This window comes from Pelecanus crispus, chromosome 2 (assembly GCF_030463565.1).
Source record: "Pelecanus crispus isolate bPelCri1 chromosome 2, bPelCri1.pri, whole genome shotgun sequence".
In the NCBI taxonomy this organism is placed as follows: domain Eukaryota; kingdom Metazoa; phylum Chordata; class Aves; order Pelecaniformes; family Pelecanidae; genus Pelecanus; species Pelecanus crispus.
In genome coordinates, this window is record NC_134644.1 from 174009278 (window position 1) to 174079421 (window position 70144).

A 70144-nucleotide genomic window follows, 5' to 3' on the forward strand; every position below is an offset into this window, starting at 1 on the left:
GGTTACTTGTGGGTGCAGGCAGGCAGCAAAGCCTGCATTCAGAGAAGCAGAGATCATAGAATCGTTTAGGTTGGAAAAGACCTTTAAGATCATCCAGTCCAACCATTAACCTACACTACCAAGTCCACACTAAACCAATCAAGGGTAGACTAGACTAAACCATGTCCCAAAGTGCCACATCTACCCATTTTTTGAACACTTCCAGGGATGGTGACTCCACCACCTCTCTGGGCAGCCTCTTCCAATGCTTGATGCTATCAGTGCAGAAAGAGGATGGGAAAAAAAAAAATCACAGCATCCCAACAGGGTGTTCAAACAGTTACAGTGGTATCTCTGGAGGGGAGATAGTTAAAACCAGGGTAAGGGATGACACTGATACAGCACCACAGGCTGGGAGCCTGCAGGCTGGACAGGGGTGTCATAGGTTAGCTTCTACTCCCTCTGGGCCATCAGTGCTGTTTCAAAAGCTTGGAAGTCACAACTCACGTTGAGCCTGTCAAAGAGGTCATCTGCTGGGTCCTTGTTCTTCATGAACAGCTCCAGGTTCTTGAACACCTGAAGAGGAGGAAAGGATGGCCCTGGTCAGGGACAAGGAGCAAATTTTTCCCAGACATCTCGCTCATCTCCATCTGCCTCCTCATCCCAATGGACTTGGATTCAGACTCATGTAATACACATCCTAACCACACCATCAACCTTCTCAGCTTCAAGGACTGCCACTGGGACCTCAAAGCCATTGGTGCCACAGGCTGCTTTCCCCACCCATCTCTGCTATCCCCGACACTCCAGTTTCCCCACAAACACCATTAAGATCTTCTACTGTATGAGCAAAGCAAAAAATAAAATATCAATGAGGACAGTTCAAGTCCTAATGCCCACCAGTCAACCGAGGATGCTCTAGCAGGAGGCAGGATTTCTCTTTCATGGTTCATGGGCTAGAACAACCTTGAAAGCCCTATCCCAAAGTTTCTCACCCTTCTCCAGACCAGGGTCAGCATTTGTGTCCCCTCATCACCCAGCACTGTTGCATCTCACCCACATGCTGCCACCATGGTGTTAAAGCATAGGAGACATCTTTGCAATAGATTTCAGATGCAGATTTGGGACTGATGACCACTGAGTGAACCCAGCTAACCCTGCACCAAATTGCCATGCTAGCTGCTGCCTCCATTTCTGCCCCACTCACCAGCTTCTCCACTGACACTTTGTTGTAGTAACGGATCGAGTCTTTCCCAAGGAAGTCAAACTCCACCACGTGCTCCTGCCCATCCAGCTTGGGGTGCAGCTTGATGTGCTCCACACGCAGGGAGCAGCAGCCAACTGTGTCCGCAGTCTCCCCTTCCTCCTTCTCATTGCCAGCTCGCAGGGCCAGCTGGAAGGAGATGACAAGTCATCCATCCCAGCCCACCACAATTCCCCTTTCCAAGGTTAATGTGGACATGGACACCAGGGGCAGGAAAAGAAAGCTCCCTCAGGACAGTGCCTCACTAAATGGGTGCTGAGACTCCAGTAGAAACCAAGAACTGACTGGCTCCAGCAGAAGATTATTTCACTGCTCTAATAAACCCTAAAATATCCCCCCCAGAATAGTTATCCAGCTCTCCAGTGAGGTCTTTGCCATCACACAGAGACACACATGCTGGTAGAGTCCAGGAAGGACAGTCCAGCTCCTGCACTGCCACACAACTGCGTCTTCACACAAGCATCAGCAGACAGTAGGAGTCACCATCCTCCATGATCATTGCCAGATGCCTCACATGAGGAGCAGCCCTGGCTAGTACAACCAGGAGACACCCAAAAAACCCCTACAGGGTGGGGTGGATCAGGTAAGCTAAATCTCAGCCTCAACAGGGATGGGGGACCTGGGGGCCAGGGTGAGTTCGCAGGTACCTTATCAATGAAGTAGAGGGCCACTGCTCTTTGCCGCTTCTTCATCTCCTTGGACTTCCAGTCGGCTCGGTACTGAGCACGGATTTTGTGGACAACATCCTTTAAGCGCCGGGCTACTTCGTATTTCTGCCAGTCTTTCTCCCCCTGGAAAGAGAGGCCAAGACCCAGTGCCCCACCTTCTTTCCACCCCTACCAGTCAGACCCTATTCTGGGAACTCCTCCAGCAACTAAATACTGCTCCAACCCCATTGTTTTCTTAAGAAAAATCTATGGAGTGGAAAAAACGGAGCAAAAACATCTCATCTAGGGTTTCTGTGCCCTCTGCTGGCTGTGCTGGACCTGGGATCCCAGCCAAGTCTGAGCTGCTCGTAGTCTGGAGGCATCCTCCACCAGCTAGCAGCCCGCACACAGCAAGTGAGGAGTTAAGTGGCCAAGCACTGCATGGCCATGGCTGCTGCTGCTTGGATGCCACCAATATGGACTGAGACGATGCACTTGCTCAGTTGTGCCCAGCTTGCATGCAGTTTACTTATTTGCTTTGAGGGTTGGAAATAGCTTTAAATCGCCTTTCCCTCCCCACAGTGTTCACTCCCTCCCACGGCACTACAGGTGGTGATTCTACCTCCCCCTGCCCTCCATTTACTGGCATAAGTGAATTGAACCCCATAGACTCTGGTCCCTGTGGACCCTCTCTGCCCCTGCCTGGCTTTCAGTAGCCTTCCCTGGGCACACATGAGCAGCACAGCACAGGGATGGCTCTGCCAGTAGCAACCCATCCCCTGGAATAGGCTTGATGCTTATCATCTCTGTCCTTTTCCCCTCACCACCCAACAGCATACCAATTAATTTAGTTTACTCCCTTTTTTTGCAGGGGGGCAGAGGAAAGTACATTTTTGTTGACATGCCACATCTCTGCTTTCCCCGATCTTTTCACTTGGCAAAAAGCCACTGGCCCAACAAGCAACATCTCTGCCTGAACAGCAGCATCACTCCAACCTTCAGCTTGGAGCTGGGGTTCAGCATGATGTACTTCAAAGTGTTCTGGATGTTTTCCGTCCACGAAGCGAGCCAGGTAACCGTGTTGTCACAGCGCACCTCCTTCCACTTGTGCCCTTCTGGTGGCTCAGGGATCTTGGAGTCCCTGCGGGCAGAGCAGGGTTACAGCCCTCAGACCATGAAGGAGAAGAAACGGGAACAGGTTGTCAGCTCAACTGCTTCTTCACAGCGAGCCAAGGACAGTCAATGCATTGCAGCATTACTTACAGAAGACATACAGCCCGCCCAAAATTGCTCCACAACATGAGCAGGTCTTTATCCTTTGAATGCTGGGGACAATGGGAGAACTTGCTGGGCTGGTGGGGAGTGTTTTGAATCAAGGCCGCAAGGTCTTCATATGGGTGGTTTAAGACCAAGCCAACTCACATAACTTAGAAGGCAAACACTCTTAACCCATCACTGCTTTTCTTCCCTGCAGTGAGGATCCTGATGCTTCCAGCCAGCATAGGGGACCCATAAAATGAGGAGGAATGGCTTGTCTGGAAGAGGAGCGCAAGAGAAGGAGTTGTCCCTTCTTCAGAGAGGCCATAGGAGCACTGCAGCGTTTGCAGTTGATGGCAGGTGAACAGTGCAGGCACCAGCGAGAGATGGTAGCTGCTGAACAGCTTTCCTGGCCACTGTATATCCACAGAGAAACCAAAAGTCAGACCTAACTGCAAAGCAGTTATTTGGACGTGACCAGGAAGGCGACAGAAGGAATCCAGTGAGTTCAAGCCTGAGAGTGTACAAGGCAGTGATTGTAGGCGATAATAAAATCCCAAAGCAACTTGTGGCAGAGGAGACATGCTGTTTACCCCGGTCCGAAAAGCAGCTCAGCTTTTGGGAGCTCAGCTCTTCCCATGGCAACTCACTTGCTGCAGTTGATGACAACATCTTCTGGCATGATCCTCTTCTTCAGCATGCCCATTTTGGGGTGGTCACCACGTCCACGGAACAGCCCCGGCGGCTCAGTTTTGAAGTTGCCTATCTTCTCCCGGTGCCCATCCAGGATGCAGTACCCATACTCCTCCTGAATCTTATCTGCCTCCTCCTTCAGTTTCTGAAACGAGCACCATCCCATCATCACCCCACAGGATGAAACCAAAGCCCCATGACTCGTGCCTGCCTATCACTGGAGAAAGCAAGGCTGGAAAGGCAGAGCTCAAAGGGCTAGAGGAAGAGGTGAGCACAGGTCCAAGTCCACTCCCAAAAAATGGCTCATCTCCACCCACTCTGAAAACCCTCACAGTGGTGCTGTCCCAGCATGATATGCTGGTGGAACAAGCCGGTGTGCCACCAGACCCTTAGCAAGGTCCACCAGCCTCTGGACAGGACAGGACCCCAAACCATGGTCCGAGGATGACTGGTATCCTGCAAAGCCATGAAACATGCAGCATCTGCAGATAAACTTAATGAGGAGGGGTGTGATGGTCATGGAGACAGAGCTGGTCCAAAGGCCAAAGAGGTCCCAGGTCAGGGCATAACACCAGGAAAGGAGGCAAGCAGGAGCAGAAATACCCCAAGCCGGTCCCAAAACGTATCAGCCAGCCCCAGATGTCACAGAGAAGAGTCCTCACCTGCTTCTCCTCCTTGGAGAGTGCTTTCCGTGCCTCACTTTTATCCACAAAATACTTGTGGATCTCCCTGAAGTCACACTTGTCCAGGTCCTTGATTATCTTCTGCTCCTTTGAGGTCATCTCCTGAGCAAGTTATGAGAGGGGCTGGGTAAAGCCAGGAGGCAAAACCAACTCTGTACAGAGCTGCTGCCTGTGCCTCTCTTTCACAGAAAAGGAAACAGAGACCCACATGCCAGTCCTTCAGAAAAATCAAAAAGGAAGCAGCCACCTCAGCTATCATAGCCACATCCACCCAAGGGCAGAACTCAGAGACTTGAAACACAGCCAGCTCTGGGGTGCAGCAACCTCCAACCTCTGCTGCAGAAACAAGAGGTCCCCAAGCATGGCTGCAAGCAGCTTGCAGGGACTGCAGAAGCAGCACCGAAGGTATTTGGGAGCACATAAACTTGCCCTACTAGGGGGTCTTGCTTTTGTTTAGGGACTGAGCCGTGGTGCTGTGGGGCCACGAGGTTAATCCTTCAGAGGGACACATGCCCCAAACCATTTGTGAAGGTGCTTGCAAGACCCAGCACCTGCTTTCTTAGGTAGCACCACTAAAACTCAGAGGGAGCACAAGTGCCAACATGAAGCCCTCAGGGATGCTGCAGACAGCAAGCCCCACCCCAAACCCACAAGAAGCAAGGAAAGAAATCATATCATTTAGAATCTCATAAATATATGATTATAAATAAAGAGCTAAGCTACAAAAAAAAAAACCCTAATCCCCTCCATCCCACACCACAGCCTAGGGTCTGCCTGGGGATGACAGGTTAAATGCCGAGTGTTTAATGCGGAGGACAGGCAGCAAGGAAGCCCTCACAGGGAAGGTACCTTCCTCCAGTCGTTGAAGAAGTTGTTCTGGAAGATCTCCTTGGTTGTGTATTCATGATCAAGCATTCTGGCATAGAAGGTGGCAATTTCCTCCGTGGCCAGGCTCAGCTTCAGGGGTTTGCCTAGGAAGGGAGAGGACCTTTAGCGTCAGCTATGGGGACAGCCCAACCCCGTAGCCCTAGGCAGTTGTCTGGCAAGTCCCCATGATGAACATGGTGCCAAAACAGGGACAAAGGGTGAGAACAGACACTGGCAAGACTTCAGCACCCCCCTGCACCAGGCACAGCCTCATCCACAGATCAATACCCAGAGCACTTGGCACAGTAGGATGCTGCCGCAGCCCATCTGTAATCACACGCTTCATTTTCTTTTCCAGGAGAGTGGAAATCCTGATTTACGTTAAGGTCACTGACCCACAGGGCTTTCAGCAGACACCATGCCATGGTGAGTCCCAAACTTCTGGCTCCACAGGACAACACAGAAAGGTTTGTTTTCTAACCGTGATCACTTCCAGGACCCGTGCTGAATAGCCAGGATCCCACTTGGAGAGATTTCATCTCAAATACTTTCCCATGTGGATGGAGCAATCATGGCAAGCTCAAAGCCGAGATTAACAGATATAAGAGCCTCTCATGGTTGTCCAGTGGATCTTGGATTATTTCTTGGAGATGGCAAAGCCACTGTCCTTTCCTAGGCTCTTTGGCTAGAGCAATGAAGGCTAGAGAATCCAAGGAACATCTTGGCTCTTCCTAGGAAACCAATACTTTGACATAGCTTTTCTAGGCAAGCTGCTGGAAAAGCACCCTGCAGAGCACCAGGGGATGTTCAATCCTACCTGCACCAGACACTCTGGTTTTTGGGATTCCTGATCTCCACCTGAACTGCAGGGCATGGTGGGTCACAGCCTTATAGCAGCCCCATGACAACCTACATACACCAGCTCAGCCACAGTCTCTTCCTACTTGCAGTTGTTGCCCATCCATGAACACATTTTCATCCAGGAACGGTGACACCTTTTAGCAAATGAGCCAATGTCACCCAAGATCCCAGGCCAAAGCCACCAGCCTATATGCACACAACACACAGATGGGTCTCCAACAGCTCAGAGGCCACAGAGAAGGTCCAAACCCTATACAAGGCTACATACAGCTGCCAGGGCTCCTGCTCATAGAGCCAGAAAAAGTCTCCAACATCCCCATCGATGTCCCAGCAGTGCCCTCTGGTGACAGGTTGCCAGACACCTCATTTCCCCAAACTGGCTTTTTTTTTTCCCTACTGTAAAAAAACCTACAAGGCATAGGAAGCCCCAGTGACTGGGCTGAGGACAACTAAGACCCCGTGGGACTGCAGTCCCCTTCCATCTCCAGCATCCCTTGGTCAAGCCCCATGGTCCTTCTTGCCTCCCTTCCCTTGGATCTGTCAGAAAACAGTTTAGGGATGGAGCTGAGAGCAGGGAGGAAAAAAAGAGCCCAGCAGGCATGGTGGGAAACTAAGGAGGACAGCAGAGACCTGATCGATCCTGCCAATCTCTCAGCCCCTTCACCGATGCCCTGAGTTGCTGTAAGGTGATGCATGACAGCCCTGGGGACAACATGGGGAACTGTGACCAAGAGCTTGGAGCAATCCAGTCAAACCCTGCAACGTCTTAGAGGAAACACCACATCAGTCCCTGAGGCCGTGGGACAGGCAAACTCAAAAGTAAAACCACATTTTCCCCAGCTTGCAGGGAAACTGCGCATGAGCTGACTTAAAGCTCAAACCCCAAAGCATCTTAAAAAGGAAAAAAAAAGTTTCTTTCCCCTTCCCCCCAGTCCATCTTTGCAAGAGGTACACAAGGACTTCAGGCAACAGCATCAAGATGCCTTGCTTCCCCTCGAGAAACCTAGGGTCCAGCCCCACCACTGCATGCCCCACGGCCAGGAGAGGCTGTGAGCAGAGGTGCAAGTCCCAGATCCACACATGGTTGCTTTACAGCATCCTAAAACCAGCTGCAGGCAGCCACGTGGGAGCCCTCACCCTGCCCAGGGTGCTCTGCACGGAGGGGATGCATGAAGCACCCTGCAACTGTCAGGGGCTCATTAGTTCCCCCAATAACCCCATAATTCCTACCACATGCAAAACCCCCCAGCTTTAACCCACAGTTCAGGCTTTATCCAACGGGATATTTAGGCCCTTGAATAATTTGTGGTCTGCAATACTTCTCCCCCCATGCAAGAGAAGACACCAGCTCTTCAGCCGGGCAGAGGACAACCCCACGTGCCCCAGGTCCCATCACAAGGCAGACATACCATCGTAATAAAAATGCACATCATCAGGCAGCGGCTCGTAGGGGGGGGCGAAGTAGGGTCCTCGGTGCTCCAGTTGCATCCACTTTACCCCATCTTCTTTTTTCTCCTCTTCCCACCTGGGAGAGATGCACAGGGACTCGTGAGAGCATCCCCACCCTGGGGTCTGGGACCTTCTGCCAAGGTCACACCAGGAAGGTGCCCTGTGAGCAGCGAGGGTTGCCACAAAACCCAGCTGAAATCTTGTCTCTGCTACTGCCTCAGTTTCCCCATTCTTTCAAACAAGGAAGACTGCAATGCAACCCAGAGAAAGGGTTCTTGAGGAAGGGGACATGCTCAGTGCAGTGACATGGAGGAATACAGGGGGACAGCAAAAGGATGGATGGGTCAGCCAAATCCATGGGGACAAGCACAGACCCATCCACTGAGCCACGAAGTTTGCTCAATTCACACCAAAGAGGCTGCAAGGGCTAAAACATTCCCCGCTTTCCTCCTCAGACCTCACTGCATTTTTTTTTTCCCCCTCCTAAAAAGCACAAAAAGGCTCATGTGCATATTCCAGAGGAGTTCACACCACATTCGTGGCTAGGAGACCACCACCCCATACTACTTCTAAGCTATGATCTTGATGCAAATAAAATCTTAAAGCACCTGTCCTTCCTGCAGAGCAATTGGGATTTTAAGTCACCACAAGCCTGAGCTGAGAAATGATGATTTTTAAGAACTTTAAAAGCCAAAAAAAAAAAAGCAAAAAAAAAAAAAGAAAACACCTGCCCTGAAGAACAGAGGAATAACATTAAAAAAAATGATAACCCAGGTCAGGGGCACAAGAAGCCCGCCAGAGAAGCTTGCTGACGGCAGTGCATGGGACAGGCGAGAGATCTGCACCCTGCAGCTTAGAATCATAGAATCGTTTAGGTTGGAAAAGACCTTTAAGATCATCCAGTCCAACCATTAACCTAACACTAAGGAGTCAGGAGCCAGGCTGGCACTGGCACCTTAACCCCAGAGTCACCAGTAACATAGGGATTGCTGGGAAAGCACAGCAAGATTTCACCCTGGGGAAGAAAAACCCCTGTGTTTCTTGCTCAGCAGTGCCCCGGAAGTATTTCCAACCTTTCTCCTCCCCACGGGAAGCGAGGTGGAATAAATCAATCGCATCAAAAGGTGTATTGTGCCAGGAAAACAGAGAAAAAAGTAATTAAAGAAAAAAACCTACAAGCTACAGAAAACTTGGCTGAAAGCATCTCCGAGACAGGCAGGGTGACTCGCAGCGTGCTGCAAGGGCTCCGTCTCTCCTCCCAAACCCACGCGATTCCCCCATCCCGGCAGAGCGTCGCCCACACTCACCTGCTGCAGCCCCTCGAACCCGGCCAGAGGCAAATGGGTGTGAGCTGGAGGTGAGAGACCCTACGGCCAAGCAACGAGGAGGAGAGACGCCGGTACATGCCACCAACCACCCACAGAAACAGCGAGGCTGGCGGATGCCCAGGTCACCCAAAACATCTTGCCCCGGCGCCCTGCTACACCCCAGGGCATGGTGGTGGTACCCAAGGCATCGCCATGAGGAGCCACCGCTGTGTCCAAGCAGTCCGGATTGCGGCGCTCCCCACGTACCAAGGAAGTGCAGCCTTATGGGAAATGTAGTCCTGCACGTGTTTCGGGGCAAAATTGCTGCACATCGAGCTGATGCTACTTACCGGCCTCTCGCCTCCGTGCCAGGCTCCAGCACCCCAAACAAGGCATTACGTAGCAAAAAAAAGCTGCACAGTCCCACTTTTCATGCCACCCTTTGTCCCACAAGAGCCATCCCAAAGGTCCAGGCACCCATCGGCATCCCTGTCTGGGCTAACACCCTAGCAGCTCCCCACAGCCAAGGTTTGCACCAGACTCCGAAGCATCCAGCCCCCTAAATGCTCCTTCTCTGCCCCAGATATTGGGGTGCTCTGGGAGAGAGTGACACCAAGTGGCTAAAGCCACTGCTCCCTGCCACCTCAAAAAAATACAGCATCCCTCAGCCCCACTCACACATCCTTTCCCAACGCTCTCCTGCCAAAAAGCTTGCCTGGATCCTCCAAAAACTGCTACAAGGCAGGGGGAACACTACAAAAAACACCCCACAACCCCTTTATATCCTCTACAACTCAGACTGTCTTGGAAACTTTTGCTACAGGGGGTTGTGTGGATCATCTCCTTCTATCAGCCATGAGCATCTCCTTCCCTGGCTAGGCACCAGCAAAACCAGTTCAGGAAGAATATATATTGCATATACTGTTTACAAGATATACTTATTACAAGAATTAAAAAAAATATTATGCAAACACTATTGTGTATTCAGGACCTCCCGTTATCTCTCATCCCCTTCCTCCTGGCAAAAGTGCTAAGTTCAAGGCTTAAGAAAATACAGCACAGCAGTTAAACAGTAATAATTTTTTTTTTTCTCCAGAGTTTTACCCTAAGAAATAAAACTAAAACCCCAATTGCATTACTGTTAGACCTGCCCACAGGCCAAAGGCACACAGGACTTACCATTTCCACTTGTTTTCTGCCTCTTTCTCCTCCTTTTTAGCCTTTTTGTTGTTCTTTTCTTCTCCTCCTTCCTTAGATTTCCTTTTCCGGGTTTTCCCTGGGGTCTCCTCCTCTTCACTCTTCTCTGTGCTCTTCTTCCCCTTCTCTTTCATTTCCCCCTCTGGCTTTTTCTTCTTGAATTTCTGCTTTTTCTCCTTCCCTTGCACATCCCCCTTCCCTGCGTCCTCCTCCTGCCCAATCTCTGCGCTCTGGGTCTCTCCCCATCTTTCATCCCCTTTCTCATCCATCTCCTCCTCCTTTACTCCTTTCCCACCTTCACTTTCCTTTCCCACTTCATCTCTCTCCTCCAGTTCATCTCCCAGTCCTTTCTCCCCTTCCTCCTCATCTGTCTTCTCCAGCTCTTGCTCCTCTTCCAAGATTTTTTCCTTCTTTATTTTCTTCTTCCCCACCTTCTCCTCCCCCTCCATTTTCACCTTCTTGCGCTTCTCTGCTTTCCCCTTCTGCTTTTGCCTCTCATCACCCTGTCCCTGGGTGCTGCTGCTCCCTCGCTTGGCTCTGCCCCGTCCCACTGCCTGATTGCTGCCCCCATCAGCACCCTCCTCCTCCTCGATGCCCTCCATTCCATCTCCAGGACTTTCCTCAAATTGACCCTTCTTGCTCCCTCCTTTTCTCAGCAATCCCTTTTCCTGCTGCTTCCTTTGCTCTTGCTTCTTCTCCCTTCCTTTTTTCCTTTTCAGGTCTTGGGCGTCCCCTCGCTGCTGTGGGACAGGGGGATCCAGCTCCTTCTCCTCACTCTCCCTCATAGTGGTGATCACCACATCCATCTCCAAAGCCCTAGGCTCTCCAGAAAGGGATGCAGCCCCACCAGCAACACCATCGCTTGGCTTTGGGACCTGTGGGAAGCAGCCAGGAGGGAAGAAAGGTTGAAGCTGGGAAAGGAGAGTGATTATCCCAAAGCCCAGGCACATGGAGAAGGTGCTAGGGAATGTGCCCCATGCAGGATTGGGTCCAAGGGGTGACAGTCCCCCCTGGGTTTCCTACCCCAACTCCGGCCTTGGTCGCTGAGAGCCGCCGTCCAACTGCAGGTCTCGCTCTCTGGGGTTTGCACTGTAACCTACAACAAAAGCGCAGCCGCTTCTCACTGAGTGGCTGAGCTGCAGCTTCCACCTCTTGCATGCAAAATTAGGTGATCATTCCCAAATGATGCTAAGTCTCCCTTCAAGCATGGCAGCACTCTCGGTGCTGCAACGGATGGAGACATCCCAAAGCAGCAGTGACTGGCCCCAGGTTGCAGTTTATGGGGTGAGGAAGCTCAAATGAGCAGGACCACAAGGTCTCCAGACCAAATGGGAGGAGGCCTCAAGAAAATGTCCCCAGGGACACCTCTGCCCAGAGAAGGGGACAGGTTTGCAAGTTTTGGCAGCACCAGCAGAAAGCAGGACAGAGATTGCATCAGGCTGAGCATTGTGGACACACTGCGGGAGACCTTGTGATGGAACACATCTCCTTGGACTGTGGGGACAGGCTCCCCAACTCTCCTCTCCCTCATTGGCATGATGGGGAAGGACACAGCCTCATCATCACAACAAGCTGCAGGACCAGGAATGTCCAGATCTGTGACCTCCACCATCAGGAATATGGGTGGGGAACACAGGAATGTTTCCTTAGTCAGCAAAGAAGGTCAGGGAGCTCTGTGGCACACGCAAACACTATAAAGCACCAGCCTGCTCCTAGAAAATACTTTCTCCCAAGGCTTCTCCAAGCCAGGCAGGGAGTTGGGAACCTCATCTTTGAGTCGCTCATGTTCCAGAAAAGCAAAGCAAGAGATGAGCAAGGGTGTAGCATGCACAGACTAAACCAAGCCCACGTCTTGTAGGTTGAGCCTACATCTCCACAGGGTTGAAGCGATGGTGTCCCCTTGTCCACAGAGAAACTTGGGGCTGTCCCTGCTTGGTCCTTGCCACCTCCCAACCGAGTGAGATGCCTCCCAGACCACAGAGCATCATATCCCCAGCTTGTGATCAGCACCACCACACAAAAAAAACCCCAAATTTATCCAGGCCAGCAGGTCAGGGCAACCAGAGCCACATTCCTCTGGCCCATGCCAGGCAAGCTTGGAGCTGAGCTCAGGCCCTTGTGCCAGCCCAGGGGTCAAACTCATTGCCTGCCTCTCCCCCATCCTGGCACCCCTCAGCAGGGCCAGTTTGAAAGCATGGCCGGTTGCCCTGATGCCACCCAGGAAGAAGCTGGGAAGCCAGGTTTCTCCTCTCAAAGAGGGTGGTGATGGCTCTCCTGCATGTCCAGGTAAGCACAAAGAGAGCAGAGCCAGAATTTCTGCTTTTAGCCAAAACATCCCGCAGACAACATTTCTGCAACAGAAAGGGAGATTTTTGGCCCTTTTCTAAAAGATTGTTTAGGCTGATGCTAAATTACCAGGCTGTGGTACATCAGAGCAATGCAGGGCTCAGGAAAACCTTCGAGCCTGCTTGGGATGGAGGCAGCAAGTTCCCAAAAACACAAGGACTGGGTGCTTTTGCCCCGCACAGCCGGAGCACACAGTACACAATCTCGACTGAACTCATTAAGGCAAACTGCCCGGCAAAACACGCTCAGCCCCTCTAATCTCATTAGCAGCCGAGCACCAGCAGATTCATGACTCAGAAGGCAAAGTCCTGCCGCCTTTTGGGATCGACTCCTTCCCCAGAAGGTCTTATTAGAGGCCTCTCACCGGACATGAAAGCCCCTGCCTCTAAGACAGAGAGGGTTAGGCTGTTAAGGGACAGCTTTATGAATTCAGCTTCCTATCTCTGCCCAGATCTTGTCCTCACCCTGTGCTAGAACCACCCTTTTCCCAGGCTTTGGGAGGCTGTTTGTCCCCATTAGCATTTCCCCACCACCTACCTCTGTATTTATGTAGGTATGTGCATCTAAGCAATCGCGCCCTGCTGACTCGAGCATCCTTGGGGAGCTCAGATGGGACCAGGAGCCTCCCTCTCCACCCTCAAATCCCAGGATGGGGCCTCAGATTCCACTTACGATGTTTTTCGCAAGCTTTAAGGTCACTGAAGGTATCAGGGCATGCCCAGTGAAGGCAGCAGCAGCAGCAGCAGGGTGGTCTCAGTGATACAGGAGGGAAAACCAGGGCTGTACAACCCCATGGCAAGAAGAGAAGGACAAATTTCCAGTTCTCTAGGCAAAAAGCATTCAGAAAGTGGCCCAGCTTACCTTGAAGAGTCTTTCAGCACCACTGATGGCCCTTCGCAGAGGGCTGATTCAGTCTCCTCCTGAAAGATATTAACAGTGTTGATCTGGGAGAGGTTGGCTGGCATGGGTAGCCCAAAAGCAGCATCATCCCCGAGCAATCACGCAGCCTCTGCTACGGCAGCCAGCCAGGCCACAGTACCCATGTCCCATTGACATGGCCTTCCCCTTCCTCAGCCACCTTGGCTAGAAACCAGGAGCCCAAAACAGCAGGCTTTTCCAAGCATGAGGAGAGCTTTGAGGTTTTATGTGGTTAGAAAATCCCCACCTTACATCCAATGATACTGAAAAGGTATTTTATGGAGCAAACACATGAAAACTATCACCCCCTGCTCAACCACCTGCTCATTAGATGCATTGCTGCTAGCAGGGACAGCAGTCTAGAACAGAAGGGATGGGAAGGCTCCAAAACAAAGATGCATCAAATGACAGCTTATGTGCATCCATGCCAGCTTGGTCCTTAGAAGATTAAATGACCCTTTTAGCAGATGGCAAGAGGGAAAGAGATGGGGTGGGGGGGCAAAGCCACAGGATGGGAAATACAACAAGGGTGAACAGAGGGCAAGGAGAAAGAGCGAGCCAAGCATAGGGAAAATGGGGACAGGACCTAGGAGAAAATGAGCTCCGAGAGGACTCAGAGCCCTAAGAGGGGACCTATGGTGGCCGCCAGAAATATTATCACACTGTTTGCACGCTTGTCTTCAAAGCTGAAGTCAGGCTCTTCTGCTCCTGGCTGTGCAAGGCTACATCTAACCATGCAGCACCCTGAAACCCATCCCAGCTTCAGCCAATGCTTGCCAAGCAACGAGGCTCTCGTTATAAATTCTGACTTCCCCGAGTTTCTCTTTCGAAGGCTTTCAAGGGAGGCCAAAACCACACAGGGATTTTTCTTGAAAGCTGCTGCTAAAAAGCTGCTAGGTTAACTCATTAAGGGGGGGAAAACTGAGTTAATTATAGGTTGGTTATGACAATATATGCTTTCGTTCCCTGGGAATACGCCTGCTCTCAAATTCACAATCCTTCAGCTGCTGTCAGAAATCAGGTTGGTAAGTTCAGCCACAATCTTCCAAAAAAAAAAAAAAAAACCAAAAACCCCTGCATGCAAATGCCTGGCACTTGCACCAGGAACACCCAGCAATACCAGGACACCAACCACAGGCACCCTTGAGGGGTTTCAAGGCTGCCACTCCGATCACATCCACCCAGGAGAGTTTGCTGACGTTTCAGACGCTGTTTGCAAGAAGGATGGAGACTCACCGTGGGGAAGGGAAAAAGCACGTCTGATTGTTTTACACACCAAGAGGACGAGTGCAATATATTAACATAGGCAAAGCAAAATATACAGGGAATCGGCCAGGATCTGTGCTCTCCAGCACCATCCCAAGAACAGCAGTGAAGACCAAATGCCTCAGAAAGGGATGCTGTCGGGATGAAACCAATCCCAACCTTGTGCTTGGGAAGCAATGGAGTCACCTGTGTCCTGGTGCTCCCCATTAGCATCAGCTTGCGCTCTTGGTCCAACACCAAAATGGGACCGATTCAACCGCAATGCCACATGCATCTGCGTGGGGCACACGAGCTTCAGGCAATTTACTCTTTAATTGAATTCAAGATACTCAAAGAATCATTTTTAGGGGCTTGCACACAACCACAAGTTGTAGGACATCATCCTCGCAGCACCCTTGAGAGCAAACCATGAGTGCTCCTTAATCCTTCAGTGCAGAGACCACCACGTACCAACCCAAAGGCAGCTCCCGTCTCTGCTTGGATCCCATCCTGCAGGCTTGAGCCGAGACCTTTTCCTTCTGCAGCCTCTTGCTTTAGAGAGCTTCTTGGCCAAGAAGGAGACAGAGAAGGAACACAAGTTTTTCCCAAGTAAAAAACATTTTTGATAATCAGAGCAGCCCAAGGAGAGCAGAGTTGGACACGGGGCTCCCGTGCATGACTCTGGGGTGAACCCAGATGGGGAACCGCAGCATGGGGGGTGGGCAAAGCCCCACTGATGCCATCTCCTTCCCGGCTGCCACCATCAGCCCCCCTCATCCAGCCAAGGAGTTACCTGCTGATGATGTTTTCCTGCAGTGGTTTCTCCTTGACCTCAGGCAATTTCTTCTTCCTCCCTTTTACCGCAGGGGGCTGCACGTCAAGACAGAGTGGTGCAGGAGAGAAGGAAGTTCATGGAGTGGGTTCAATGCCCACAAAACTTTGGGGACAGTCACAAAGGTCACCCCAATGCCTGGGCATGGAGAGAGAGGGCTGTCTGGTACCTGCACCGTGCATGGTGTTTCCTCTGGCTCCTTCTTCACAGCCTTTCCCCTGGGCACCTTCGGCACCTCCTGCCCGTTCCCCGACTTGCTTTTTCGCTTCCTGAGGACAAGAGCAAATTAATCCCACCGAGGCCAAGCAGGCAACACCTGCAGCAAACCCCTTGGTGGTGAAAATAAGCCAAGGCATGATGCCACACTGCCTAACCCTTACGTCCAGCAGCACCAAAAAGCGGTTCCCAAAAGGAAATTTGGAGGACCATTTTAAGGCTGAGCTGCCCAACAGAGCTAGCTGCATCAAGCATGATAACGTAATGCTAGAGGCCCCCCCAAAATCCCCTGCCGTGCTCCATGGTACCCACCTGCTGCTGCTGTTCTTCACCCCACCGTTCCTTGAGACCCCCATGGCTCAGTCATCCACCAGCTCTTCAAGATGTGCACGGGGTTAAGGCAACATCCCCAAGGATGGCCGCTGCAACAAGACGGAGACAGCATATGGCCAGTAGCACCCCAATTTTGCTCACGGGGAAACCCCAATAGATGCTCATGCCACAGCTCGACCCTGAAGTTTGCAGCTACCCACACGGTCAAGCTCAGCTTTAATGAGGACCCAAGCAGAGCACCACATGGAAAGAGTCTTGAGCTCAGTTTGGGGTGGTAAAAATAAAATTGCTGCTAAAATAAAAGGAAAGCCCTCCCCAATAGCACAGGAATTCACAGGTCCATATAGGTAGATGGGGATTGTGTGCTGGGTTGGATTTGCACCCTCAGAACAGCCCAGGGTATGCAGCACACATTATCCAGGTCCTAATTACACCCAGAATGCCACCACAGTGGCAAATAATAAAACACAGTAAAGAGACAAAAGCACAATTGAGGTATTGACTCCCCCCAGCAAAGCAGGCAGCTGGGCCACCACCACTCAGCTATCACCATTCCTCTCCTCCTCACAGCTGGAGCAGCCAGACTCCCCCAAACCACTGCTCCCCTTGGAAACTCAAGGCCTCAGAGGATGCAAAAAATAAAGACCAAATTCAAACACCACCAAGGTAGTCCCAATCCATGAAGGACCTTCACCATTGAGGGAAAAAAAAAAAAAAGGGACTTCTCAAGGAGAGAAGACAAGCCACAAAGCACCAGGAAACATCCTGCAAGCTTTTTGAGAAGTAGAAAACACATTGAAAACCTCCATATTTTACCAGCCTTTGCCGAGCCGTGAGCACTTTCAGCTGCCAGCAGGACCACGTTCACTCAGTGCAGGGTGATATGCTCCCTCAAAGCTACCCAGACTGGAAAAGACCTCACTCCTTTCCCAGCTGCCTCCCTAAGGGCAATGCCCCCCTACAGGCAGCTTATTTAAAGACTCCCTCAACCCTGATTGGAGGCTCCTAGCCCAAGATGCACCCTGGGAAATGAAGTTTTAGCCCAAAAGCTGAATTTGAGGAGAACCCCTCCTTGGCAAGGAGACCTGCTGGGGGAAAATACTTTATAGAATCATAGAATCATTTAGGTTGGAGAAGACGCTTAAGATCATCCAGTCCAACCATTAACCTACACTACCAAGTCCACACTAAACCAATCAAGGGTAGACTGGACTAAACCATGTCCCAAAGTGCCACATCTACCCGTTTTTTGAACACTTCCAGGGATGGTGACTCCACCACCTCTCTGGGCAGCCTCTTCCAATTGCTTTGCCCCGCTCAGGTGGAGGGTTGGGCCAAACACAGTGCTTTAAAAACAGCTTAGGGAAATCTACCTTCCAGGAGATATTCCCTCTTCAATTATATGATTAAATTAGTCCCAAAATCCAACCTTTCTCAGCTGCCTTTTACCCACCAGATCCCCATGGTTGGATTTGGAGAGATCTTTGAGTCCCAGACTCTGGGTGCAGAGGCCAGATCCTGCAAGGTGCTGTGTACTGCTGCCTATACCCCTCATCCTGAAGCACACACCCAGCCCGCTCCTCTCCAGCCCTATTCATGCAGGTGAGTCTATTGCTTGCACCTGCCCACGTTGCCATCAAGCACCTCAACACAGCTGAGCTTCAAAATGGTCTCAGCCATCCTCAACCTGGTGCAAGAAGCGCTGCTGGGAACGGGCTGGTGCAAAGGGGCCACGGGGGCTTTGCGCAGCATGAAGAAACACAAGGTTTTTCCCAAAAATGCTGGGTTTGGGGGCAAAAAAAGGCATTGCCCCATGCCGAGATTCCCGGCTGGGGCGAGTAGCGGGGCCACGCGTTCCCCTGGGAAGGTGCCGCCCGGTTTGCGGCCAGGAGCGGAAACCCCTGGAGGCAGGGCTGGCTCTGGGGAAAGCCTCTTTGATCCCCTTGCACCACCCGGGGAAAGGCATCCAAGCCACCTTTCTTGCTGGATGAGTAAAAGCTGTCCAGGGATGGGAGCCAGCCCCGGGGCAGGGAGCAGGAGAGGACGACACCGTGTCGGGGCTTGTTCGCTCTCAGCTGCCTTCTGCCAAGCCAGGGACCAGCGTATATTTGATTTTCTTCCATTTTCATCCTAGGTCCCGTATAGATTTATTCAGCGCTGGTGCTCGGTGAAGGTTTCTCTCAAGCTTTCCGTACCAGTTGGGACATCCATGACGGGAAATGATGAGCTTTGCAGAGTGGGTGACCTGGGAGAAACCTGTCCGGATCTAAACTAGCTCCAGTTTGCCTATACATCCTGCCTAAGCACAATCTGGGTTAAAGCTCTTAATAATTAAGATGCATTTTATATATTTTTATATATTTTCCCTTTGTGGACGCTCTTCGCAATGGGTGAGATGGGAGCAGGATGGCTCCATCCAGGGCTCTGCAGTGGGGGAAATGTGGACCACAAAAGGGGTCTGGCTCATCCTTGGGGAAAACCAGCCTGCAAACGGGGTCCCTGCACAGTTTGGTGACACCGTGGATTAAACAGCGATTTTGCTTTTCTAGTCCAGCGGCTCATTTCGGATTGGGAAATCCAGAATGAGTCCTTCTTAACATACTCCCTTTCCTGGGACCACATGCAATCCTCGAAGCCCCGACAAGGAAAAATTGGCTGGAAAAGGTGGAAATGTTTTAATATATTCAGGTAGTTACAAAAGAAAGTCATGCAATAGAAAAGGTTTAATGTATGCCGGGCTAATTTTTTTTTTCCTCCTTGTTAAAAAGCTGAATCTGCACCGTGTTCCCTGTGCCCTACTGACGTGAAGAGGATTCATCATGCACAAGCGCGGTCTCATTAAACTTCGTTATAGAAACGAAGCCAGGCCCCAATAAAGACTAAGGGACATTTTTGTGGTGACGCAGGCCGGTGACAACCCAGCTCAGCATCCCCATGCCAGGCACCGCACATGTTAGGGTCTTGTGCGCATCTCGGGAATCGGATTTTTCCAACCCTTGGTTGCTTTTCCATAAAATTTTGCCAGCTTTGACGCTGTTGCCTTGTCCAGATCTTATTTTACGAGCGCCCTTGAAACTAAAACCCTGCTGTGGCTTAACAAGACAGCTCAGAGCGGGGAAAGTGGGGCAGGATTTGCCTGTATCTGGCTGGAAACAGGAAGAAAGCGGGGGTTATTTTATAGTTTTATTTACTTTTTTTTTTATATTATATTGCATTTTGTACAGGGGTCTACAGGAGCAGCATCCAGTGCCTATAGCAGGGCAAGGGCACAGCAGTCCCAGGTGTTGCCGGATAGCTCCGGCAGCTGTGCGAGCTGCAGTGTCGCCATCCAGATGTTTTTTTTGGGGGGGGGGTGGGGTTTTTTTTTGGGGTGCCGGGGGGGGATACGATGTGGCGAGGAGGGAACTGGAGCTGGCTGCGGTGTGGGGGTGAGCGATGGGTGCTGTCTTATTGCGCTCCCCCCTCCCTCCCGCCACAGCAGCCCAGATGTGCGGGGGGGGGGGGAGGGGGAGGGTCTGAAGGGGGGGGCGCCCAGATGTGGCCGGGGCGAGACGGGGGAGCGCGCAGATTGCGGGGGTGGGGGGGGCGTCCAGATGTGCGGATGCGCGGCCAGCTGTGGCCGTGGGAGGGGCGCGGCGCCCCGCGAGGCCCCGCCCCTCCAGTGACGTCACCGGCGTTCTAATTCCCACCGTTGCCACGGGCGACAGCTCCCCCCCCCGCCCCTCCCCTCCGCGAGCCGCTCCGTGCCTCCCCACCCCGCCTCTCCCCGTCCCGCGCTTCCATTGGGCAGCGCCGCCGCCGATCTCCGCCGTCCCCTTCTTCCATTGGTCGCCACCGCGCTCCGCCCCGCCCCGCCGCCCTCCTTATGCCCAGCGCGGCGGCGGGGCCGGCGCTGCCTTCGCTCCGGGCTGGCGGGGCCGTGAGGGGGCACCGAGGGGTGAGCGGGGGGATTGGGGCTCAGTTCACCCGCGGGCGTGGGCTTTGTCCTGCTGGGGGGCGGGGGGAGGGCTCTGGGGTTTGCCCCCCCGGCTGGGGCATCTGTGCCAGGGGGTTTGGGGGGTCCCCCCCATTTAGGGTAGCTCTCGCAGAGGGGGTCTGGGGGTCCCCCCCATTTAGGGTAGCCCTTGAAAAGGGGGTCTGGGGGCTCCCCCCCATTTAGGGTAGCTCTCGCAGAGGGGGTCTGGGGGTCCCCCCCATTTAGGGTAGCTCTCGCAGAGGGGGTCTGGGGGCTCCCCCCCCCATTTAGGGTAGCTCTCGCAGAGGGGGTCTGGGGGCTCCCCCCCCCATTTAGGGTAGCTCTCGGAGAGGGGGTCTGGGGGCTCCCCCCCCATTTAGGGTAGCTCTCGGAGAGGGGGTCTGGGGGCTCCCCCCCATTTAGGGTAGCTCTCGGAGAGGGGGTCTGGGGGCTTCCCCCCCCATTTAGGGTAGCTCTCGGAGAGGGGGTCTGGGGGCTCCCCCCCCATTTAGGGTAGCTCTCGGAGAGGGGGTCTGGGGGCTCCCCCCCCATTTAGGGTAGCTCTCGGAGAGGGGGTCTGGGGGCTCCCCCCCCATTTAGGGTAGCTCTCAGAGAGGGGGTCTGCGGGTTCCCCCCATTTAGGGTATCCCTTGAAAAGAGGGTCTGGGGGTTCCCCCCATTTAGGGTAGCTCTCGGAGAGGGGGTCTGGGGGTCCCCCCCATTTAGGGTATCCCTTGAAAAGGGGGTCTGGGGCTCCCCCCCCCATTTAGGGCAGCTCTCGGAGAGGGGGTCTGGGGGTTCCCCCCCTTTAGGGTAGCCCTTGCAGAGGGGGTCTGGGGGTTCCCCCCTCTTTAGGGTAGCCCTTGCAGAGGGGATCTGGGGGGTTCTCCCCCCCTTTAGGGTAGCTCTCGCAGAGGGGGTCTGGGGGGTCCCCCCCATTTAGGGTAGCTCTCGCAGAGGGGGTCTGGGGGTGTTTGTCATCCTCCCAAGGTGGGGTAACTCTTGCAAGGGGGGGGTCTGTGGGGGTTCCCCCCCCTCCCCAAGCTGGGGTAGCTCTTGCAAAGGGCATTTGGGGGGTTTACACCCCTCAGCTGGGGTAGCTCTTGCAAGGGGGGGGTGTCTGTGGGGGTTTTTCCCCCCCTTCTAAGGTAGTTTTTGCAAGGGGGGGGTCTGCAGGGTTTGCCCCCCCCAGCTGGGGTAGCTCTGCAAGGGGGGGAAGCAGGCTGGGGGCTTGCATCTGGCCAGATGTTCGATGCATGGGGGTTGGCAGCGTCAGAAGGTAGGGGCTAGCGGGGGTTTAAGCCCCCACCCAGGACAGGGCTGGGGTCTGAACCCCCCTCCCTGGGGGGCTAGCAGGGTGGGGGGCTAGGCCAGGAGAACCAGAGCAGCCCGAGGAGGGGACGCTGAGCCCCAGAGCCGCCCTGTGGGGTCAGGCAGGAGCCCCCACTTTCGGGCCCACCCCGCTCAGCCCGTGGATGCTTTGCTCCTGGAGATGATGCCCGCCGAGGAGGAGAGCCTGGCCGGGGAGGGGGACGGGGCCAGTGGCCTCGTCCTCCTGCAAGCCCTGAAGAGCGGCAGCACCCGGAAGGTGAGGCACGGCGGTGGGGTGCCAGGGGTGGGGGCAGGATGGCAAAGCACCCAACCGATGCTCCGGGGGATGGGGCATCCCCGTCCGCTCCGTGGGGATGGTGGTCGCTGTGGGTGCTGCAGGCCGTGGGTGGGTGTGCAGGTCCATCCTGGCCATCAAAACTGGGGTGTTGGGGGTGTCAGGGCGTGGCTGGGGGGCTGGCTGGGGAAGGGCTGGTGTGTGATGTGGGGGTGGAAATGTGTCCGGTCGCTCACCCATAAGCCAACTTGCACAACTACCTCGTAGCTCATCATCTCTTAAACTCCGCTCTATCGCACCTTCCTCCGCTGGCTCCATCTGCAAGCTTCCCAGTGAGTACTTTTAACCAAATTCTCCTATATTTTGGCTTTTTCTCCTTCCTGCCCGTAGGAAGACAGTCCAGCCAAGCGCTACCTGCCCCCCGCCTCAGCGCCGGAGGTACCGGGCAGGGTGTTGCTCGCTGGCACCCTTCTTCCCCCGGCAGCTGCCGGTGAGGAAAGTCGGCGCAACGGCAGCCAGCCTCTGCGTGCGAGATGGGGCCGATAGCTCCGCTGGCGTCACTCGTTTAATTAGTAACGGCGGGGTGAAACCAACGGGGACTGTCCTCAGGCTGCCACCGACCCCGCTGCTTGACTTTCCCTGCCGTCCCTTGGGTTGGCAACGCGCGCTCCCGGGCTGGAGGAGGCTTTAGAGCGCTGCTTGTTGCGAGAAGGGATGGGTCGGCGTTAGTTTTGGGGGCTGTTCGCGTGCGTCTCCCGTTAGGTCTGTCCCCTGGGAGCCAGCTTTATAAACCTGCAGCGCGTTCGCCCTGTAATCTGAGCTCTTCTTGCAAGTATATCATTTTCAAAACTTGTTCTTCAGCAGGGAGCTGCGTTTCTGCAGCCCCTTAGCAAAAAAAAAACCTCTTCCCACACCTAAAAAAAAAAAAAAACAAACAAAAAAGCCCAACAACCAAAAAAGCAAAACTCATTCAGGCTTTAGAGGTGTTTTTTTTTTTTTTTTTTCCTGAGTGAGGGTTGAGATTGCAACTTCTGCCGAACAAGGATCAATCTGATCCCAGGCTGTTGAGCCTGGCCTCCCTGACTGCAGCTAAAGAGGCTGCAACCTTAAACCAGGTCGGAGTTTACCCAGGGCCTTGTCTAAATAGCAGGTGCCACTTGGAAGATTAGCAGGAGGGTTTTTTCCAATTTATTCTGTGTTATGGACACGCTGTTCCCCTTATATGAGCAATTGGTTTACCCTGTTTGCATCTGTCGGACAGTAGCACGGAGGAGAATAACATAGGAAAATATTGCAGAGCTTTGGGGGGGGGAAACTGGCAGGGGATGTGCAGCACCTGTCATAACATGATTACTTTTTTTAATTAAAAAAAACAAAAAAGCTGATTAGATTTCCTATTAATGATATCAGGTTTTTATTTAAAAAAGACTATCAATATAGCCTCATCTTTTTTGGTTTTTTTTTTTTTTTTCCCCTGACAGCATCAGGGGCTGTGGATGAGGCCACTGCAAGTTTGCTCCCTTGCAGGGGATCCTGAATGCTGCTGTGATGGTGACTTTTTAATTTTTTTTTTTTGTTTTTTTTTTTGCCAGGGTTCATGTACCGGGGCTGAAGATTTAATACATCTGTTTCCTGCTGGCGCCCTGCCCCGGCTTTCATGATGCCCTGTGCCTCCCCCAGCTCCCCAGAGCAGTTTCACGCTCCTAAAATTCAAGCTCTGGGTGGAGGTTTTGCTGTTTAAAAACCCCTCATCCCCCATATTTTTATTCCCCCCCGCCACTTTATTTTTCCTTCCTCTTGCTGAGTGCATTAGCCAGCAGTGAGGGCACTTCTCTGGGAAATTTAAAACCTTAATCCTCCACTCATTTGTTAAAAGGCTGTGTGATGTAACCATATTCTCAATAAAAGGTTTTAGAGGTTTTAGCTGGTAATGTCTCCCACAGAAAACCAGCTTTCAGCCGGAGTGCTTCACGAGATTAGTTTCATGGTGGGGACTTTTTTATATAAACAGATGTTCGGGGAGCAAAAGCATTTCTTGTGACCTACTGGTTGTCCTGTAGTAACAGCCCGTATTACTCTCTGAAACGCCCTTGGCCAGGAGAAGGAAATGATCGATAATCTTTTAAAAAAGAGAATTTTAGAGCCTCCTTTTGTGTGTGGGGTGGTTTTCCGGCTTTTGGGTTGCTCTCTATCCCACGGGGTAACGTGGCTAAACCCGGGTCACTTGGCCTGTGCTGGCCTGACTCAAACTTGTGGGTTGCAAAGAGGAACAATAATCCCAGCTGACAGCTCTGACTCTATCAAAATAGCTTTTAGACCTCAGTGGTTCTGGAAATAAAATAGGTGCTGAGAGCTTGATGCTGCAGTTACCCTATTTCTACAGCAAGTTTTCCAGCTGCTGGATCATCTGTGTACTTGGAAACATCCCTTTTTCGGGACAAAACTCTGTGTTAGGAAATATTATTGCTCCTGAGAGTGGGTAAAAGTAAGTACCTGCCTAATTTTTTTTTTTATTTATTTTTTTTTTTACTGGGAGATGTTGTAAGCAATTGCTGGGTAAAGCCTGTGGGGTTGAGGCTGCAGCTGGAGACTATGTGCTCAATGCACAGGGTTGGAGTCATGGATCAAGGGTACCCCTGTTAATGACAGCGGTAGCTTGTGTGTCAGCGCTTCCTAGAGCTGCAGATATTGTCAGGTTTGGCTGTTCCTTGTCTCTGTGCGAGTATCTTGCTCTCGTTTTTAACTACAGAGCAACTGTTGATATTCTGTGATGTGCCTTGATTAGTGAATTGGTGGAGAGCAAGCGCAGCTTGGACTTGACCAACTCTCATGGCGTTGCCCACCTCTGCCTGAATTATGCTTGGTAGTTGGTGCTTGACCCTCCCAAGCACTTAGCCAGCAAGTCGAGGGAGGGGATTCTGCCCCTCGACTCTGCTCTGGTGAGACCTCACCTGCAGCACTGCGTCCAGCTCTGGGGCCCTCAGCACAAGAAGGACATGGACCTGTTGGAGCAGGTCCAGAGGAGGGCCACCAAAATGATCCAAGGGCTGGAGCACCTCTCCTATGAGGCCAGGCTGAGAGAGTTGGGGTTGTTCAGCCTGGAGAAGAGAAGGCTGCGAGGAGACCTTCTTGCGACCTTCCAGTACTTAAAGGGGGCCTGTAGGAAGGATGGGGACAATCTTTTTAGCAAGACCTGTTGTGACAGGAGAAGGAATAATGGATTTAAACTAAAGCAGAATAGATTTAGCCTAGACATAAGAAAGAAATTGTTTACCATGAGGGTGGTGAAGCACTGGAAGAGGTTGCCTAGAGAGGTAGTGGAGGCCCCATCCCTGGCAACATTCATGGTCAGGTTGGACGGGGCTCTGAGCACCCTGATCTGGTTAAAGCTGTCCCTGCTTACTGCAGGGGGGTTGAGCTGGATGATCTGAAAAGGTCTCTTCCAACCCAAAGCATTCTATGTTTCTATGATCTTTGGCTCTTTGTTCACCATCCTTGCTGGGGTTGAAGGCTTTCTGGGCACAAGCCATCTGGTTTCCTTGTGCTTTAGCACTTTATGCTTCTTCCTGTGCCGTTTTCTTTAATCGCATCATGAGCGCAGACTGGTAGTGCTGGAAAGGTTGGTTGGTTGCTTACTTAGTGATGGTGAATGCTGTAGGAGCCCAGCACCCAGGGCTCGCAAAGCAGACAGTTCTGAAGGCTGGGGATCTTTAGGGTTAGCAACAAACCCAATCTGGAATGGCTTTGGCATTGCCCATGGTCCAGCCACCAAGCCATGAGGCATGGGGTTACTACTCTGCCCTTAATTGGTTTAGTGGTGGACTTGGTAATGTTAGGTTAATGGTTGGACTGGATGATCTTAAAGGTCTTTTCCAACCTAAACAATTCTATGATTCTATGAATCCCAGTCCTACCTAAATGAATTTCCCCTCTGGATGAGAGGACAGTTTGCAGGTGCGATGACTGGTGATGTCCAAAGGTTGCTGTGGCTCTAGCTGGAGCATGGCCCTCGTGCTTATCAGGTGTCAAGCAGAAATATCTCAGGCTTCTTTTTAGCCTTACTTGGCTTTGCCTTGAGCTTCAAAGGGGTTTTTTTTATATTATTTATTTTATTCTGACTGCCAGTTCTCTCTGTGTGTGTGTAGAAGGAGCACCTGGGGTGGCTTTTGTGGGAACTGCTGGGGTAGGAGGAGATGAGGTGGAGGTGAGTCATGGGGAGCCAGGCTCCAGCAGAGCTCCTGACATTTTGTCTGAGTGGTGTATTTATGCCCTGAGTAACCAACCTCAGCAACTGGTTGGTGTGAGGAGGGAGCAAGGCAGTGCTGGAGAGGTCAAATGAGTGAAATCCCAATGGGTTGTCCAACAGAAGAGTTGAACCGTGTCCCCTTCCTTCCCTGGGGGAGGGTTGAATAGAAACACTCTTGATGCTTTTTGACTCCCTCCCTTAAAAAGAAAAAGCATTAAGCTGTCTATTCCCTAGGAGGGATAAATTATAAAATTAAAACAAAATAGTCCTTACGGCTTTAAGGAATGTATGCAGCAGTCTAGGGTAATAGAAATGTTGAAGGCAGTTGAGGTTTCAGGGGTTGTAGTAGATGAGCATCGTTGGTCTCTTTGCTAAATGTAGCTGGGCTACACTCAACATATTCATAGTATCCACCAGCTGCTGAGGTGGTCTGAGCAGCAGAAGCTGAGATGGGCCTAATCCTGCTGTTAGTCCTCAGCTGTGTCCCTGAGCTCTGGTCTTCTGATATCAACCACATCGCTCTGCGTTGTGAGACTGGGTCCAGGCCTGTGTGGTCTGACATGGGGTACCAGGACTGCGGTGCAGATGTGCTGCTGACCCTGCGTAGTGCATGACCTTAATGACAAATTCTAGGGCGGATAATTTGGTTTCCATGAAACCAGGTGATTCCCTCATTGAAAAAGGAGAGAGAATTGTGGGGGAAAACTGCCCAACTTCCCTGAAGCAGCAGCTCATCCCTTATATATTGCATTGTCTGGCACCAAGGGTCTCCCTATGTTTGTATACCCAAATGGCAGTGACACAAGGCTGGCTGGCGCCCTGCTCCCCTTGCAGCTTTCTCCTTGAACTTCCCTGTCCTTGGGGATGGGAAGCTTGTCTGCTCGGCAGTGGGGCTAGCTTTATAGCCTAGGTCAGCACCGGGTGATGACTTGTTTCATCACTGCCATATTATGGATGTCTCCAGTCTACGTACAAATTAAACTAATTTGGTTTCCCCTGCTATTCTGTGGGCACTCTCCAGCAATAATCCTGGTGGTGACTGTTTTGTGGCTAAAGCTGGTCTTGGAGATGGCAAGCCTTGGTCCAGGTTTCAGTAGGTAGGCTGTGGAGCACCTCCTGTCATCCAGCCAAGCTCTGCAGGTATCTGGGAGCTTTTGCTGTGTCCCTGTTGGGACTATAACTTAACTCCCAGCTGCAGACCCCTTCCTCATTTCTCTGAAGAGACCCATGCCTGGCTTTTACCAGCACACTTCTGATCTGTGCCTGTTCCTCTGGACAGGGATGCAGAAGCCCCTTAAGCAACTGTATCTGCATCTCCATTTCTCTCTCGCTTATAACTTTTTAACAGCATGTCCTAGGATCGTGTTTTCCCTTCTCACAGGTGTCATGGTAACAGCTTGCAGTTGTCCTTTGATCGCTTCATGTGCTTAAGTTTTGGTTTTGCTCAGTTGCAGCTGAGCTCCTGTTCTTCTAGCAGAAACGAAAGAGTAGAAATCAGTCCTTCGTGTGTGGCTTTACCCTTTGGACTTGCTGGCATCCACCTCTTCCTACAGGTGATTAGTTTTTTCTCTCATTAGTGCTGGGAAAGCTGGGAGGCAGTGGCCTTGTTTCAGCACTGGGGTGACAAATACAGCTCTAGGTGTGTCTTATCACCCAAGACGTATCCAGGCTTCATCTCCTTGTGTTTACTGGAGATGTGAAGTGCAAAGTGCGCTTGGTGATCATTTCTAAACAAATATTCATTAAGGACTTTGTTATAGAAGGAAACATAACCATGTAATTGCCCTATTTAACACCCCAGATGGATGCTCTTGAACTGGAAGAGCTGTTGGAGTTAACACTACCATTACATCATTGTATATGTTCCCTGCAAAGATAGGGTTGGAGTTGGCAGAAGCCTTGACATCCCTCAAAGAGCATCTGTTTGTCTTGGCCTCCTCTGGAAGGGGTCTTCCGGCCTCTTCCCTTTTTTTCCTCGCGTGGAGGCACTGGCTGAGCTCTTTCTGTAACGCTGTCATCCTTCCATGCTGAGGATTGAACGCAATGTTGTTTGGCAGATGTCTTCTGAGCATAAAATGGTCTTGCTACAATAATACTGGCATCTAATCCGGCTTTGTCAGAGGCAATAAACTTCAGAGCTGGACACAATTCATATAACTTAATGACCCACACCTCATTCATTTTCATGGCTTAACATACGCTGTCCTCTGTGTACATACAAGCTGTGCTGTTCCCTGGCTGCTACACAATTTATGGACTCTTACTGGAAGAGTTATGCACTTGCTTTTCCTTTGTAAAAGCTTTAAACTAGGAAGGCTAAGAAATCTTGTGTTCAACCTGGCCACTTCTTAAGCACCCAACTTTACTCTTCTATTGATGTCCCTAGTTGCACCCCAAAGCCCAAGAGGCTGGTTGAAATAACATATCTTTCTTCTGACCTTAAAGGGTTGACCTCAAGAGCTTGTACAAAGAAGAATTAAGCAAGGAAAATCCCTTTTATAACCTAACTGTGGGTTTTGGTGGGTTTTATTTTTCCCCTATGCTCCCCTTTTATATAAGGTATGCTTAAATTTGTCACTGCTTACCTGAGAAACTCTGTGCTGTAGTTTTTAGCTTTTGGTTGCAACTTGGAGAGTACAGGCACAGGCAAAGCGTTGGGTTCCTTTGAATGCAAGCTGTTGGACGATGGGCATGCTTTCCTCTTGACTTTCTAGCTCCCCTATCTACCTCTTGATTTAATATGGCCTTTTTTTGCTTGTGATGGTGTTACCTTTCATATGTAAGTTAACCTGGGCTAAGCAACTTATTCTGGAGCTGCATTTCCTTCTCGCTCCAATATTTGTGAAATAACATTTCTGCAATGCTCCAGGAGCAGCTACAGAGTAGGCTTGGTTATTCCCCATGGTGGCCTTGGCATAATGCTTATATTGGTCCATACCAGCCAGGGGTGACGCTTTGGGACCGATGACAGATCCTCTTGAGGCAAGATGTGCTGCAATTCCATGGGTTACTGCAGTTACCCAACTTCATGAAGGGTGAGGAGGAAAGCAGAGTGCAGAGAGATCACATGAAGTCCCTGAGGGCAGCAAGTCTCAAGATCCTGACTCGGCATCCTCGCAAGGCTTTGGTATTGCATCAGGTGCTTCAATACCTGACTTTCCGGTACCTTTTTGCTGTTGGCTTAGGAGCCTGGATGGGAATTGATAACCATCTCATTTAATGAGATTGAAAAGACACCTGGTGTTCAGATGGGGGGGTGAAAAAGCTCGCAGCTCTACAAATAGCTTATTGTCTCTTGGAGGGAGAATAGATTAGACTAGACTAGACTGTTTTGGTTGGAAGGGACCTACAATGATCACCTGGTCCAACTGCTTGACCAATTCAGGGCTGAGCAAAAGTTAAAGCATATTATTAAGGGCATTGTCCAAATGGCTCTTAAACACTGACAGGCTTGGGGCATTCACCTCCTCTCTAGGCAGCCTGTTCCAGTGTTTGAGGACCCTCTCGGTAAAAAAATTGCTTCCTGACCTCCCCTGGTGCAGCTTTGAGCCATTCCCATGAGTCTGATCACCGGATATCAGGGGGAAGAGCTCAGCACCTCCCTCTCCAAGTCTAAGCAAATCCAAATGCTGTGATGTCCTGGATGTTGTTGAACCATGTTTGGTCCCCAGCTGCATCAGGGCTTGAAAGCATTCATAGAATCATAGAATGTTTTGGGTTGGAAGGGACCTTTAGAGGCCATCCAGCCCAACCCCCCTGCAGTGAGCAGGGACAGCTTTAACCAGATCAGGGTGCTCAGAGCCCCATCCAACCTGACCTTGGATGTTTCTAGGGATGGGGCCTCCACTACCTCTCTGGGCAACCTCTTCCAGTGCTTCACCACCCTCACTGTAAAAAAATTTCTTCCTTATAGTCAGTCTAAATCTTCTTCTTTAGTTTAAATCCATTATTCCTTCTCCTGTCACAACAGGCCTTGCTAAAAAGATTGTCCCCATCCTTCCTACAGGCCCCCTTTAAGTACTGGAAGGTCGCAAGAAGGTCTCCTCGCAGCCTTCTCTTCTCCAGGCTGAACAACCCCAACTCTCTCAGCCTGGCCTCATAGGAGAGGTGCTCCAGCCCTTGGATCATTTTGGTGGCCCTCCTCTGGACCTGCTCCAACAGGTCCATGTCCTTCTTGTGCTGAGGGCCCCAGAGCTGGACGCAGTGCTGCAGGTGAGGTCTCACCAGAGCAGAGTCGAGGGGCAGAATCCCCTCCCTCGACCTGCTGGCCACGACCTGCTCCATTCCTGGAGGGCAGCTCCTTTGTGTCCTTGTGGAAAGCCAAAGTGATTAATGATTATCAGTGCTGCTCTGTTTGCGCGCTTGAGAGGGGTCTCGGTTGTAAGGTTTGACACTGTAGCCACTCCAGTTTTGCCCCTTTGGGTTGTCTCAAGCCAGGCATGGGAGAAGTGGAGAGCTGCCAACTCCATTAGCTAAACCCCTTAATTGCTTTTACAGTGAACAGGTTTTAATGCTGGTTTTTAATATCTGGTAGAGCCATCCTAGTGTCTTGTCATGCCACTCTGCCACTCTGCATCTTGCTTCTTTTCTTACTTAGTTTCTCCTTGTGTCACCTCCAGACAAGGAGGTGTTCATGGACCTCTGTGGCTTTTGGATAGTCCTTCCATTTATGCCTCTTCAATTATCTCTCATCTGCAGTTCCTCTGGCCTCCTGCCCATCTATTCAGGTAGTCTTTGTTCTTCCCCCTGGAAAAAAAAAAAAAAATCTTAAAATTCTCTGATGGCTTTCAAGTAAACCTTTGCAAGAAGTGGAGAGGTCTCAAAGGTGATGAAAGCTCCTGTAGGAAGAGCTGGAGGCGGAGTAGAGGTGCCTTCCACCTCTAACAGTTGCTACCGGGGCTGCTGGTTTTTTTTTTTTTTTTTATGGATTTTTATCACTCTGGAGGCAGAGAGAGGGGATCTGGATCCTGCTCACTTGCATGTATTTGGATATATATGCATATGTATTTGGCTTGTGTGTCTCTGGAGCTGACAAGTGCACACAACGCTCATCTGTAAACCTGAGGGGCTGTTGAAATTTTAATAAGCACCACTTTCTTTTTATGGCTTCTTTTTTCCCCCCTTAAGCTTTAACTTCCATATATAGGTTAATGTCTTGCACTGCATGAAGAAACATCATTGAAAGCACAATGTTTGTAATCAGCCTTTAATAAAAAAATACTTGTGCAATATCTTGGACTACATCTGCATGAGCAGCTACTTTCTAGACAAGAGTCTGGTGCTGTCTCCTTTGCTTTGGGAGCCTCTGGGTGCTCAGATTTGAGTATTGCCTGCATGGTTGGGTTGATGGGGTTTTTTTTCCCAAGGGCCATGTTCAGTGATGACCCAGCTCCTTCTTGCTGGAGAAAACCTGGCATGGTCCCTTCTTGGGCTTCATGGTGTAGGATTCCTCATCCTTTTCCTTTTTTGTTCCATTTCTGGATTTTTCCCTGGGGAGCCAACAATGTGTGCAGGATGGATGGGTTCCTTCAGGGCAAATCCAGAAGTGGCAGTTCTGGATCAGCCTTTCCTGTATTTGTTTCCGAGTGTCTCAGACACAAGATTTGTGCAGCTGTTGGGGTGTTTTCCTTAACATCCCACTTAATTGCTTTTCCAGAATAACTGGGGCCTCCTGCTTCCAGCTTATTTCTTCAGTAATTTCAACAAATTCATGGATTACTGTAAAGCACTAAGCCTACAGATTTATGGACCAGATGGAGTGACTCTGATTCCGCGGTCTCAAATGTACCAATTAGGAGCTCAAATCTTTCACTTTAAATGAAAATGCCAATGTTAATCCTGGACCGTTTTCAAAGGGGCCACCACTTAGTGGACTTCAAATATGAGAAGTTAATTGTCAGGAAGCTGAAGTCCATGAAAATGCAAAATTTTCCGTTCCCTACTTACTAATCAAAGCTGATCTCATACTTTTTTGAGCAAGGATTTCTTTTTTTCCTTTCCTACTTCCCCAGAAAAATCAAATAATTTGTTAGAAGTAAGGTTTCCCAGAGTAACACTGGGACTTACAATGTCTTCTGAAGAGGTAACCAAGCGTTGCCCCTGTCTTGTTGGCTTTAAGACTGTTGCGACCCATCCTGGAGCATGAGGTGAGACCTGGTGAAGTCCACCAAGGTCTCTACGTGGAAGAAATTAGCTGAGAAAGTGTTTTGGACAGGATGAGAGCGAGCATTGTCGGAGCTCTGTAGAGTCTCTTGGGTAGCAAAACTCCTTCTTGATGTGGAGGCAAGGGGTCCACTAGCAGTGGTGGCGGTAAAGCAGTGGGGAGCAGGGTAAGATTGATGTGCACAGCAAATGGAGGTTTTCTAAGGAAACGAAATAGTAGCTTTGAGGAATTTCTTTTAGTGCTACAGTGGATCTTAATGCGTTCTTGGAGGGATCTGCCTGTGCTTTGTGCTGATGTCGAGGCAGACTTGGAGGTCTCCATCCTCTTAAACTGTGCAGCCTTGTGCCCTCCCAAACAGTTTTTTCTTTTTTTTTTTTTTTTATCAGGGGTCTTTTAGAGGCTCATTTCACGTATCAGAACTTCTCTTCGCACAATGGAAATCATCTCTGCTTGGGCAGAGCTTTTGTGGCCCTGGATTTGGAGACCCTCCTCGTGGTAACCTCTCTGCCTGGGGCATCCCACAATAACCTCTTGCCCCTGTGAGACGGAGCGATATTGCCGTCTGTTATTTCCTGAAATCAGAGATTAAGCATGTTTCCCTGTCTGCAGAAAGTCCAAGCCAAAGGAGGAGGTGCAGGGGTGGATTTAATTTACTGCTTTGTGCAACTCATTTCTCCACCCCCATGAACTCTTGACTTGCTGCCTGCACTCAATCCCCTATAGCCAGCAGGAGATGGGAGCACTTATAGACATAGGGTCACATCTGTTCCCAAGCTCAAGGGTTATATTGAGCTCATCTGCAGCCCCCGGGGTCTTGTCTTGTGTCTGGATGGCAAGACCCCAGAACCTAGATGCTTAGTTCCTGTATGCCGTCATGGTTGTATTTGGGAAGCCTTTTCAGAATAGCTTGGAAAATAAATTGCTGTAAGCAACATGTGATATTAGGTAATAAAACTTCTATTTCAAGTGCAGTGCTGGGCTCTGAAAGTGCCATTTTTAATCCCCAAATGGTGGGTTTGTTTGGTGAGACCCTGCCCCTCTCTCTCAGCAGGGCTGCGACCCCTTTGCCCAGACCCAGCGCAGCAAACTGCAGCATCGCCGGGCGCGGATTAATCAGCAGATCAACAAGGAGATGAGGATGCGAGCGGGAGCAGAAAACCTCTTCAGGTGAGTCCGGATCCCCAGAGCTTCCCTCTGGCCCAGGGATTTGGCTGGGGGTGGAAATATGGCCTTGGTGTCTAGGAGGCATCATCCCATGTGGTTAGCGATAGGACAAGAGGAAATGGGCTCAAGCTGCACCAGGGGAGGTTTAGGTTGGAAATTAGGAAAAATTTCTTCACAGAAAGGGTTGTCAAGAATTGGAACAGGCTGCCCAGACAGGTGGTGGAGTCCACATCCCTGGAAGTGTTCAAAAAATGGGTAGATGTGGCACTTTGGGACATGGTTTAGTCTAGTCTACCCTTGACTGGTTTAGTGTGGACTTGGTAGTGTGGGTTAATGGTTGGACTGGATGATCTTAAAGGTCTTTTCCAACCTAAACGATTCTATGATTCTACGAGGCAACTGGTGTTGGCACTCCCATGGCTGTGGTTGGGGTTTGCTCAGCCTTCCCTTGACTTTGCAGCATTCGTCCTAGAAATGCCTGCCCTCCACTTGGCGCAATGCTGATGCTGTGCATTTTAATGCAACTTTATCATTTTAATGTCGTGGAAGGCCGGTACGAAGCAGGGTGTGAGCAGATAGAATAATGGGCATAAATGTTGAACTGCGATTGAGTTTGGAGTGCAGGCTCTCCTGCCTGATACCCCCAGCAAGTGGATCAAATTCAGCTTTAGTTCCAAAAATCCCCATCCCAGTGCTTCCGTCAGAGCAGAATCTGAAAATTCAGGTATGTCTTTGCAGGTGGGCACAGCCTGGTGGCTCTTCACCTGGTTGGAAGATGCATTTATGGATGGAGTGAAAGTTGGCACCTTTGCATGGCTTTCAGACTGCAGCTGATCCAGCACAAGGAAAGCCCAGCGCGTTACTGCCTTCCCCGTAGGGCGTTCATGATGCATTCATGCAATCGTGCCACTTTTTGCAGCTATTTTATCTTTTTTTTTAACCCAAGGATGACCTTTTTTGTAACTCCTTATCTATATCCCATGTTCCTCTAGGATATTGGAGCACACATGCAGGGTGGGCAGGTCTGTTAATGTAAGAAAATATCATAAGGCTGCCCTAAAATAGCTTTTTTTTTTGGCATATTTGGCCAGTTTGATATTTCCCCCTCTCCCAATAAAATAAGATTGACTTTTCACTTCTGAACTTGAACGATTTAGTATCAGTGGCACGTGCGTATTGCACCTGGAAGAAGGGAGTATAGTTGCTCCACCAAACTATGGGAAGAAATGGTATTTTACTGGGAAGAAATGGTATTTTACTGGTGGATGGGGACAGTGGAGCTTCCTGGGGGAGGTGAGGTTACAGCTCCCATACCCTGCTGCTTCAACCAGGCTGCCGTGCCTCATCTAATTAAAAAAAGGCCATGAAATCCCAACATGTGCTGCTCCACATGACTCCCCTTTATTTTTTTTTTCATAATAGGGGAAAATGTGCTGGCTCAGCAGAAATGTGCCTGGCCACGGTTTTGGCGCAAACAGCGGGAATTGGAGCCGTGTGCAGGGGAGTGAGCAAAAGTGTGACGCAAAACACATCTTAATTACTCGGCCAGGGAAATGCACTGATGGGGCGCTTTTTTTTTTTTTTTTTTTTTCCCTGGATCAGCAGTTTGAATGTCCTTTGGTTGCTGCCACTTTTCCTCCCTCCCACAAGTCCACTTTGCAGCTGAGTAATAATGTGGGTTTCTGGTGCTCAGAGCTTGTGAAATCTTCGGGGGGGGGGGGGGTGGTGGTGGTGGTGTAAAAAAAACCCAACAATCAAGCTTGTGCCTGAAATTAAAGGCTGGGGGGGCGGATGTTATGTTGTAAGTCTAAAGGTTATTGCTTAAAAATGATAGCTTTGAGTTGCACGGAGAAATTTCCTTTGCATCTCTCTAGGCCAGTGCTAAATGCAAACAGAAGCAGCTGTAGGTCACCCAGCTTGTAGCAGAGTTTGCAGCTTAACTTGCTGGTTCCTTTGCCTCTGGAGAAAATAAATAATAATAATAAAAAAAATCCCACCAAATCTCAGTGCTTTAAAAAAAAAATAATCTCCTGAACTGTTCTGTTCAGGATATCGGTCCCCTTTCCTGGAGAGGTTGCCATGAATGGTGTGTTGGAAAAAATGCACGTGGTGTTTGCTCAACATTGTTAAGAAGGTTTATTTGCTGGATAAATAAATGGGCAGAGGCAGTGCAAACCTTTTCCTTTCTTGCCCAAATGCTGGGGCTGAGCGAAGCAATTGGGGAGATAAAGGTGTTGCCAATAAACCAGTTTTGTAAAAAGAAATAATTAAAAAAAAAAAAAAAAAATCAGAAATCTTTTGTTTGCTGATAGGTTGATGGAGACACGTAGGCTCTGCGTTCTCATGTGGAGGTCGGTGCTCGCCCTGGCCAAGGAACACAAAGTGCCTTCAGTGCGAGTTTGCTCATGGAAATGATCGAGTGCTCCCCTAAATTACCTCTCTGAGAGTTACTGTGCTCTTAATTGCTGCATGTGGCACTTGCAGAGCACAAACTGAATTGACATTAGGCTTTAAAACCTTAACCTGGTGACAAATCCTGGGAAAACTTGCATGTGCATGCAGAAACCCTGCAGAGCAAAATCACGCTTTTCTGGGTGCTACGTCCTTTCTGCTGCTGAGCAGGGGTGAAAGCGCTGGTCAGAAATACATCGTGTGTATATGTAAATATTATCCTGGTCTTGCTGGGTTGCAAATCAGCACCAGTCAGCTATTGATGATATAAGAAATTATTGTTGCCAGCTGGGAGCAAGAAGGGGAAACTCTCTTTAGTTGGTATTGGAGGAAAATTGTACCGACAGCAGCGATTCACCTGTGTCCTGGAGGTGTTGTGAGGTGTGGAGGACTAAAATAGCAACTAAATACTGGTTTATATGGAAAGAGAAAGTCATTACTGTGCTGGTACTCTATAGGGAATTGCTGGAACGCTGAAGGATGTTTAAATGGAAGTGGCCGCGGAGATCTTTGGACCAGCTGTGGTTTCGCTTTGTTTGTTTAAAAGAAAAAAATGCATTGGTCTTGGGAAATCCCAGCAAAGGGGAGTCAGGGGAGGAGACACTAAAGCACCAGCATCTTAAAAGAAAAACAGTGTAGCTCCTTCTACTGCCCTGAGCCAGGTCAGGGCAAGGCCCCTGGAGGATGTTATCCACGAAAAACACAAGTCGAAGGCAACGTGCTCTGCAAAAGCTGGCGGAAAGCGGTGCCCTGGCTGAGCAGAGCTCATGCACATGTTGTTTTTCCTGGAGCCTGGCGTGATTTAGCACGAGCAGCCGGAGCCCCTTTCAGCTGACGACTGAACTGCATGCTGCCAGCTCTGGGTTATCTCTCCCCGCTTTCCTTTGGAGAAGATAAGAAGGTTATAATCAGCCTGGGAGCTTGTCTTGCTGGGAGTGGGCAGCTGAAATCAGTCCTTGGTGTTTATATCTCCTGACGTGCCTGAGCAGGGAAGGGAGGGCAGGGTCCAGCTCTACTAATGGGAGAGCACAGCAAGCCTCTTCTCTTGCAGAAGGGTTGTTTGCACCCAAAAATAAGTTTTTCCTCTTCAAACCCAACCATAAAGCACTTTTATTTGGTGTGGGTGAGCACCTTGGGTGCTTATAGCCAAATCTGAAGCTGCTCGGGAGGTGGGAGCATGGATGGGCAAGGGGAAGGTTGCTCTGGGGCAGAAATAGCAGGTTCATCTGAGCAGGGTGCAGCACTGTAATGAGTTTTGCCTGGTCTCAACCTCCACGGCACAGTGGTCTGGATGCTGTGTCTTCCCCAGTCCCGAAAGGCTGAGAGAGTTGGGGTTGTTCAGCCTGGAGAAGAGAAGGCTCCAAGGAGACCTTCTTGTGGCCTTTTAATACTTAAATGGGGCTTTGATGAGGACAGACTTTTTAGTAGGGCCCGTTGTGATAGGACAAGGGGTCATGGTTTTAAACTGAAAGAGGGGAGATTCAGACTAGATCTAAGGAAGAAATGTTCTATGATGAGTGGTGAGACGCTGGCACAGGTTGCCCAGGGAGGTGGTAGATGCCCCATCCCTGGAAACATCCCAGGTCAGGTTGGACAGGGCTCTGAGCACCCAGATCGAGTTGAAGATGTCCCTGCTCATGGCAGGGGGGTTGGACTGGATGACCTTGAAAGGTCCCTTCCAACCCAAACCATTCGATGATCATGTGCAGAGCAAGAGGCACGGTTCTGTGGGAAGGTTTGGGTGGATGCATGTGGTATTGTACTGATGGGTAACTTAATTTATCGATGCGGCCAAGCATTAATAAATAAAAGCATTGATAAAATGGGGGAGGTTTGATGCACACGCTGTTGTCTCGCAGGGCCACCAGTAACCACAAGGTCAAAGAGACGGTCGCCCTGGAGCTGAGCTACGTGAACTCCAACCTGCAGCTGCTGAAGGAGGAGCTGGAGGAGCTGAACAGCAGCATGGACGTGTACCAGAACGACAGGTACACCGGGCAGCCGAGCCAGGCAGGCAGCTGCCTGCAGTGCGGGAAGAGCAGTTTGCTCAGTTGGGATTTTGTTTGTATTATTATTTCAATTTTGCTTTTTCTGGGAGCGAGGAAGCCTCTCGCCTTGTACCCGTTGCTCTGCCTCTTTGCTCTGCGCAGGGTTTGGTCCTCTGGCAGGGACCACGAGGTGGTGGCTGGAGGATAGGGGAGGACTTGGGCATGGGCCAGATTTGCTGCAAACAGTTTTTCATCCGGGGAACACCCATGTTTTATCTGTAGAGCTGCAAGGAAACCAAACTTATAGAGCTGCAAGCAGAGCAACCTCAACAGCTTCTCCTAGCAGATACTTAGGAGGCATCTGGGGACGGACGGTGCATTCTCTGGACACCAGTGTCCAAAAGCAGGAGGAATAAGTCAGAAACAACCATCTCCACTTGCATCATCCCCTTTTCCTGAGCATGCCACTAGAGCATGGCTTTTTTCCAGCAGGTGCAATAGGGTATTTAGCAGAAGAAATTAAAACCACGGCTGCTCAGGTGTCCGACCTCCTGTTCTGGCTGATCCCAGAGCAGATTACTCACTGATTTCTTTTTCCATCGAGGGTATTAGGTTATTTTTCTCTCTTTCCGAGGTTAGACCTTTTGTTAATTGAAACACTCTGTTGCTTTGAAATGCTTACCCAGCCACCTCGGGCTTGACTCACCGGAGCGGTAATCCTAGCACGCTCACCAGCAGCAAACCAACATGCCAGGGCGGCTCGGCAGCGCCGTTTTGCTGGGTGAGAAAAGCAGAAATCCCTCAGGCAGAACAGATCGGGGATGCTGCAGCAACGTGGGAGCCACTGCCGCTCCTTCCCTTCCCGAGATGGATGGGTGGATGGTGTTTGATGACACCAAGCTGAGTGGTGCGGTTGGCACGCCTGAGGGATGGGATGCCTTCCGGAGGGACCTGGACAAGCTCGAGAAGTTGGGCCCATGTGAACCTCATGAGGTTCAACAAGCCCAAGTGCAAGGTCCTGCAGCTGGGTCAGGGCAACCCCTGGTATCAATACAGGCTGGGGGATGAAGGGATGGAAAGCAGCCCTGCGGAGAAGGACTTGGGGGTACTGGGGGATGAAAAGCTGGACAGGAGCTGGCAATGTGCACTTGCAGCCCAGAAAGCCAACCGTATCCTGGGCTGCATCAACAGCAGCGTGGCCAGCAGGTCGAGGGAGGGGATTCTGCCCCTCTACTCTGCTGTCCTGAGACCCCCCTGGAGCACTGCGTCCAGCTCTGGGGTCCCCAGCACAGGACAGACATGGACCTGTTGGAGCAGGTCCAGAGGAGGGCCACCAAAATGATCAGAGGGCTGGAGCACCTCTGGTATGGAGAAAGGCTGAGAGAGTTGGGGTTGTTCAGCCTGGAGAAGAGAAGGCTGTGGGGAGACCTTCTTGCAGCCTTTCAATATTTAAAGGGGGCTTGTAAGAAAGATGGGGAGAGACTTTTTAGCAGGGCCTGTTGCAATAGGACAAAGGATAATGGTTTTAAACTAAAAGAGGGGAGATTCAGACTAGATCTAAGGAAGAAATATTTTACGCTGAGGGTGGTGAGACACTGGCACAGGTTGCCCAGGGAGGTGGTAGATGCCCCATCCCTGGAAACATCCCAGGTCAGGTTGGATGGGGCTCTGAGCACCCAGATCGAGTTGAAGATGTCCCTGCTCATGGCAGGGGGGTTGGACTGGATGACCTTGAAAGGTCCCTTCCAACCCAAACCATTTGATGGTTCTGTGTCCATCCACGTGCTTTTCCTGGCACATGGTCCTCCTCAGGGGAGGATTGCTGTACTGCTGGGGACAGAGAGAGATGTAAAGACCAGGATAGCATCGGTGACTCCATCTTGCAGCTTGCTGCAAAGATACTAAATGTACAACCAGGATGATCTGGGTGCAGGACTGTGTTACAGTCACGGGGTCTCATATGGAGAGAAAGCCAAGGGAGCCCGGATCTCCACCACCCTTGGGTGTTTGCTGCACTCAGAGGGTCTGTTGCAGTCTCTGAATGTCATCCTGGATATTGGTCCTTCTTCTTCTGTGCTAGAAGTAGGGACGTATGCAACATCTTCCATGATGCATGCATCCTCCCCAAGTTCTTCCCTATCAGGGATGCTTGGCTTTTCCAACCCATGGCTTGTTTGCCCTGGTTTAAAAAGAAAATAGCAGTAGCAGCAACCCCAAAACCCTTCCCAGGCCAAACAAAAGCCCCTTTGTTTGCTCTGGGCATTGGATTCAAACGGAAATCTTGTTAGGGAAGGAGCGATAATGGCTTTTCTGCACTAATTATAGCTCTTGAAGCTGTTTATTCAGTATGAACAGATGAAAATGTGGGTGCAACCTCCCTGCCCCGCTCCCCAGGTTTTTGCAACTTTCTTTGCCTCTTTTCCTCCCTGGCCTAATGAGTGATGCATTAAGAAGTTATCAGAGGTTTCTGGAGGTAATGAGAGGGAGTTGTTGTGCAGACCCGGGCTGGCGAGGGCTTGATCCTACCCTACCCGCTTCCCATTTCTCACTCTGCCAAACCTTCCTCATCTCTTTAAACCAGTCCCCTGGGAGGCCAAGGGTCTGGGGATGTGGTAATGTGGCTCGGTGCCAGGGTTGGGGACATCCCCGAGGGATAGATGGGTATCGGGGAAAGCATTTGTGGAGCTGATGTGAGCAGCAGGTACCACCACAGGTTCCCATCTCTGTATACAGGAGCTGGACGATGGGTCCAGCTTTGGGGCTCTTTGCAGGGCTGTAATTTTCTGCATGCTCCAGGCTCTGCTGCTTATACAGACCATATCGTTACTTCTTGGCAGCAGAAAATCAAAATAGCTGCTAAATCCCCCAAAAGATGGTCCTTCCTGGCTGTCATCCTGCAGAGCTTCTTCCTTAGTGCCGCACAACTGCCCTGTGTTACATCAAAACACAAACCACTCCCCAACTGGGTGTTCCCAGAGGCGTCTTCAGGTGTTTCACGCTATCGAACAAGCTCTGCGATAAGAGCTATTATTAGACAACTGCTTTTAATGGAGGTAGAAAATTTCAATATCGGGCACAGCACTGCAGCCCGAGCAAGTCCTTATCAGCACCAAGGTCCGGATTAGCACATAGGATTGGGTGAATCCGTGACCTGTGCTCACATCACACCCAGTTCCCGAGGGCTGGTAATTAAAGCAGCTTCGTCACTGGAGCCTGTTTTGTTGCTATTGTTCTTGTTATGCAGAGAAAAGCAGAAGCTGGAGGAATAAGGGTGATGGGTTCAGGTTATTTTCTGTGCACCCTTCCTCTCGCGCTGCCGTTCCCGACATCACGTTGGGAAGAGCATCCTTCTGCTGTGCGGAGTTGGGTCCTTGTCTGGCTTTATCTTTAATAGGAGCAGCACAAGCCCAGGGCAAAGAGCTGCTTCATTTTAGTCCCCAACACACAGGGTCTCTCCAAGGCTTTTAAACCAACCACCAAATAGGTCGCTGTCTTCTTCCAGCGAGTCCATCAGTGTCCCCATGATCCCTTTGGGCCTGAAGGAGACGAAGGAGCTGGATTTGCTGGTACCGTTGAAGGTGAGCATCGGGGTTTTGCACGCTCAGTGCGATGCAAGATGATGGAGGGGAGTGACTGCGCATTTTGAGGGATGTTTCAGCACATGGGTACGGTCGGGCGCTGTAGAGGAGATGCTGCAGCCGCTGCAAAATGTTTTCTATTTTGGAACAGTTGCAAAAAAAATAGGTTTATGGGGAAGAGCTGGACTTAAAACATGGGAAAGTGGGAGATGAGGGTCTGGAGATTCTGGAGATGCTGGAGAGCAAGAGCCAGGCAGGGGAGATGTCTTTCTCTAGCGCAGGTTTCCTTGCAGAGAGAGCTTGCAAATTGCCTATACAGAATTGCCCAAAGTCACCCTTTAAATCCTGAATATCTATTTCAAAGGGTGACTCAGGGTTTTCTTTTCTCTTGTTTCCCCAACCAGGATATCATCAGTGAACACTATGGAGAGGAGGGTGTCTTGTTTGAAAAAGAAATCAAAGAGTTCATGGAGCTGCGGCAGGTTGGTGTCCCTTGAGCTGCAAACGCTTGCTTTGCCTTGTCCAGAAACGCTCTTTGCAGGTGCCACATTTTGCTCCAGGTGTCTTCTCATCCTCGCTCAAAACTGCACCCTTGCCCTTATGTCTTGAGGTGCAGGATTCCTGCACTAGAGCACCTTGGCTTCGGTTCATAGGTTACAAAATATTACAGACTATTCAGTAATTGTTTTCTTTCCCCCTCCTTTAACGCCCTGCTAACCTAGAACTGAACAGCAATAAAAGTTATAACGCAATCCATTACTGGTTTATGAATATTAGTTTACCCCTGGCAAGGCTAAACCACTGCTTTCTCTCCAGCTAGTGCTTGGAGAAGAGGAAATATAAAGCAATCCAGTGAAGGTGAGTTTTCTCCTCTCCTAAGCTCTCATAAAAAACTACAAGTTTTGCCTTGAAGCTTTGATCTGGGAGAGCGGAAGGAGAGAGACTTGCTCAAGCCCTTGTGAAGGGCCTGATCCAGCTCTTCAGACTGTGGGAGAGGAGCCCTGCAAAGCCAGAAGCTGGGAAAAGCCCCGTAGATAAAACTAGGCATTAGGAGAGCTCTGACCCTCCTCCCTGTGTCTGGTCAAAAGCTCAAGGGCTTTTTTATTAAGAGAAAAAAAATCCTATTTCTTCCCTAGCATTTATTTCAGCAGACTTTGCAGGAGTTTCTCTCTTTAAAAAAAAATAATAATCCCAGCTTGTTTTAGAATCATAGAATCGTTTAGGTTGGAAAAGACCTTTAAGATCATCCAGTCCAACCATTAACCCACACTACCAAGTCTACTCTAAGCCAATCAAGGGTAGACTAGACTAAACCATGTCCCGAAGTGCCACATCTACCTGTTTTTTGAACACTTCCAGGGATGGTGACTCCACCACCTCTCTGGGCAGCCTGTTCCAATGCTTGACCACCCTTTCCGTGAAGAAATTTTTCCTAATTTCCAACCTAAACCTCCCCTGGCGCAGCTTAAGCCCATTTTCTCTCGTCCTATCGCTAACTACGTGGGAGAAGAGCCCAACACCCACCTCACTACAACCTCCTTTCAGGTAGTTGTGGAGAGCGATAAGGTCTCCCCTCAGCCTCCTCTTTTCCAGGCTAAACAACCCCAGCTCCCTCAGCCGCTCCTCATAAGCCCTGTGCTCCAGACCCTTCACCAGCTTTGTTGCCCTTCTCTGGATGTGCTCCAGCACCTCAATGTCTTTCTTAGGCAAGTGTTGCCATCAGCAAGGCTCCCAGGCTGCTGGCTCCAGATTTGGGTGCCCCAGCACCAAATTGGTGCCTCCCCGACCATTCCTGCAGCTGAACCTGTGCCCGGGGGCTGCCTCCCGCTGCTGTGCAGCCTTTCGTCCGCTGTTGATCTAATCCTATTGATAGTATTGATTTCATCCTATTCATCTAATTTCTCAGGCGGAGTTTCTCCCCCCTGGGCTGGCCGGCATGTGCGGCTCCATAAATCCGATGTTTCTTTCCCGTTTTCCCCCTCTCTTCCCACCCACATGTCTCCCCTCCTGTCCCTGCAGGCAATGCGCACCCCGAGCCGCAACGAAGCTGGGCTCGAGCTCTTGATGGAGTATTACAACCAGCTCTACTTCCTCGACAGCCGTTTCTTCCCTCCCACCAAAAGCCTGGGTGTCTTCTTCCACTGGTTGGTGCAGCTTTCCCCATCCTACCTGGGGCATCATGAGCGGGGAGGGAGTTGGGACTGAGCCTCCATGATGGGATCACTGCCTCAGCAGCAAAGCCAGGGCTGGCAGATGTGAGGAGCTGGGTTTTCCCCTTGCTCTCGGCTTGCTGTTGCCCTGGGTGGGTTGGTTAGGGGAGGCAGGGGAAAGTGTGTGCCCCACGGGGATGAGCCGTGATGGGAACGGTGGCTGCGAGCCCACGCAGAGCGCTGAAAACCCTCCAGGCTCCTCCTGCCTCCGTGGGATGGGCAGCCGTTGACTCTTCCCTTCCCCAGGTATGACTCCCTGACGGGGGTCCCGTCCCACCAGCGAGCACTGGCCTTCGAGAAGGGCAGCGTGCTCTTCAACATCGGAGCCCTGCACACCCAGATCGGAGCGCGGCAGGACCGTGCATCCCTGCCGGGTCTCAACCAGGCCATCGACGCCTTTCAGAAGGCGGCCGGTAAGTGGGTTTCCCTTCTTCCCTGGCTTCCCTGGAGCACGCAGGAAGCATTTCCACAGGGTGGGAATAATCCTCAGGAGTGCAAGAAGGGAAGGGAGCAGTTGTGCAAAGAGGGATGGGGACAAGACATCTCCAAGGGACCGCAAACCAAGCGCAAGTTGGCACCACGCTGCTTCTGTGGGTTATGAAGAGGAGCTGGGATGACCCAACAGCCACCCAAAGGGCTCTCCCTTGCCATACGGCAGTAGGGAGGTCGCAGCTGGGGAGAGGAGAGATGCTGATCCATCTGCGAGCATCTGAGAGAAAAGGGACCCTGGGACTGCAATCACCAGGAGCTTTGGAGAAGAAAGCTGTGGGCACAAGGGTGGTTTAGGTAGCAAGGGAGGGACCTCTGGACCTTTTTCCCTGGGATATCATTGCTGGTTATGGTGAGAAATGGTTATGTTTGAGGTGTGAGCTGGGTTGGAGGCTCTTCTCCCATGCCGCTGGTGGAGAAGCCTTCGTGCTCCGAAAGCCTGACCTTCTTGCTTGCAAGCCTGGCTGCTACCAGGAGCTTCTCCCTCGTGCAGGTGCCTTTAACTACCTGAAGGAAAACTTCTCCAACGCTCCCAGCCTGGATATGAGCGCTGCCTCCTTGAACATGCTGGTGCGGCTGATGGTCGCCCAGGTCCAGGAGTGCGTCTTTGAGAAGATGACCTTGCTGCGTGCCCAGCACAACTTCCTTGCCCGGCTGCAGCTTGCCCAGGAGGCAGCAAGGGTGAGTGCCTTGGGGAGGAGAGGACTTGGTGGGGCTGTCACCGCTGGAGAGGCTCCTTCTGTGGTTGGCAGAAGCCCCCAGAAGAGGACAGCCTACTGTCACTGTCTCCTGCTGGATGTCCTACATCTCAACCCATGGCTTAGCAGCTTGTCTCTTGACTCTCCACAGGTGGAAGATGTGTACTCGCTGGTGCACCAGACGATGACCCAGGCCCACGTGAAGGATTACGTTCCCTTCTCTTGGATCACCATGGTCCACGTCAAGTCGGAGCATTTCAAAGCCCTCTCCCACTACTTTGCTGCCATTGCTCTCTGCGACTGCCCCGGTGAGTGTAACAGCTTGGAGGCAGCTGCCTCCTTGGCCAAGTGCTGGCTCCACATGGTAGCCTGGTGTTTGGGAGAGATTGCAAAAAAAGAGGTGAAGAGAGAGATGCACGGCATAGATGGATACAAAATCTAAAGTTTTTGGGATGCTCTGAGCTGTTGATCTCCCTTACTGACTCAGCCATTCATGCACAGGGCACATTTCCCCCATATTTCTGGTTTGCACAGCGTTTGCAAAGTCCTTCTAAAAAGGTGAGCAAAAAGATGCTGTAGGGTTGTCACCTGCTGTCCCCTTTGGGGCTGGGTGGGTGGGTGATGGTCTCTTCTCCCATGTAGTTAGCAATAGGACAAGAGGAAATGAGCTCAAGCTGCGCCAGGGGAGGTTTAGATTGGATATTAGGAAAAATTTCTTCACGGAAAGGGTAGTCAAGCATTGGAACAGGCTGCCCAGAGAGGTGGTGGAGTCACCATCCCTGAAAGCGTTCAAAAAATGGGCAGACGTGGCACTTCGGGACATGGTTTAGTCTAGTCTACCCTTAGTTGTTTTAGTGTGGACTTGGTAATGTTAGTTAATGGTTGGACTGGATGATCTTAAAGGTCTTCTCCAACCTAAACAATTCTACGATTCTATAAATGGTGGGGTCAGCTGCCTGCTGACCACACGTGTGCCGGTGTCCTCAGCCAGGCATCCTCCAGAGGCACCCCAGTCCATGTGGCGGGCCAGCTGGGGGCTTCAAAAAATAAAAATAAAAACCTCTAATTTAATTGCCAGCCTCGTGGCTGGCTGCCCTAGGAATACCAGGGTGGTGGGGTGCTGGCAGCAGGGTACGCGTGGCTGTGCCAGAGCCGGGCTGACGTGGTTCCGTGGAGCCAGCTGGAGCGTGGATGTAGGATGTGACCCATGATCTCCATCTGCACCATCACTGACACCCATGCAAGCAATTTTGGGTCAGGCAGAGGATCTGGGGGTGGACAGCCGATGCACGCTGTGACCTGTGGTGCCAACCCATCACTTGGTGGGGTGGCTGAGGACAGACTGGTGGAATTCTTGGGGGATGGCTGCCGAAAGCAGTGCTGTGCTGGTGACGGCAACGGCTGCCAGACTGTCCCAGCATCCTCCCCCGCTCCGGAGCCTGCCCAAAATCTTGCTGCCGGGCTTGTGCCGTGTGGGCGTTGCAGAAGCAGGATCGAGCAAGGAGAGCTGCTGGGGCAGAGACGGGAGAGAGTGGGGGGTACTGTGGGGCTGAAGCAGCTTAAAGACAGAAACGGCAGAGGACAGCGATGAGACCGGGTTTGCATGGGGTTACAAGGGACAGGGCAAACCTTTCCCCTAAAATTTTGAGGTTATTTGCCTGCCCTAATGACCTGAGGTGCTGAGGGAAACACGAATCTGCAGGAGATGCCAAATTTGGGTGTTTGGAGATTTTTTTTCTCCATCCAGAGCATGCTGTTGAGATCTCACATGCCCTCTTGCTGCCTCTCCCTGACCCCCTTATTCACAATAACAAATCTTTTGCTCCCATAACCAGCCGGCAGTAAACTCCTTGTGCTGCAGTTTAATCCCCCAAGGATGCTGGCACAGAGAAGGTTGGCATGGGGAGAGCCAGCCCTGGAGCTGCCGGTTCCCAGCCCGCTGGGTGCCCGTGCTGGGGGTGCTCACCAGGTGAGGAGGCTGCCATCCATCCCTGAGCTCCCTGTGAGCCAAAGGGGATTAAGAACAGCTTTGGCTGGAAATAAGGGTGTAAAACTATGTACAGAGCCCAGCGTGGTGCTTGGAGCACCTGTGCAAGCTCTATCCATCCTGGTTTCTCCATTGAAGGACCCCCTTGGTTGCACTGCAAGCTCTCTGCCCAGGCAGAGGTCCCAGGCACAGCAAGGAGGGCTCAGCTCCCAAATTACACTTTAATCTGCCCCGCTCTTGTGCTTTAGTTGTTGTCCGTGGCACTGACCTCCAGGTGGGGAAAAGCCAGGGCTCTTTATTTCCAATCCTGCTTCCAGACTGGAGCAAAGGAGGGAAGGAGGCAAAAGAGCCGGATACTTGTGCCATGTACGGGACAAATCCTGCACTTAGCTTCAAAGCCTGGTGAAGCCTTGAATGTGATAACTCATCCCTCTCCCCGTCAGTGATGTCTTGGCAGTCGTTGCAGGCTGTGGTTGGGTGAGAGGAAGCTGCTGCTGAAGTTATCAGGGCCACGTGAGCATGGATGTGGCTTCCTGGACCTCTTGTCCCCACCAGCATGGGGGTCCAGGTATCTGAGCAGCGCCCTGACTTCTCTCTAAGCCCATCCCCACCCAATTTTTTCACACAGTGGCATCTGACGCTGAACTGCCGGAGCAGGAGAAGGCTTTTATCCAGTTCCACATCACCATGCCAGAGGGACCATCGCTCCGCATCCTGCTGCAGGACCCTGAGGAGAGGAGGAAGCTGGGTAAGTGCATCCATGGGGGAAAAGCCCCTGATTCTTGCAATGAAACCTCGGTGCACGGGCAGTGAGCCCCCTCGTAATCCTACCCATGTAAGCATAGTCTCCATGAAGGCATGTGGTGAGCTGTTGCGGGGGTCTCTCCATGCAACGACACCTTTTTTGGGGCTTTCTTTGAAAAGAGCCTCTCCTGGGAAGGCAGGAAAGCGCCACGGTTCCCTACTAGGGTGTTGAGGACCAAGTCATGGTGCTTGCACTGACCTGTCCAGCCGAGTTTGACAGTAAAACCTTGGGAATCAAGATGTCCTGAGACAGGTAACGTCACCCAAGACAGCGTGGAGAAATCCATACGGACACAGAGATCCTGGAAGCTCCTTGGTTTGGGCTTTTCGCTGACTTGGCTTGATGACAAGAAGACACAGCAGATGCCAGGGGGTGGCTTTTTTAGCTGCATCAAAGGGCTTGGGAGACGAGAGCTTCCTCCCATGTGGATTTCCAGCTTCAGGGGAAAAACAGAGCGTTGCTTATTCAGCTGCAGTCATGTTTTGGCAGCCCCTCCCCAGCAAGGCTGCAACAAGAGCAAGCTCAGCACCCTGATTTTGGGGTGTCGTCTCCTGTTTGCCTCTCTCATGAGCTGCCTCCTCGTGCTCTTTCCCCTCGTTGTGCACGTGTGAAAGGAGGCAGGTCCCACCAGGAATGAGTTTGCCACTTCACTGGCCCCAGCAAAGTCCTCCCAGCTGCTCGGCCAGATTTCACTGCTGGGGATGGGAAGTGGAGGACGTGCGTGAGGAGACTCCTTAAATGAGACCATCCCGACACCCTCAGCTGCTGTCATCTGGTTTCCCAATTTGCATCAACCCAGCTTCCAGCTCTGCCTGCTCTCCTTGGGGGGAACGGGCTCCATTCAATGTCTGCTGGTGAAAAATGAACATGCGCATGCCAGCTTCAGCTCTGGTTTTGGTTTACAGGAGGAAAGAAACTTGCAGCATCCTCCCTGAAAAGATACTTTTTTCCTCTTCCCTTGTCTCCTAGTCTTATAACATTATGTTTTATCAGACATGGTATATTCCACCATCTTCAGTAGAGTGGAGCTAAAAGCTTGCACAACTCCTATGCTCGACCTCTATTCCCAGTGATCTCTTGAAAACAGCAGAGTTAATGATATTCAATAAAACATAGTTGCTTTCTTGCCCATGGATGGGGCTGGCTGTGGGTGCTTTGATAAAATATGGTTTGATTGCATTTGATACAATTATTTGGGAAAGTCTCTTCCTCTCTGCTTTCCATCCAGCCTCAATATATTTCCTCGATTACAACTTCTCATGGGAGAAAGCAGAGGTCTTCAGGCCACTGGCTGTGGTCCTCATAAATCTGGAGCAAGCTCCAACCATCTCCCTGGGTTATGTTGCCACCATGTGTCCTAAAACTGGAAATGCTGCAGGCACACGTGTTTCTATGATACGTGTGTGTGTATATATATATCTAGATCTAATCTTTCTCGGTAGTTTAGCGTTGGATACGGGTATCTTGGTTGCAGTCTCTTGCAAAGGAGATGTTGGCATTGATACCCATGGGCCGTCGTGATCTCGTCTCTTCTGGCCATTTTTCGGCTGCTCCGTTTTCACGAGGGTGGAAACACATCGAAGGCAAGTTGAGAGGAGCAAAGCAAGAGCAGATGCTGAAGAGGGTGGAAAGCAGGACCTGCAGGGCAGGGGGAAGGCTTTGCTTAGCCTAGAAAAGAAGATGTGTTGCATCTTCCCGAAGCTAAGAGGCTGTCACCAGGAGGACGGGGCTCAATTGTCCTCCATGTCCTCCCCCGGGGGACGCAAGGCGATGGAGAGAAGTTAATTTGCGGAGGAGATTGAGGTTAAGCATTAGGAGGGATGTCGGGGGCGGCGCAGCGTGGTGGCGGCTCCTTCGCCGGCGGTTTTCGGGAACATCTGCCAGCTCTGCTGCTGGCACCGGGGGAGTGAAGTAGGTCACCCTTCAAGGTCCCTTCCCAGCCCTACATCGGGGGGCTCGAGCTGACGGCTGGGACCTACCTCATTTAGCGCACATTGAACGCCTGGCAGGCTGCGAACGTGACTGGGCTGTCCCTGAGTCACGTCGGGTGACACAGCCGCGGAGGCTGCTGTCATCCGTGGGCAGCCGAGTGAGCGGAGAGGGAACGGCGGTGGCGGCGGGGCTGCTCCGCTCCGCTCCACTCGGGCTGCGATCTCTCTGCTCCCTTGCAGGCAAAGCTCATCTGAAGAAAGCCATCATGAAGCACGAGGAAGCCATGAGGATCCACGGCTTGTGCAAGATCCTGCGGAAGATGGATATCCTCCAGGAGGTCCTCTCCTTCGCCCACAAACGCTCGCTGAGCAAATACTCAGAAATTGACCATGAGGAGGACTTCTTTGAAACAGGAGATGCCCCGGACATTCACCGTAAGTGTTTTTTTGGGGGGTGCGGCTGGGGAGGGGGATTTGTGGCAGGTTACATGGGGTGGGCAAACTTCATGGTGAGTTTGTGGCATGTCGCTGTGGACCAGAGCTCCCTGCATGGTGGTGGAGCATCACGGGTGGCAGTGGAGGCTCCAGGCTGCATGTCTGGCAGCTGCCTGAGCAGGTCCCAGCTCTTTTGGGTCACACCATCCCTTCTCGGGGAGCATGACGGAGAGGCAGCAGCAGCTGCAACTACCTGACCCTGGCGTATGTGCTTTTTTTCTCCCTGCCACTAGCCAAAACGCACCAGAAACCAGAGATAAAATCCCCCAACTTCTCCCAGGTGAAGGTGACCGACCTCTTCCACAGGCTGGTATGTACAGCTACGGGATGCAGGTTGCCCCAAGGGAGCAGACGTCTTCTCCTCCTCCCTTGCATGCTCTGCTTGCCTGGTTTCCTTCCTCCCCGCAGCCTTTTCTCCCTCTCCCGGTGCAGCCGCTGCACTCACGGGCGGCTTTCCAAAGAGGACAAGCTGCCTCCTCGCAGGCAGGGACCCATGCAGGAGGAGTGGTGGGAGGGCACAGATCTGTCTCTGCAAGACCTAAATGGGTTGCGAAGCTCCTCCAGTGCATGGGGGAGCGGGCACAGGCATTTCAGATGGGCTTTTCCCAGGAACGACTGAAGGGACCCTTTAGAGGAAGCTTTTTGGGGGAGCAGAGCAGGGTGGTGCCAGCTGGGAGGCACCAGGAAAATCCCAGCGGACCTTTATCCCTACCTTCTTTAGGCTTACGGGGAGTAGGGCTGAGCTTTGGGGCTGCTGTGGGACCGGGCTGTGCTGTCCCTGTCCCCCGGGCACCCCAAGGGCTGCGTAGCACCCCAGGGAGAGGTTGGGCGTCTCTGCTTTTGAACAGCCCCAGGGCAGGCAGGTATATCCTGGTCCTGTGGGGAGTAGAAAAGTAGGAAAAAGACAGGAAAATAGGAAAGATTTTGGGGGCATCTGACCCTGAAGAGGTGACCTGTCCCACCACCTCGCACCCTGCTGCTGGACCATCCCAGCCGGGCTGCATCCCCCAGAGCCAGGCAGCGGTGAAAAACCTCAACCCCCATCGTCCCTCCTTGGGCAATGGGTATTTTTTTTTTCTTTAAAGGGGGGCATTAAGGACCCAGCTCTGCCCACCAGCGCTTTCTGTTCCGTTTGCTCCAGGGTTATAATATCTAAAGTGATGCCAGCTCGCTGACTGTGCCGAGACCTCCTCCTCCTGCCTTGCAGGAGCGGGGCAGTGCCGGGAGGATGCTCAGACCTAAGTTTTGGGCAGAGGGTTGGACCAGAGACCTCTCGAGGTCCTTCCCAACCCACACGAGATTGCTGCTGCTGCTCATAAAGCCAATGTCTGACATGGGCTTTGCTTTTAAGCACCTCTAGCTTTATAGTGCATAAATGTGTATTTTTGGGCATGCAGGCAGCGCTCAAAATCACATCCTTAAAGAAATGCAGAAGACAGGCTTTCTTGCTCTGCCTCCTCCCCATCAGTGGGTGTTTAGCCAGGTTGCACGTCCCCAGGGAGTTGTTCTTGCACCGAAAGGTGCTTTCTGTGTTTCTACCTTACCCCAGGGACCCCTTTCGGTTTTCTCGGCCAAAAACAAGTGGTACCCAGTGCGGAGAGTCCACCTGATGAGAGGCGAGAACGGTTTTGGGTTCACACTGCGAGGAGACTCCCCCGTCCTCATTGCCGGCGTCATCCCGGGGGGCTGCGCTGCCGTGAGTACCCCAGGCTCTTGCTGTCCCCATGGGGCTGCTGGAAATTAGGTGTCAGGGGTTGTCTTGAGGGGTACCAGGTGGTTTTAGGTCTTAACACTCGGTTGGTAACTGCATTGGTGTGCTCTGGTGGAGATTCATCCCTGCTGGATCTCAGCCCGGGGCTTGCAGATGCACAAAAGAACTAAGGGGGTTTTTTTAGGAGGCAGCTAAGGAAAAAAATAGGGAGGTTAGCTCAGTTTTTAACTGCTGGCAGCCTCTCTTTGGCAAGCACCCAGCTCCCTTCTCCCCCATTTTGGGACGTGACAGTGGATGGAACAAGATGGCAAGTCTGAAAAGCGAGCTTTCTCAGTGAAAACTCACTGTATGGGCTTTCTGATGTATCGGGAGCAACTTTGTTTTCCAGCAGAAGCTTGCTGGAGCATCCTGGTGGGATGCCTGAAAGGTCTCCTCCCTCCCTCAGCACCGTTCAGCATCAGCCCTGCCATCCAGAGCCCAGCATCTCTGTAACAACACGCTCCTTAGCAGCAGGCTCACATCCCTTTTTGGGAGACTAAAATCTTCTTAAAGACCATACATAGCCCATAGCTGGAATAGCCCATAGCTGGACCACAGTTGTGTCCCCTGGGCTACTAACATCCATTGCACTCAGCTAGGGTGGGACTGACCACCAGATAGACACCGAAACGTGGGTGTCCCTGTGTGGATAAGTTTCTAAACCTCCATTGCAGCTGGTCCGGCATGTCCTAGCTGGGTTGCTCCTAGCTCTGATGCTGTCCCCACGGCCCCGAGCTGGCACATGCTTTCCTTCAAGCATGTCAAGAGCCTTGTTGGTGCCTTGATGGATGAAGGATGTGCAAAGAACCTTGCTGAGCCTGCTCCGTTTTCTCAAGGCTCAAAGCTTGCAGGCAATATTTTTTACATTATTTTCTGGAGACCTGCAGCATTTAACCTTTATGAAAGAGTCAGAGCTGGATGTGCTTTTTGCAAGGCTGCAGAAAGTCACAGGGCTGGGAGTTTTATAGCGTGCTGGATGTCAAGCGTGGCCATCACTGGCAGCTGCAGAAGAGGTCCTTGGTCTGTAGAGCACCCCACTTTTGCGCACGTGCTGCAAAGATGTAAAATCTTTAGGATGATGAAGGCATCAGCTGTTTTGTGCTGTAGGTGGAGGGTGGACCCCCACCCTATGTCTCCACAGGATTGGGACCTGCGGGGTGGAAACCGAGCAGACTTTGTGCAGCAGCATTCATGAGCTCCAACATGTGCATATTCTTTCTTCCCCCGCAGGAAGCCGGGCTGAAGGAGGGAGACTACATCATCTCGGTGAACGGCAAGGACTGCAAGTGGTCCAAGCACGCCGAGGTGGTGCAGCTGCTGAAGAGCACCGGGGAGGAGGGAGTGGAGATCGGTGTGATAACCCTGCAGAGCTCAGAGGGACCGAAAGCCGTAAGTTAGGTCCAAAGCCTGAGGTGGGAAATTGCAGGTCTTAGGGGGAGAGGCCGGCTGTGATCTGCTTAAACGAGGCTCTGCGCTGTCTGCGGCGTGGTAGGTTTCATAGAATCATAGACTGACTCTTCAAACCAGGCTAGAAATACTTCATAAAATTGTCCCTCTTGTGAACCTTGGTAGGACTTCCAGGGATGGAAAGCTTTGCTCTTTCACTGTTAGCCTCAAACCAGGCACCAAAGCAAGTGGCTCCACGGCGGGGCAGAGGTTCCCCAGTGTCCTGCTCCCGGGATGGAGGTGCAGGGCTGAAGCCAGGCACCGCATTTGCAGCCTGGGTGCTACCCTGGCTTCACGCCCGTCTCCGCTCCCCTTCCCAAACAGGCAGACAAGAAGGCAGCAGCGATGTCCTCGGGCAGTGGGATGCTGAAGAGCAACAAGGAGAACAGCCGAAAGAGCCTGATGAACAGCAAGAGCGCCAGCACGCTGCTGGTCTGGAGCAAGAAGAGCAAGCGGAGCAAGAAGAGCACCTACGGCATCCCCTTCACCGCGGTGGGAGACAACGAGGCCATGTACTGAAGCGGCTACCGGGCTAAGTCGTGTCCCACGAGCTCCGGGGCTGGCTGCCTGTGACCATCGCAAGCATGGGTGGCCTGTCCGGGCTGTGCTGGTGTCGGCGCTGCAAGGACCCCCCCCGCCCTGGGGATGTGCCGCTGGTCGGATCCTCTCCGAAGAGGCGAGCGATGCACGGCGCCGGACTCCTCCATCTCCCAGCTCCTGCGTTAAACGATCCTCAGCTAAACAATATGGGGAAACACTGATTTATTCTTCATTTTTAATTCTCTTTTTTTTTTTTTTTTTCTCTTAAGGGGTCGGGGGGAGCTGTGCTTCGGTATAAAGCAGGGACTGGTTTGTGTCTTCTGCTCAGTGCGAGGAGCAGCCAAACCAAGCCCCAGCCATTAAAGCAAAAGCTGTAACCTTCTTTAGCGTCTCCTAGGCTTTCTCTGCAAGGTGGAAGACGGCACCGCTGCCGCCATGCGCCGAGGGGCTGCTGGCAGAGCCGAATCGTTCAGCAGCTCCAGCTGGAGGTCACCTTCCACTCCCCTTTTTCAGGAGAGGGGATAGCGTGGGCATCGATGACTCATGGGGATCCCATCGTGGGGTCCGGCACAGACCCGCCCAGGCAGCACTGGGCTGTGCATCTCTGCCGTGGTACCGGTTAGGGACGTCCCAGTGACATGGGTTGAAGTTAGGACAGGTTTGACCATTTTTTTAGTGTTTTTTGGTTTGTTTTTTTTTAATGGACACCTAGGTTGGCCCAGCAAATACAGCCCAGCTGCACAGCCTGCTGCTTTGGAAGAAAAGGGAAAGACTTAACGTGCATTTGTTGTCTCGCTTTTTTTAATCAGTAGAGGTGGATTGCCCTAAATATGTGAGTAGATTAATAGCTAAGAGCCTTGTTTTTTTCTTGGTATGAGATTAAAATTCCAGGAAGATAGCTCCTTCAGATTATTAAACTACTAAATTTGTGCTAGTATTGGATCTTGCACACGTTGCTAATACCCTAACACTGTGCTGTCAGCATTCGTACCAGAGCTGGGCTGATGGATACATACATCTTGGTAATTGTACTGGAAATGCTGGGAGACTCCGAATACGCGCTTAGATATATTGGCAAAATTTTCTCAATCCCATTTCTGCCTTGTGCATTATTTTTCTGAAGGCTAAAGAGCTGTCTGGTCTTCAGTGCTTGGATGATCTTGGTAGGTATAAAATACCCTTCAGAGATGCAATTGTATTTTTGTACTTTTTAAGTCGTGACAAACTCGTAGCGGTAGTTTAATGACATGAACGCGCGCTGGCAGCAGGATATCATCGCGAGAGCATCCCCCCGGGCTTGTACTGTGACTTCTAGGTGGCTCAGTGCGCACATGCTGAGCTTTTGGCCCTGGTTTTATTTAAGGAGAACTAAAGGAGGGCTTCTAGCTCTGCGTTATTGACCGAGAGGCCTCTCCGTAGACCGAGACATCATCAGACTGGATTACGGATCTGGCTGCCACCACGAGGCCATCTGGTGCAGTCAGCTTTTCTACGTAATCTTGCCAGCTGCTTGGCGCGGGAGTGGTAAGGAAGGGGGTAGGTTCACGGAAAAGGCCACCTTGCCATTAAATCATGCCGGCAGCATCTTCCCCTGATCCTAAATGTGTTGCCAACATGGACATCTCTGAGCTGGAGATGTATTTCTTTAGAAGAAACAGGCACAAGCGGCGAGCCTGCACATCGCGTTTTCACCCGCACCACCCAACTCCTCCGTTGGCGTTGGTGGAGGGGTTGCGTTTGGTGCGAGTTGGATAATTTCCCTAACACCAGTGTTTTTATTTTGGTTTGTTTTTTTTTTTAATTTGTACATGGACTCTCACCTTTTATGGATTAAAAAGCACTGATTCAAAAACGTGCATTCATAGTGTGCATCTCTCTTACAAATCACAGGTGGACTGGGTGCACCGGCCATGGAGGGGAGCAAGCCCTGGTTGGGCTTCTGAATGGGTCAGGTTTGGGTCATTTTTACACAAATCTGGAGCTGTTGAGGTTGGGAGAGATCATTTGGCTCTAGTATGACATAATCCAAGGCAAACTGAGCTCCTAAGCATCCAGATCAGCCCAACAGCCCTTGGTGAGCCATCATCTCCATCTCCAGGGTGGTGTAATAGGAACTGGTGGCTTTGTCGCATGAGTTATTTCACGGAAGTAATGCAGGAGGTGAGGAGCGGGGCACAGGCTGGATCCTGTGGGGGCTTTTCTCCTGGAAAAAAAGAGGAAATCATTCAAGAAAGTCATCTTTGCTTCACACAGCATGGCTTGATCTGCTGGTTTTGGGTTTCCAACAAGGATTTCCAAAACCCTTGGTTTTGGAAGAGCACATCAAAGGGAATGAAGGTATCACTGACTCGTGCTGGAGGAGCTCATTGGTAGCTGGTAAACGGCAAAGCCTTGACATGGGACTGTCTCCCACCCCATTTTCCCTTGGGGGTCTGTGTTTCACTGGACCCCACCTCCCTGCCATCCTGGGAGGATGACCAAGCCCATGGCTGTGGGGCTGGACCATGGGTCCTGGCAGCCAGACAAGTCCCTTGCTCAGGGAGTGTGCACCCCAATGCACCCCAGTGCACGCCACAGGAGGTCAAAGGACAGAGTAACTCCTCTTCAGAGACACAGAGGCGGGTTTAAGCCCCCTTAGATGGGAATGAAGCAGGGTCTGTGCTTTCAACACTGGGTTAATATATAAAATGGTGGTGGGGAGCCTCTTTTTCTCCTATCTACCAAGCCAGGGTTAAAACTGCATCTGATTCTATGATTCTATGACTTTCTTTAAATTACAAAAATATGTCAAAGTGTTTCCCTTTCACCAGACCTCCTGTACCCAGCACCAACCTCAAAGCACTACCAAGGTTTTTTAAGCCACCCACAGGAAGTTCTGCTGCAATAGATCCCTTTCCCACCTACATTCAGTGGATGTGGGAAACTCGTGACTCCAGAGCTGGGATCGCCTCCCCCTCTGATGACATGTTTTCAGATGAGATGTGTGCTCCATCAGCAAGAGCCTGGTGCTCCCTCCCTCTTTGCTGAGAGGCTATGGAGCTGGATCTCTCCATGCTTGTCTTCTCCATCTGGACCTGGAGGTGGAGGCCAACATGGGTAGAAAGCACAAGAAGTGTTGCAAAAATAGCTTTACAGTAACCAAGAACTTGAGGTCTCTCCAACCTCTGTCCCTGCAGAGAGGAGCTCCAGGTGGGCTCAGGAGCTGAGGTCATGCACAATGCTCCTCTGTCCTGGGCTGGGACCAGTTAATGCAACTCTTAGGAGCATGTTATGACCAGAGAGGAGGTGCAAAGAAGGTTTCTTTTTATCCCTTCTTGATTTCTAGGGCCCTTGTGACAGAAAATGGTGGTGCCCACCACCCTGGAAACCCCATCAGGGAGAGCCCAGCAAACCCATGGGGGTTCAGTTGAGTTTCCTGCCTTTGAGGTTGAATTTTCCTCCTCTCAGAGCTTCACGCTCAATAATAAAAATCTCCCAGCCCATATATCAGTCCTTCCAGCGTGGTGGGAAGGTGTTTTGATTTTCCCCTCCATTAAGTACACAACGGCTCTCTTAATAGAAGAGGAGAAGGTACCTGCGGTGTTGGGAGCCACGGCTGTGCGCCTGCCTCCTCGCTTCACGGCTCGTTGGCACCGTAACCCATAATGGCTCCTCTGGAGCTGTCGCCAGCTACAAATTAATGCTCCTGCCTGTCCCTGGGGACAACAGAAGGAAAGTAGCTACGGGGCTGATGGCCCCCAGCCCCGGCATGGTTTGGTGCTGGGACACTGCACCCATGCAAGGTGCTTGCTACGCTGAATTTGCAATTTGTTAGCAGGATCAGACCCTTCAGCAGCACCTGGTGCTGCTTTCAAACAGTCCTGGGCCAGGAGCAGATCAGCTGGGCTGTCTCAGGAGAAGGATGGGGCAAAGCAGGCTTTCTCCTGCTCCCCAGAAAGGGAGCGATGTTGTGCCCGCTTGGTCCCTTGTCCAGTGCTCACTGCATCCCATGGAAGGCGTCATCCTCAGCCCCACGTCCCACCTCAGCCCTCCTGAGCACCCATGTGCTTGGTGCAGAGCAGGGTGCCCGCTGCTACCCTCCCTTCCAGCCTGAGCCCACTGGAGGGCAGCAGCACCCTGTCCGATGGGTCCGCTCCTCGCAGCACCGGCACCCCACATCTGCCCAGTGAGGCTGGCACCCCTCCACTCATGCTGCCACCCAAGGGTGAGTAGAGGTGTCCCTGGGGTGCTTTGGGGACCAGTGCATTGCAAAGCATGGCATAAAAAGCTGGTTTAAAACTGCGTACCCTGTGAGGTCCTTATGGGGAAAGCATGCAAGAAATAAAACCAAGCATTGCAGTGCAGCATGTTCTGGGGTACAGCACCCTAAGCTCATAGCAAGCTCCATCCACCCCATAAAGGAAGGGGTGAAATTTTGCTGGGAGCACCCATTTTGCTCCTGCAAGCTGGCTCTCAGGCCGCACTGGGGCTGCAATGGGGGGGCTTGCTCCCCTGGGCTGAACCTAAAAGCTTTGCCAAGGTACTCTCTGACTTTTACAAGGTCCCCTCTTGGCCCTGGCTCCCCAGCAGCCTGGAGGTGCTGAAGCCCTCCTGCATGGCCTTGCATGGCAGCAAACAGCTCTAGGAAGCTCTTCAGATGTGAGGCCACAAGAGAAGGGCTGTGCCAGAGGGGTGTGAAGCCACCAGAGCAGCAGAGTTGGGTGGGTCAAGGCTGGGCTTCAGGTCAAGGTGCTGGGGGCTGCAGGGAAGAGACCAGCAGCTTCAGGAGCTGGTGGGGATGTGAGCTGGCAGCATTGCACTAGAGGGCAGAGTCGGTACACGCTGAATCCCGCTCCTCACAGCCCAGCCAGCCCTTCGTCACCCCAAGCCACCCCAGCACAGGGTGGGATGGTGTTTGAGTCCCGAATTGTCACATACCCCCGTGTATGTAGCTCCATGCACATGACTCTGTGCAAACCAATCTACGTGCTCGCACCCAGGTCAGCTCTTGCTCTAGCAATGGCTTTGATGCTGCCTGACAGCAAGTCTTCTTGCATCTGCGCAGTGGGCAAAGTGCTGCTGGGAGAGGAGGGAAGGTGAGCTGCCACGAGCAGGGACCTGCCAGGTACCTGCCTGACCCCAGGGCCCATCATCCTCAGCTGCTTCCTACCAGGGACAAAAGCAGCACCTGGGGTTACCCCCCCATCCCTATGTGGTCCCTGGGGAGTGCTCAGCCACCTTCCCCTGCATGGGAGCAAGCGTCTCCCATGTGGGACTGAGGTAGACCTGGCCCAGTGTGGACCTGGTTTGGCAGTGGGGCAGGGGTGGAAAGGAAACCTCCTTCGATCCCTTGTGCCCTATTTTCTGTGGGACATGAGTGTTTCTGAAGGGTCTGTGCTCTGTAGTCCAAAGGAGGAGGGGGGAAGATGCTGGTCCTCTGCTGGAGTCATCTGCAGTACTCGTCCTGAGGCGTTATGGGTCCTCTTTTCTAAGCTAATAGCTTTTGCACAGCCCACTCATCCTCATTTTAATCTGAAAAATGTTTACCCTAGACAGTGTACAAAGCTGCCACACTTCAGGATTTGCATCCCCACATGAGGAGCCACCTCTGACCATCTCTTTGCAATAGCAGCAACAAGAGATGGGCAAGTTTCCACTGCGACACAAACTCCACTGGCATAGGAGACTGAGGCCAGACCAGGGATTTAGGACTTCTGCAGGCTGAAGGATGTACTGGGAGGCCAGCCTGGGGCTACATCAAGCAATGAGGTCAAGACAGCCATGCTGTGGGGCCAGGAGAGCATGCTGTGATGAAGGAAGGTCGTGTTATGGAGCAAGGCGCATGTGCTATAGAGCAAGGAGGTCATGCTGTGATGAAGGAGGGTCATGCTGTAGAGCAAGAGAATCATGTGAGGAGGCAAGAAAGTCATGTGATGGATGCTATTGGTCAAGGACATCATGCTATAACATAATGGAGTCATGCTATTGAGCAAGAGAGTCATGCTGTGGGTCAAGGGTGTTGTGTTACGGAGCAAGAGGGGTGTGCTATAGAGCAAAGTAGACATGCTACAGGACAAGAGGGTCATGCTGTGGGGCAATGGGGGACACGGTATGGAGCAAGGGGGTCATGCAAGGGGGCAATGGGGGCTTTCAGGGTCCTGGTACTCAGTAGGGATCCTTCATGGCTCAGAGCAAGCCCAGCTGGCGTGACCTCGCTCTGCATGGCTGGAGGCAGCTGCTGGGCCAGGCAGGGATGTGCCCTTGCATTGGGCCATGCCAGCAGCCTGTATGACCCTCCAGGAGCTGTGGGTCCTGCTCAGCTCCTGGGGATGAGGGGCAAATAAACTCCGCAGCATACAGAGGGTCCCTCTTCCGCAGCACCCAGGGGCAATAAATGCAAAGCAGTGCTGTGGGGGTGCATCTGCCTTCTCTGCCTCTTCCCCCTTTCTCTCCTGCCATGGAGCGACTCCTGCCATGCCCCTAGACTCTCCCAACAAACTCAGGCTATTTTTTTCCCATCTCGGGAGCAGTCCTCCTCTTTTCCCCTGCACTCACGAAGGGCCCCGTTCACCAGGGCCCAGTCTTTAATGGGAAGGACAGAACTGAGCCGTTCGGAAATGGCTCCTGAATCTTTAATAAAGCAAACATTGCCTGGGCCATAAACATATGATGACAGCAACAGAGGCTCTCAAGCTTATTGCCTGGCCGCTAGTTCTTTACTTAACTCTGCCATAATGGCTTTAATAGCCCGGGAGGGAGCTGAGGTGAAAGTCCTATTAAAAAATGTATTTCCGAATTTAATTGAGGCTCCATCTGTGGGGAAAGACAGAGGAGAGGTCGCTCCACAGGAGAGCTATGAAAAAAAAAAAGAGCTCTCTCCACCTTCCCCCGCTCCTGCCCTGCCTGGTTAGTGACCAGCAGCAAATCCCACCCCAGCCGGTGGCCCTGCGGATGTGGGACCTTCAGAGTGTTCCCTCTCTAGGGGAGACCGCCAGCACCCCGAGACCATCTGTTGCAGAGGGAGGGGGCACCCCTATTTGTGATGCATCCTCTCTGGCTTTGCAAGGGTGTCCCCTTTACAATCGGCTCGGACAAGCGGCTATGGTCCACAAAGCCCATCAGCATGTGCAGGCAGCACCACTGTCCTACTGGGCAGCATTGGCTGCCCACGGTCCACCGTGGCCTTGTCAGAGGTAGGGTCTGAGTGATTGATCTGACTGTCTCCCCGCCCTCCTGACCTGCATGTGGCCCTCCAGTCAGCCGTTGGTCTGTCCAGCTATTCCCATAGGTTCCTAGGCACCTGGTCCCATGTACATAAATGTAACATAGACATAGACATCGGCATAGACATAGACATCAGCATCGTCAATTTATTTGCCTCAGCCCCATCAATACCCATTCATCCATCCATCTATTCATTCACCTCTATCAGTCTGTCTACCTACCTCTTTATCCATCTATCTATCCATCCATCTACCTATCCATCAGTCTGTCCATCTATCTATCTCTCCATCCACCTATCTATTCATCTTTCTACTAGTCCATCTATCCACCAGTCCATCCATCCACCTAACTACCCATCCATCTATCCATCTATCTACCTATCAGTCCATCTATATATCTGTCCACCTCTCTATCCTTCCATTGATCCATCTGTCCATCCATCTATCTCTCCATCTATCCTGTCATCCAGCACTGAGCTTTTCTCCATCCAGGGAAGCTTTGTGCATTCAGACCTTTGCAGCTCTTCAAAGGTGGCGCCTTGGGGATGAGCCCAACACTCCAGACTGGGAGACATCCTCATGTCCTGGATGAACACCATTTGGGGCTAGACACCCTGAGATAGGATTATTTCTCCCTGGAGAAGTGCCTGTTGGAAGATGGGTGAATAAGGGGTCAAACAGACAAGAAGGCAGATGGACAGCGGATAGGGAAGGGAGGAATGAAAGAGGAGAGAGCTGGGATCAGGCTGGGAAACATCCCTGTCTGCTTGATCCATGCCAGCGCATGGGCTCGCAAACAGCCACTCTAATTAGTGATGAAGAAGAGGGGTTGGGAGAAGAAGAATTCACTCCTTCCTCCACCCCCTTCCTGCGTCCCCTCCTGGCAAGCATCACCCTGAGTCAGCAGATCTGCCGAGGTCACACCACCCGGCTCTATTAATTGGATTAATAAAGATGTACGTCATCGAGGTAATTACCCGCTAATTGGGGATGACAAGGTTGTCAGGGTTTGTCCCTCCAAGGGACAATTTCCCGTCCCCGTCCCTCCCCTTTCCCAACACGCACCGAGTCAATCGCATTAATTAAAAATCAGAGAGTCCATAACCTTGTGCTGCCAAGCCCCGGTGAAATCGCTGCCTCCAGAGCCATGCAGCAGGGCAGGGTGGTGGCATCTGCCACTTCCAGCCACCCGCTCAGCTGGGGACGGACACGGTCCAGGCTGCGGGCACGCAGGCAGTGACTTGGAGGGGTCTCAAAGGTCCCTTCTGCCTCCCCTACATCCCTCATTAACCCCTTGACGATGCTGCAAGGCGCCAAGAGGAGGCACACGGATGCTACAATGAGGGTCAATGAATACATTAACGTGCAGCACCTCTCATGCCATAATATCCAGGAACATAAGGTCCTCTACTTTTTGAAAGAAAACCAAACTGCAACCCCCCCATAACACGCAGGTAACTCTTTCAGACAAGGAAATGCTTATTTGAAACGTTTTGTCAAATAAAAAATAAATTTCCCAGAGGAAAGATCTCAGCTTGATGATATCTCAATGATGAAACATTTCCATCCTGCCAAAACTTTCCCTGCCCTTTCCCTGGAGCAAATCCCTGCTGTCAGCCGCCAGCTGTGAATCGTCTCTGCCTCTCCCTGGACTCCTGCCTTGGTGGGGATGTCCAACGTACGTCCAAGCACATTCCCCCGCTTGGCCAGGATGCCCCGGGGCAGCCCTGCACAGCTGAATCCTACAAGCTGCATGCTGTGCCCTGATGCTCTGCACAGCTGGATGCTGCACAGCTGGATGCTGAGCTGTGCTAGGCTGGCTATGTGTCCTACACAGGGATGAGGAGCCTTGCACAGCTGGATATGACTCTGGCGCGGCTGGATGCCAAGCTCTGCGCATCTGGATGTTGTGAGGCCTGATTCTGAGCTGTGATGGGCTGATGCTGAGTCTTACACAGGCACGAGGAGCCAGGTACAGCTGGAAAGTGAATCCAGCACATCTGGATGCTGAGTTCTGCACATATGGATGCTGCTCAGCCTGGTGCTGAGCTCTGCGTGGGCTGGTGCTGAGTCCTACACAGGGATCAGGAGCCTTGCACAGCTGGATACTGAGCTCTGCATAGGGATCGAGAGCCTGGCACAGCTGGATACCGAATCCGGCACAGCTGAACGCTGAGCCCTTGCACATCTGGATGCTGCAGAGCCTGGGAGGGAGGCAGGTGCAATGAGATTGTGCGGCCTCCGCACCGCTGCAGCCCTGGAGTGCCGAGCTTCGGGGATTGGATAACGAACTCAGATTTAATGGCGAGGCAGGGGGGCTGTTCCCGCGGCGGGAATATATTTTCCCACGGCACAGCAATAAAAAAGGCCAAGGGGCTTCGCGGGGAATCAGCCCTACCAAAACGAACGTGATATTGCCACAGTTTTGTTTTTACTGTTAACAAGGCAACAAAATGAGCAGCAGAGGGAAAGCGATGGCTGCAGCAAGTGGGATGTGAGCAAAACCAGTGAGTCACTGCCTGGCAAAGCTCAAAAATTAATTGCAGGTGGTGGGATTGGGAGGGTTGGGGGGTTCAGTGCCTGTCCCCTCAGTGGGATCAGCCAGTCAGGCTGGGAGGGTGCTTCTGGGCTCTGAAAAAAAAGGGAGGAAGGTTACGTGGCTTGCAAGGACTCTGGAGGGAGGCTTTGCTTGGACTCAGTTCAGCTCTGCATGAAAATTTGGCTTTTCCCACGTCTAGTTGGCTTGGCCATCCAGACCAGTCCCCAAAACTCTCATGCTGTTGCTTCCTTGGAGCAATCTGTTCCACAGAGAGGGGAAACTGAGGCACGTGGGGTCAGCTGGCTGGGCTGGGTCTGCTGCTGCCCTTATCTTCTCTAATCGCCAGGTTGAGGGCTGGGAGGTGGCATTTCCTCAGCTGCTTATGCGATATAACCAAATCATTTAATCCTTGCTGAGCCGAAATCAGCCTCCCCGCCCAGGCCCCGTATTGTGGAGAACACAGATATATTAAAGTGCATATTAAATTGCTTGAACAGCCATTAAAAATTGCCATACGTGTGTAATGCTACTAAGCTAATGTTTCTACAGAGACTTTAACTTCTTAATTACCTGATTTGGGGTGTGTTTACTTTCTCCTGACTTTTTTTCTTTGGTCTTTTATTTAAATCAGGCTGAGGCCAAGATGATTATTTCTGTGATTTAAGAGAAAACTGTAGCTGGAGGTGGCATCTTCACCGTGGCCTTTTCCCTTCTGTATTCACAGTGAAAGGCTGCAGGCGTTGTGATGTGCCGACGTTATCTCCACCAAAACTCAACAGAAAGGGATGGGAAAGCAGGCTGGGAAAGTCAACAAGCCGAATTTCTATCCTGGTACCAGGAGAGGTATAACAGGTGATGCATCAGAAGATTTAAAAGAAGGTTTTTGATTCCCCCACCGAGGATCTGGCCATTCAAAGGGGACTGGGCTCTCGTTCCTGTGTTTCCCTCCACAGAAAGCAAGCCAAATGATGAAAACATGATTAGAGTGAAGAGATTAGCACAGGCTCGGGAAGACTTTGAGCGAAGGCTCATCCCCAAAGGAGGCACCAGCGTGCCCTGGCTCAAAGGCAAGTAGTGCAGAACCAGCAGCGTTGTTTTCCCCAAATCCCTCTGGGGACACCTGCAGAGGATGAGGAGGCCAGAGGGATGTTACAGGGCCCATAATGGCCCCGGTCTCTGCTTTTTAACCCAAGAGCTGCTTTTTGAGAGCTCTGGTGTAAGTAGGGCAGGAGACGCCGAGCCGAGGCCAGTGGGTGCGGAAGGAGAGTGATTACCCAAGCAATAAATCAGCAGCGCGGGGCTGATGATATAATAATGGCGATATGATGTCATCTCAATCCTGCCCATTGATTTTTTTTTCTTTCTTTTTTTTTTTTTCCTTTCTTTTTTTTTTTTTTCCTCTCGGTGAACTGGCTTTTCCCATCCATTACCCTGCCAAAGCCCACGCCAATGCTGCTGCTGCTGCTCTCTATATCCACAGCTATTGATTGAGCCCCAACACCGTGCTACGGTGGCAAAGAGCAATGCTTGCGTGGGTGCAGCACCCTGGGGGTCCCCTCCCCAAGGACACCCTTGCTGGGGCACCAGGATGCTCCTTGTGAGCTGTCAGAGCAGCCCGGTTGGTCTCTTACACCTCACCTGCAGGGAACAGGAGAATCTTTGCTCACAGCTGAGCTGGGACATTGTGCAATCCTTGGTCCATGAGCTGGAATCTTCCTTTTGTCCTGTCCTTGTGTCCTGCCCTTGCTCTTCCTTCCCTTCTGCTGCTGCAGGTGAGAAAGAAACAGCTCCCAGCCCTGGCAGGTAGCATCTGAATGCATGACTTAGGTGAGAGGAGACAGGAAAAGGTTTCAGCTCAGCTGAAACCGATGGAAGTGAATCAGTGCATCCCCTTGGTGGAGGCATTTACAATAGCCACAAGCCCTCGCTGGGGCTTTGGGCATCTACAATTTAGCAGGACGTGACTTATTTTACATTTCTCCTGGCTGTGGCTGCGGGTTTCAACCCTGCTGTCAAACCTCCCCATCCCTTTGAATGAACGTCCCCATCCAAATCCAGGTCAATGTCCACACTGCACTGACATCCATAGCTGTTGCCCCATGCCATGAGGATAACCCAAGACCAGGCTTGGCTGGAGCCCCACCACCTTCCCCATCGCCTTGCTGCATCCTCTCAGGGAGGATTTTCTCCATCCCAGCATCCAGGCTTCAGCAGAAAAAGCTCCAGGCAAGCCGGCTCCTCCAGAGTAGACGGGTTTCCGTCGCAAATGCAAGGACAAGCATTAATCCTCGGGTTCCACAGAGTCGGGCTCTGCTAAGCACGAGCACAAGCTCAAGGCAGGGAGCAGCTCCCCAGCATGATCCCTGACCCATTGCTTCCACCCATCCCCACTGTCCCTCTCCACCAGCCCACAACCTGTCTCCCCACCCCTCTGCTGGCCTCAGGAAAGGAGGGCAGAGCTGACCCCCCGCCTCAGATCAGGATCTCCAAGGGGACAAGACCCATCACACAACTGGGTTAATATCCAGTAGAGTTTCAAATTAAAAATCTGGAATTAAAAATATGGATGTGAAGATGCTTTCTGGCTGGTTTGCAAGCACTGAAACCGCATGCCAAGCCCTGGGGAGCCCAAGGGGTGAACCCCACCAGGATGTCCCTGCTCCCCTGGACCCTAGCTCCTCCTGTCCCTGTCCCTGTCCCTGTCCCTGTCCCTGTCCCCAGGCTTTCTGAGCCTCAGGGAAAAGCTGTGGATACCAAGCTTACCTGGGGAGCTGAAAAGTGGTGAGCAAGGAGCAGCTGATGGATCGGCTGAGCTGCTGCCAGCAATTTCATGCAGGGTAAATCCATTTATCACCCCGGCACAAGGAGGGGAGCCACCAGCAGCACGAGCCACCAGCAGATGAGCATATCTGTCATGGGCAGGCAGGGGAGACTCCAGGGCCTCCCCTGTAGCAGAAAACCCTGGGCAATATCCTGGCTCCCAGGGAGAGGCACTTGTTTGGGGATGGGGCTGCAGCGAGGGATCGCAGCTTCTGATTCCCCTGAGCCTCCATCCTCCTCCCCACTTTGGGACATGACCGAGGCTGACAGCAGGGACAGAGATGGGATTTCGCACGAGCCGGTACCACAACAGATGCAGTCAAGAGTGGTTGTCCTGGTTTTGGCTGGGACAGAGTTAATTTTCTTCCTAGTAGCAGGCATAGTGCTGTGTTTTGGATTTAGGATGAGAAGAATGTTGATAACACACTGATGATTTAGTTGTTGCTGAGTACTGCTTATGCCAGTCAAGGACTTTTCAGCTTCCCATGCTCTGCCAGGTGCACAAGAAACTGGGAGGGGGCACAGCCAGGACAGTTGATCCCAACTGCCCCAAGGGCCATTCCATACGATACGGCGTCATGGGCAGTATGGAAACTGGGGGGGTTGGCCGGGGAGCAGCGATCGCTGCTCGGGAACTGTCTGGGTATCGGTCGGCGGGTGGTGAGCAATTGCATTGTGCATCACTTGCTTTGTATATTATTATTATTATCATTATTGTATTGTTGTTATTATCATTACTACTTTACTTTATTTGAATTATTAAACTGTTCTTATCTCAACCCAGGAGTGTTTCTCACTCTTACTCCTCTGATTCTCTCCCCCATCCCACCGGGGTAGGGGGAGTGAGCGAGCGGCTGCGTGGTGCTGAGTTGCTGGCTGGGGCTAAACCATGACAGCGGTGCAAATCAGTGGGCTGGGGAGGTACAGGGGTGTCACACTGCAGATGGGACCCACTGGTAGCTCAAGGCCTCCTGGGCTGCCCGTGGGGTCTGAGGCTGGTGCACCCAAGGCGGGACCCATGGCTCAGCAAGGCCTTTTGGGACTTGTCTCTCCCCCGTGGGTCACAGGCACATTGCTGGTGGCAAGGTGCTGCACAGCGCTCTCCACCCTGTAGTGTCTTCTCATCCTGGCAGTGGTTTCTCAGCCCTTTTTCTCCCTGGAGCTCACCCAGACCCCAATGAAAAAACAAAATAGCAACACACATTGCTCTGGGACGGATCTCCTTGCCCCTTCACGTGTTGTCCTCTGCTGTTCCCTCGCACTCTGTGCTGCAGTGGGCTCCTGTTTCCATACCTCCCTGGATAGCCTCCAAGGGCCAGGTTTGGAGCCAGATGGGCGCAGGATGAGCATGCTGGAGCCCCCGCCAGCATCTGAGCAAATTCCCCTCCAGCTCTGTGTGTGCGTGTGTATGCGCGCGCACAGTGCATGCTTGCAACATGCCACCAACAGCGCTTTGCTGCAGGCGTGAACGTGGGGCTGCCATCCATCTCCCAGCGTGCAAATGCGCTCTATTTGCGCGCGTGTGGGAAGATGCTGTGTGTGCAAATCCGTATGCAGATGCTCTTATGTAGCCTGTGGGCCCCTTCGTGGGGCATTTTTGGGGGTGGGCGGGTGCCCCACACACCGGTGGGATGCAGGGTGTTATGACATGTGCTCCTTTAAGAGGAAGCTGTGTTTCGCAGAGTTAGCACTTTGTAGCGTGTAATGTTAAGGCTGCAGTGGGAATTGCTCTCTGATATTGAACAGGTAAATAAAGCACGGCTTGGAAAAAGCCTCTAGAAATGGGCTGCATGTGAGGCAGCCTTCCCTGGGGTGTCCTTAACCCACAGCCCTCCTCTCCACCCTGAGACCACAGTGGGGGGCTGCCAGCCCCACAGCAGGGAAGCTTGAGCAGCCCTCAGTCCTCTTAACCCTTTCCTCATTCCGCTGCACCCTGAGAGCATAAAGTGCCTGTGCAAGACCCAGGCCAGAGAATGTAAGACCAGAGAGGGCCAGCTCAACAGGGTGGTGATGACCAGGAATGGTCCTAGAGACCTGCACACCCTCGGATCTCCCCATGTGCCCCCCACCATGGGGCTGCCTTGCTTTGGGAGCAGCTTCGGAGGGGCCAAATTCAGGATTTCAGAGAGCAGAGGCATCTGCAGAGCACATCCAACACAGCTCCATGTCCTGCAGCACCACCGCCAAGGGCTGGTGGTGTGAACCCCTTTCTGCAACCGAGGTGCAGGATAGGGATGAACCAGCTTTCCCAAAGTATCCAGTAGCAGAAGGGGGTCTTTTCTGGGGAAGTCCTGCTGGAAATGAACCCCAGCATCCTGCCCTCTCTCCATTGGCAACCTCACTCACGTTATCCTCCATCTGAGCCTTCCCCACGGGGTCTCTACCTTGTGCCCATCCCTGCTTAATGCAGGGCTCCCTGGTGGAAACCAGGAGGGATTTATGTGGCATGACCAAATTTGCATGGATTTAAGCCAGGAAAGACTGGACGGTGCCCCCCAACATCACCACGCAAGTGCCACCGCTCATATTCCTGCAACCTCAAAAACCCACAGCCGGAGAGATCCTGGTCCCCTGCCCCAGTATTTATGGAGTAGCAATGCGCTCATCCCCACGCTCATCCCTTTCCAATTTGATCCCCTCCTTTCTCCACAATCCTACCTGGTTGTAAAGTGGTTACGTCTCCGCTGAAAGGGATCCGCAGCGGATAGTAAATCAGGATTTTCACCTCCCCTCGGGGATCCATTTGCGGCATTATTGCTGTAAGGTAGATGGCTGTTACCACACACCGGGCGGCCCTTACTTGCAGCATTTGGACAGATTAACGGTAGGTTTCCTTCAGAAATATTAAATGAAAAGATTTTTTTTTTTTTTAAAGAAAAAAAAGAGAGAATGAGAAAGAGGGAAAAAAAAGTAAAACCCTCTGGAGCCTGCATAAACCTTCACCTGAAGAAGAAGTTGGGAAATGGAGTTTGTTACTTATGAAAAATTTCCAGAAAAAGTGGTATTTGGATGGTTGTCTTTAAAAACCCAAATCCCACTGACCCCTTCAAGGTATTATTTAGGTATGTTTGTTAAAAGCTATCAAATTGGCTTTAAAAAGTGTTTTCATTTAGCAAAAACTTGGAAGTTGAGGCTTTGCATTTTCATTTTCTCATTGAAAATGTGGAGAATTTCAACAAAAATAAACACGAATGAGAGAGAACACCACTTGTGTTAAAAACGTAGATTTTCATTGCCTTTATTACTGAATTTACAAAGTACTTCACTAGTGCAACAGGGTGCAAAAAGTGGCTGATCTGATCCATTCTGGCGTTTTTGAGGCTGAAATTGGAGGGGTTTCCCCTGTTTATGATTGCACCGTGACTTTGCACGGAGGGTGGGAAACACGCTGGACGTGTGCGTGCGGGTGCATATTCACCCTCCGGCAGCTGAGACCTTATAGAGGTCAGTGCAGGAGCAATGGCTGTCTTGGGGCAGGGGACTTTTGTGGTTTTGTGAATTCACTCTGGGTTTTTCCATCCTGAACCCAAGGGAAGTGATGCACCCATAAGTCCAGAGGGAAGCGAGCATCTTCTGCTCATCTGAGCTTGCTGCTCTCCCTGCCAACACACAGCTGCAAGTGCAACCAGCTCAGCAAAACAGGCACAGACCCCACAGGGCTGCTGGCGGTGGGTGGGAGGTGGAGGCACATGGCGGGGTGATGCCTCCACTCTCCCCAAAAGCATGGGTGTCCATGAGACAGCTGTCCCACGCACATCCTCATGCATGGGATCCCCGTGTGCGTTTGCAGGTGCCATATGTGCATGGGCAACCCTCAGGAAGGCTGGTGTTTCCTGAATCCTTGGGAGCAGAGCAATAGGCATCTTCTCCTCAGACGGAAAGCCCAGGTGCCCAGTGGTCCCAGCTTCTCCACTTCTCCAGCACCCCATGCTGTTTACCAGCCATTCTCTGTCACCCCAGCTCCTGATCTCGTTCCAGCTGAAAAGC

The 70144-nt window shown here is 51.8% G+C and overlaps 2 protein-coding genes across 2 annotated transcripts in view; one reads left to right on the forward strand and one right to left on the reverse strand.

Annotated features, from left to right (window-relative positions):
- TOP1MT (DNA topoisomerase I mitochondrial) overlaps positions 1-5453 on the reverse strand; it is a 9469-nt gene extending 4016 nt beyond the window's left edge. The window contains exons 1-7 of the mRNA XM_009480481.2: positions 5373-5453; positions 4503-4625; positions 3798-3985; positions 2887-3031; positions 1891-2034; positions 1187-1372; positions 487-555 (exon numbers count right to left, since the gene is read on the reverse strand). Of these exons, the coding sequence (XP_009478756.2) occupies positions 487-555; positions 1187-1372; positions 1891-2034; positions 2887-3031; positions 3798-3985; positions 4503-4625; positions 5373-5438 (921 nt within the window). The 5' untranslated portion in view covers positions 5439-5453. The remainder of the gene's footprint in view (positions 1-486; positions 556-1186; positions 1373-1890; positions 2035-2886; positions 3032-3797; positions 3986-4502; positions 4626-5372) is intronic.
- A 16088-nt stretch (positions 5454-21541) lies between these two features.
- Positions 21542-53575, forward strand: RHPN1 (rhophilin Rho GTPase binding protein 1). The gene is given in 17 exon segments (XM_075705734.1): positions 21542-21637; positions 22046-22129; positions 22131-22238; positions 33113-33231; positions 37539-37667; positions 41170-41245; positions 41650-41727; positions 43265-43389; positions 43702-43868; positions 44438-44625; positions 44794-44950; positions 47258-47377; positions 49606-49800; positions 50094-50170; positions 51410-51556; positions 52841-52999; positions 53381-53575. Coding segments are annotated over 17 exon segments (2220 nt in total).
- The last annotated feature ends 16569 nt before the right edge of the window (positions 53576-70144 follow it).